The sequence below is a fragment of the Bubalus bubalis genome, chromosome X (assembly GCF_019923935.1).
Source record: "Bubalus bubalis isolate 160015118507 breed Murrah chromosome X, NDDB_SH_1, whole genome shotgun sequence".
In the NCBI taxonomy this organism is placed as follows: Eukaryota; Metazoa; Chordata; class Mammalia; order Artiodactyla; family Bovidae; genus Bubalus; species Bubalus bubalis.
Window position 1 is genome coordinate 88,547,839 of NC_059181.1, and position 57,692 is coordinate 88,605,530.

General features: G+C 41.9%; 2 protein-coding genes and 2 pseudogenes across 2 annotated transcripts; 2 read left to right on the plus strand and 2 right to left on the minus strand.

Annotated features, from left to right (window-relative positions):
• Positions 1 to 20,553: 20,553 nt before the first annotated feature.
• Positions 20,554 to 22,307, minus strand: LOC112582089 (transcription elongation factor A protein-like 8). The gene is made up of 2 exons (XM_025276164.3): positions 22,151 to 22,307; positions 20,554 to 21,535 (listed from the first exon to the last, which is right to left on the minus strand). Exon 2 carries the CDS (start codon positions 21,494 to 21,496, stop codon positions 21,143 to 21,145), a length of 354 nt encoding a protein of 117 aa, XP_025131949.1. The 5' UTR covers positions 21,497 to 21,535; positions 22,151 to 22,307; the 3' UTR covers positions 20,554 to 21,142.
• Positions 22,308 to 27,752: 5,445 nt separating this feature from the next.
• Positions 27,753 to 29,561, minus strand: LOC123331858 (annotated as a pseudogene).
• A 9,936-nt stretch (positions 29,562 to 39,497) lies between these two features.
• LOC112582160 lies at positions 39,498 to 41,474 on the plus strand (annotated as a pseudogene).
• A 9,723-nt stretch (positions 41,475 to 51,197) lies between these two features.
• Positions 51,198 to 52,710, plus strand: LOC102397238 (AN1-type zinc finger protein 6). The gene has a single exon (XM_025276048.2). The coding sequence runs from the start codon at positions 51,317 to 51,319 to the stop codon at positions 51,941 to 51,943; it is 627 nt and encodes a 208-aa protein (XP_025131833.1). The 5' UTR covers positions 51,198 to 51,316; the 3' UTR covers positions 51,944 to 52,710.
• Positions 52,711 to 57,692: the final 4,982 nt, after the last annotated feature.

Sequence of the window (57,692 nt, forward strand, 5' to 3'; positions counted from 1 at the left end):
CAGCCGACATCTTGATGTCAGCTTCATAAGAGAAACAGAGAACTAGTCAAGCCCTCCCAGACTACTGAACTACAGAACTGTGAGCTAATAAACAAGCACTGTTTTAAGCTGCAAAGCTCATGGTAACATATTACACAGCAATAGGAAATAAACATAACCCCAAGCATCTTCAGTGCACATTTCCCACAAACAGACATTTTCCAGCACAACCAAAATGCAATTATCAAAATAAGAAATTAACATTGATATATTACTATCATCTAAACTCAGATCCCAGTAGGTTTTTAGCAGTTATTCTAACAATGGCAAAAGGATCCAGTTCAGAATCCCCAGTTGCCGTTGGTTGTCATGTCTATTCGCCTTCAGTATAAAATATGCCCTCAACTTTCTTTGGCTCTCACAACATTGGAGCTCAGTTATTTTTACATTGCCCTCCATTTGGCTTTGCTTAATATTTCTTAAGTGGATTCAGGTTATGCATATTTGGCAGGAATATCACGGAAGTGTAGCTGTTCTGTTTTCTATCTTATCAGGTTTCTAAAGAGCCTCTTCAGTCTGACCTTTGTGGCCTTTTGGTATGCTCCCCTCCCGTCATTTTTGAGCACTTGCTTTCTGGCACAGCAAAATGTTCTGGGCCCATTGTATTCTTTATCTGCCCTGTCCATGTAATCAGTCATTTCTCCAAAGAGTCCTTGTTCTTTTTATTGGATAACAGTATTTAGAAGACAAGATATGGACTCTAGTTGTGCTTATTGCTATTGGGGTGCTGGGCGCCCAAGCGCTCTGGGAAGAAAAACTAGAGTGAATTAGAATTAGGGTGGAAAAAAGTAGACAATACTTGGATATGTATAGATACACACACAGACATAGGTACTCATTCATATATACACATACGTTTACATATTTACATCTATATGGGGCATAGCTCAATTTACTGTGATTTGAAGACACTGTATTTTTACAAACTGAAGGTTTGAGGCAGTCATGCATCACCCAAGTCTATCGGGACTGTTTTTCTAACATTTGTTCACTTCATGTCTTTGTGTCATTTTAGTAATTCTTTTAATATTTCAAACTTTTCATTATTATTATATTTATTATAGTGATTTGTGATCAGTAATCTTTACTACTGTTACTACTATGTTACTACTGTTACTGTTAGTAGTAACAGTTAGTAGTAACATAGCTGTTACTACTCTGACCCACTGAAGGCTGAAATGATAGCTCATGTTTTTTAAGCAATAAAGTATTTGTAAATTAAGGTACATACTTTGTTTAGTTGCTAAGTTGCTAAGTCACTTCAGTCGTGTCCGACTCTGTGCGACCCCGTAGACGGCAGCCCACCAGGCTCCCCCGTCCCTGGGATTCTCCAGGCAAGAACACTGGAGTGGGTTGCCATTTCCTTCTCCAGTGCATGAAAGCGAAAAGTGAAAGTGAAGTCGCTCAGTCTTGTCCGACTTAGCGACCCCATGGACTGCAGCCTGCCAGGCTCCTCCGTCCATGGGATTTTCCAGGCAAGAGTACTGGAGTGGGGTGCCATTGCCTTCTCCGACTTTGTTTAGACATACTATTGTCTAAACAATAGTATGGGTTGCAATGGCACCCCACTCCAGTACTCTTCCCTGGAAAATCCCATGGACGGAGGAGCCAGGTAGGCTGCAGTCCATGGGGTCGCACAGAGTCGGACACGACTGAAGCGACTTAGCAGCAGCAGCAGCAGCATAGCTGATTAACAGTGTTGTGATAGTTTCAGGTAAACAGACAACAGACTCAGCCATATATTTACATGTATTCATTCTCCCCCAAATCCAGGCTCCCACATAACATCGAGCAGAGTTCAGTGTGCTATATAGCAGGTCCTTGTTGGTTATCCATTTTAAATATAGCAGCATGTACGTCCATCCCAAGCTCCCCAACTATCCCTTCCCTCCGCAACCTTGTTTGAGAACCATGACTTTAGATACAAGAAAATGGGTAAATTCTTACCTTGCACAATTCACTTCACTTCTTTGCCCCCAGATGCCCTGTTTGTAAAAAAGTAATTCTAATGTATTTCAAATACTTGTTAAGATTAATTTATTTCATTCATTTATTTAACAAATGTATTGAATGGCTACCAACTACTATTGTAGGTCAGTAGTTCTTAAAGTATAATGGCCAGGAGAGCAGCATCACCTGAGTAACCTGTTAAAATTGCAAATTTCCACCCTTCACTCCAGACTGGAATAAAAGCTCTGAAGGTAGGGCTCAACCATCTGTGTCTACAAGTCTGCCACAGTGATAGTGTTGTGCTCTAAGGTATGACAAAGCCTGCTTAGGCATTAGGGTTGTAAGAAGCGCTCAGTCAGGAAGACCTGAGAACCAATAAAAAAGTCTTTATATATTACCTTTCTCCATGCCTTCTAAGCGGGACTTTCCAAGCACATTTGGAACTGTTCCACCAAACGGGATGGACTTCTGGGAAGGGAGATGGAGGGAACAAGTGGAAAGAGTGACAGATTTGTTTTCTTGGGCTCCAAATCTCTGCTGATGGTGACTGCAGCCATGAAATTAAAAAGACGCTGGCTCCTTGGAAGGAAAACTATGACCACCCTAGACAGATATTAAAAAGCAGAGACATCACTTTGCCAACAAAAGTCCATCTAGTCCAAGCTATGGTTTTTTCCAGTGTCGTGTATGGATGTAGAGAGTTGGAACATAAAGAGGGCTGAGCACCAATGAAAGGATGCTTTTGAACTGTGGTGCTGGAGAATGGGATTGCTGGATCATACATTAATTCCTTTTTAGTTTTCTGAGGAATCTCCATATTGTTTTCCACAGTGGATGCACCAAATTACATTCCCACCATCAGTGTAAGAGGGTTCCTTTTCTCCAAGAAAGGGCCATCATTAAAAAAATCTACAAATAACCAAACTGCTGGAGAGAGTGTGGAGGAAAAGGGAACCTCATACACTGATGGTGGGAGTGTAGGTTGCTGCAGTCACTGCGGAAAACTATATGGATGTTCCTCAGAAAACTAAAAACCGACTTAACATATGATCCAGCAATCCCACTATTGGGCATGTATCCAGGAAAAAACTGTAATTAAAAAAAATACATGCATCCCTATGTTCATAGCAGCACTATTCACAGTAGCCGAGACATGGTAACAACTTCAGTGTCCATTGACAGGTGAATGGACAAAGATGTGGTACATATGTACAATGAAATATTATCCAGCCATTAGAAAGAATGAAATAATGACATTTGCAGCAACATGGATGCAACTAGATATATCAGACTAAGTGAAGTAAGTCAGGAAAGAAAAACAAATACCACATGATATCACTATATGTGTCAGTCTAAAATATGACGCAAATGACCCTATCTATGGAACAGAAACAGAATCAGGACATAGAGATAGACTGGTGGTTGCCAAGGGGAAGATGGTGGGAGACGGTTGGATTAGGACTTTGGGATTAGCAGATGCAGACTGGTATATATAGAACGGATAAACAAGGTCCTACTGGATAGCACAGGGAACTGGACTCAATATCCTGTGTTAAATCATGATGGAAAAGAATATGAGAAAGAATGTATACTTATGTATAACTGAGTCACTTTGCCATATAGCAGTACAGTTTATTACAGTTAAGTAGTTAATTAGTACAGTTAATGACAATTAACACATTGTAATTCAACTACACTTCAATAAAAATAAAAGCAGTAACATCAGAATTTAAAAAATAAGATAAGCACAGTTATAACTAGAGAATGCAACCAAAAATAAAGTGAAAGTCGCTCAGATGTCCGACTCTTTGCAACCCCATGGAATATACAGTCCACGAAATTCTCCAGGCCAGAATACTGGAGTGGGTAGCCTTTCCCTTCTCCAGGGGATCTTCCCAACCCACGGATCGAACCTAGGTCTCCTGCATTGCAGGCGGATTCTTTACCAGCTGAGCCACAGGGAAGCCCTATCAAAATAAAAGTCAGGCTCTAATTATAGAGGGAAAAAATTTCAAGGCAAAAAGAATTAAATGGAATGTGGCTGCTTCCTGGGACTATCATTGCTTCCAATGCATTACTCTAAATTTATTTCTTAATCTTTTTTGTCTTTTCCACACATCTTTCTATTGTGTTGTCCATTCCATCACCCATCTGCTTTATTGAATCAAGGAAAAGAGTGTACAATTCCCTCTCATCCTGTAATTCAGGTCCTTGCCATTCTTCCATACCCAAAGCGCACCTCTACATTCCCTCAGTCTCGTTCAACAATTTCCCCTGTAGTCTTTTCCATGAGTCTCTTCTTTTACTGAATGAAGGGCAGGTAGAAGCAATGTGAAGTCCTGGTTATGTCTTGGACCATATCTGCTCCTTTACCCCCCCCCCACCACCAGGGATTCCAGCCCAGAGCTCTGTGTCATACTACTTGCCCCAGTCACAAGCAGTTTCCTCCTCCTTTTTCCCTTCTTGGACTGAGACAGCCTAATGGACGTTTGGACCTGCAGACAGATGAGAGGAGAGTGTTGGTATGGAACTGCTTGGTGGATAGACCAGTACTCTAAACAAGGGTCTCATTCAAGATTGGCCTACCCCATCCCCTCAATTCTCAAAACGCCCCTTCCTGCCCTGCCTCTCCCCTATCCCCTGCCATTAAATGCCTCCATATTGGAATAGAGAATTCATTTTAAATATTTGTTTGTCTTTGTTAATGCACTGTGTGCCCTTACATGACCATTTGTTTTACCTCCTCCCTCTTCATTTCAAGGGTCATCTCCATGTTTATACACCACTTCCCTGTAGACAGGGTATAAAAGCAACAGATTATTTCCAAACTATTCTCAAGTTTCTGTGTTCCCTCCCTGACCATTCTTCTCCAGCCTTCTCTTCTCCATCCCGAAGCCCATCATTTTTCTTCCGAGAAGTTAAAGAGGTCTCAATGAAACAGGCCCAAACCAACTTCAGTCTGTGTCCTCCTTTGCCTCCACACCCCTGCATGCCATGACACGTGCAGAGTTCCTGGTCCAATTGCTCACACAGACCTGCTTTGTTCTGAGGAAGTGTGTTCATCCCCTTCCCTCTCTTGGCTAGATGCCAGCTTTCCTCAGTGGAAAAGGGGAGTGAATACTGCAGAAAAAAAGACCTGAACTAGAGGGACATATGCCCACCTTGGCTCCTGGTCGCAGGAAGCCCTCGCATCATTCCTGAGCTTGCCAACCACCCTCCCCCAACACACAAATGGCTCCAAGGGCCCCCACCCACCTCTCAGCTGGCAGGATGTGCAGCAGGAACCCCTACCTCACTCTTGCCACGTACACGCTCCCCCTCCCGCCACCAATCTGTGCAGGGAGCCCCTGTCAGCACACTGCCCTGTCATTCATTCCACCTCACCAACCTGAGGAACTACAAGTGGCGTCACGGCCTTAGGTTGGAGTTTGCCCTTCTCTGGTTACTAATGAAGATCTCCATCCATTCCCCATCCCTGCTTCCACCAGGCTTGGCCTTTTCTGCTTTTCTGTCCTCTGCCTCTCCTACCACCTCCCTTCCGCCTCTTACCTTTTCCCCCAGCCATCAATGCCTACCAAGTACCTTGCTTTTGTTATGCAAGGCAGCAGGGATCTAAAGTGTGATTTTTTACTAATTCTCAGGATTTTTTCTGCATAGTTTCTTTTTCAAATCATAAATACCATAAAGCTAATTTTATTTGAGAAGAGAAATTTTTTTTGAGATTATTAACATTGCACCAGCAATGGCACCCCACTCCAGCACTCGTGCCTGGAAAATCCCATGGAAGGAGGAGCCTGGTGGGCTGCAGTCCATGGGGTCGCTAAGAGTCGGACACGACTGAGCGACTTCACTTTCACGCATTGGAGGAAGAAACGGCAACCCACTCCAGTGTTCTTGCCTGGAGAATCCCAGGGACGGCGGGGCCTGGTGGGCTGCCATCTATGGGGTCGCACAGAGTCGGACACGACTGAAGCAACTTAGCAGCAGCAGCAGCAGCTTACTTTAGAAACTTCTGAAAAAACCAAGGGATTTGAAAAACATTTCAAGTTTGTGTTCCTTCAAAGAGGTAATTTATTAACTTTGTAACCATAATTCAGTTCAGTTCAGTTCAGTCACTCAGTCGTGTCCGACTCTTCGCGACCCCATGAATCGCAGCATGTCAGGCCTCCCTGTCCATCATCAACTCCCGGAGTTCAGTCAGACTCACGTCCATTGAGTCAGTGATGCCATCCAGCCATCTCATCCTCTGTCGTCCCCTTCTCCTCCTGCCCCCAATCCCTCCCAGCATCAGAGTCTTTTCCAATGAGTCAACTCTTCACATGAGGTGGCCAAAGTACTGGAGTTTCAGCTTTAGCATCATTCCTTCCCAAGAAATCCCAAGGCTGATCTCCTTCAGAATGGACTGGTTGGATCTCCTTGCAGTCCAAGGGACTCTCAAGAGTCTTCTCCAACACCACATTTCAAAAGCATCAATTCTTTGGTGCTCAGCCTTCTTCCCTGTCCGACTCTCACATCCATACATGACCACAGGAAAAACCATAGCCTTGACTAGACGAACCTTTGTTGGCAAAGTAATGTCTCTGCTTTTCAATATGCTATCTAGGTTGGTCATAAGTCTTTCCAAGGAGTAAGCGTCTTTTAATTTCATGGCTGCAGTCACCATCTGCAGTGATTTTTGAGCCCCAAAAAATAAAGTCTGACACTGTTTCCACTGTTTCCCCATCTATTTCCCATGAAGTGATGGGACTGGATGCCATGATCTTCGTTTTCTGAATGTTGAGGTGTAAGCCAACTTTTTCACTCTCCACTTTCACTTTCATCAAGAGGCTTTGGAGTTCCTCTTCACTTTCTGCCATAAGGGTGGTGTCATCTGCATATCTGAGGTGATTGATATTTCTCCCGGCAATCTTGATTCCAGCTTGTGTTTCTTCCAGTCCAGCGTTTCTCATGATGTACTCTGCATATAAGTTAACTAAGCAGGGTGACAATATACAGCCTTGACATACTCCTTTTCCTATTTGGAACCAGTCTGTTGTTCCATGTCCAGTTCTAACTGTTGCTTCCTGACCTGCATACAGATTTCTCAAGAGGCAGGTCAGGTGGTCTGGTATTCCCATCTCTTTCAGAATTCACTTCTATGTAAATGATCAAGAAGGAGAGAGCAACCTTAATAGAGAATGTGGTGTCATTGTCACAGTCGTTAAGTAACTATTAAAGTAGAAAAAGATTTTTGTGCCATCTCACATCCTCAACAAGCTGTATTTTTACCTGTTTGTTCCCAATGTATGTGTGCTGTGCTAAGTCGCTTCAGTCATGTGCAACTCTTTGAGAACTCATGGACTATAGCTGGCCAGACTCCTCTCTCCATGGGATTCTCCAGGCATGAATACTGGGGTGGGTTGCCATGCCTTCCTCCAGGGGGTCTTCCAGACCCAGGAATTAAACCCACGTTTCTTTATGACTCCTGCATCGGCAGGTGGGTTCTTTACCACTAGCGCCACCTGGATGTACATGTATGCAACACACATATACACACACAGCAGTCCAGGTGGATGCATTCTTTATCAAAAGTGCAGGCCTTGTAGAGGAATCGGGTGGGGAAGGAGGTGGGAGGAAGTTCAGGACTGGGGGAGACCCATGTACACCAATGGCCAATTCATGTTGATGCATGGCAAAAACTATCACAATATTGTAACTATCTTCCAATAAAAATAAATACATAAAATTTTTAAAAAGTACAGGCCTTGGCATGCAAGCCTCATATAGTCTCTTACATTGCTAAACTGAGCTGGACAATCTAATACAACTCTCGAGGTTTGGCTCATCTTCACATTAAAAACATAAAGTACACAATAATAGCTATAAGTCATGGTTATACATGTGGCTCTTGAAAACTACTATCTATGAAGTATTTAATGTACCAGGTACATTGACTGGTTATTCACCTCTAATCCTCAACAATGTCCTTTGAGATACATTGTATTATTGTCCCAATTTTACAGACAGGGTAACTTAGGTATATAGTTTTTTAAACTCACCCAGAGTCACACAGCTCTTAAGTGAAGAGTTGAATTTGAATCCAGATCTGTTTGACACCACCACTTATGGTCATAGCCAGTAAGTTATATTGTAGGCCCCTGAAATACTGGTGTCCCTTACAGTTCTTCTGGGCTCCGCAGGTGGCTCAGTGATAAAGAATCTGTCTGCCAATGCAGGAGATGTGGGTTTGATCCCTGGGTCAGGAAGATGCCCCTGGAGAAGAAAATGGCAACCAATTCCAATATCCTCGCCTCGAAAATCCCATGGACAGAGAAGCCTGGTGGGCTACAGTCCATGGGGTTGCACAAGAGTCGAACATGAGTGAGTGACTAAACAACAACAGTTATTTCATGGACCTTTTTTGTTATTCTCTAAGTGTTATTAGTTGCCTATTGTTACTGTAACAAATTACCACAAACTTAGTGACTTAAAATGACAGCAGTGGATTCTCTTAACGTCCTGGAGATCAGAACTCCAAATTCTCGGTTTTACAGGTCTAAACTAAAGGTGTTGGCAGGACTGGTTCCTTCTGAAGGCTCCAGCTTTCGTGGGCTGCCAGATATCTTTGGCTTGTGGTTGCACCTCTACACTTTCTGTTTCTGTATCCTAAAGTCAACTCTCCCTGTGCCTCCCTTTACAAGGACACTTGCAATTACATCTTAGGGGCCACCTGAATAATACAGGATTATCCCCCCATCTCAAGATCTTTTTAAAAACTTTTAATTTTATATTGGAATATAGTTGATTACGGAGAAGGCAATGGCACCCCACTCCAGTACTCTTGCCTGGAAAATCCCATGGACAGAGGAGCCTGGTAGGCTGCAGTCCATGGGGTCGCTAAGTCGGACAAGACTGAGCGACTTCAGTTTCACTTTTCACTTTCATGCATTGGAGAAGGCAATGGCAACCCACTCCAGTGTTCTTGCCTGGAGAATCCCAGGGACGGTGGAGCCTGATGGGCTGCCGTCTATGGGGTCGCACAAAGTCGGACACGACTGAAGCGACTTAGCAGCGGCAGCAGCATAGTTGATTCTGGCTTCCCAGGTGGCATTAGTGGTAAAGAACTCGCCTACCAACGCAGGAGACATAAGAGATGCGGGTTCGATCCCTGAGTCGGGAAGATCCCTGGAGGAGAGCATGGCAACCCACTCAAGTATTCTTGCCTAGATAATCCCATGGACAGAGGAGCCTGGCAGGCTACAGTCCATAGGGCTACAAAGAGTCAGACACGACTGAAGAGACTTGGCGTGCACACACATAGTTGGTTAACAATGTCATGATAGTTTCAGGCACACAGCAAGTGATTCAGCTATACATAAATATGTATCTATTCTTTTTAAAATTCTTTTCCCATTTAGGTTGTTACTTAATCACATCAGCCAAGTCCTTTTTACCATTTAAGGTGAAATTCATGTTTCATGAAATTCAAATGTTTCAGGGATTTAAGACCTAGATACCATTGAGGAACATTGTTCAGCCTACAACAATGTTCAAATAATCTTATGATTTTTACTTTCACATCAGCATTGACTCCTAAAGCTGTGTCTCTAGCCTATATCTCTCTTTTGAGCTCCACATTATTTTATCTACTTTACTTTTGGATTTTCCACCTAAATGTCCTACCCTAAACTAAGTGTTTTCTCAGTTCTTCTCTCTCCATGGCCAAATCTCTCTCTGGGGTCTATAGCTAAATTAATGGCTTCAGGATTCAACCAGTTCTCCATGCTAGACTTTCTCTTAGTGTCTTCCCCGTGCAGTCAGTCACCAACACCTGCTGCTTACCCTCCTTTAAACTAATGTAACTGCCTCCTTTCTGTCCTCCTGTTGACGAAAAATTAGCCAGTCCATCTAAAAAAGAAATGGAAATTTTTATCTGAGCCAAATTGAGGATTATAACTCAGGAACAGCCTCTCAGAAAGCTTTGAGGACTTTCACCGTTAAGAGGTCAAAGTGTAGTTATACATGTTTTCGAGACAGAGGGCTGTACATTACATGACATGTTATTGACAGTTTACACAAATCAGATCTAAGTGTACAAAGTGAGTAGTGGGTCATGGGTTGGCCCCTTATTAGATCAAGAAGGAATGTTATCCTTTAAGGAGCTATCTTGTTGGTTCTAGGAGAATGTTGCTCTTTATGGACGAGCAGGTATTTCTGTCGATGGGGATGTTTGGGCAATCCATAATGTAGATACAGAAGGGACAGCAGTAGGGAGAGAGGAGGCCAAAAGGCAAAAAAAAAATTATGTTTAAATTTTTATGGTCTTGCCATAAAATACGAATTTTATTTCACACTCCCCACCTGAAGAATTGCCCCATCCCATAATAGGATGGTTCCAGAATTCCATATATACAGGAAGATGTCACATTAAATAATCCTTAAAACAGCCCTATGAAGTCAGCATATCTTTGGGAAATTCTCAATCTGCTTTTGCAGAATTCTTAAAGGCAAGAAGAACCTAACATGTAGAGAACATTTTCATGTATTCTCATGGCAACTTTTAGCTGTCATTGGAGATACACCCCATTTGTGTAATGTTTAGAAGATTGGAGTAAAAGCAAAATGTGGCTCTTGCTAGGCTACTTTATGTCCTGAGAAACTACTATTACTATAGCTCTGGCATATTTGTAGTCTGAATCTTTGGGCCTTGTGTAAATACGGATTATGTCACTCTTGCTTCGGATTCTTTTGCTCTACTCTCATCCTTGCTACATCCTCATACCCTATTACTCCACTCTGAGCATCCCTACATTTCCTTCCACTCACTCTCTGAATACTTGCTCTGGGGTTCCTGACCACTGCTTTCCTCCTGTACCGGATGGGGGTTTAATGGAACAGGGCTAACCTTGATCCCTGTGACTCTCTCTCTTTTTGATACTTTCATTGCTGGCAAAGCAGCTCACATGGTCTTTCCACATCAAGATCTGATATAATACTATAAGTTTTTCTTATTCAACTACATGCTTCTTTTTGTCTTAACCCTACAGATGCTCCTAGTCCACTTTAACTGGATATGTAAATGTTCTCAAGTCCCTAGCTCTCGTCCTCCTGCACGAGTGTGATCATATCCATGGTGTATAGATATTGCTATTTTAACTCTCACAAAACGTTTTGGTGACATGTGGTGGTCTGTCCCAACAAGTTGACTTATGGAATGATTTCTTATACTATTGCAGAGGCAGAGTTCAGCCTGCTATCCCTGTCTTTGTGTTCCCCTAAAGTTGTTTGTATAACCTGTCACACCTGTGGACAAAGACTGTCTCCTGTCACTTCAATAAACAAAGAATGTTGCTGCCAACAAGCCCTGTGCAGCCACCCCTCAACAGTGCACCTTGAGGGGAATTCAGGATGGAAAAGGATAACAAGATATAGGCCCTAGATAATTAAGATTTCTATCTGAGGAACAATTTCTACGAGCCCAGATTCTTACATCTTCCCATACATAGGAAAGCACTAAAATCATTAACTTGAAATGTCTGAATTTGTTTTGTCTTGTCTTGTTGCAATTAGCAGTAATGTTTTGATGTTTGACTACATGTTTTATTTTTCAGCAAAATCTCCTATATATCCTGGCTCCTCTCTTACCTCTTCAGAACGGTTCCTCAGAACCATCTGAGAGGCTTTCTCTTTGGCCTATCGTCCTCAGTAAGGTCTCTGAATAAAACCCACAACTTTTAAGTTGCTTTTCTTTAATCAACATACCTCATCCTTAAAGATGACTAAATTCGTCAATCTTGATTCTAGATTCTCATTCTGCCACCTTTTCTTCTGGAGGACTGACAAGATATCTCTTCTTCCTCCCACCACCACTACCAAGAACTTTTTTGTGTGACTGTGCCACGTGACATGCAGGATCTTAGTTCCTTGATCAGGGAAATCCATGCCCCCTGCAGTGGAAGCGTGGAGTCTTAACCACTGAACCACCAGGAAAGCCCCACCATCAACTGCTTATTTTAAAAAATTCAAACCTGTAAAATATTTCAAGAATAATAGAGTGAATGCCCCTATACTCTTAATCCTTCATCTAGATTAGACTCACCAATTAATATTTTGCTAACTACCATCTCTTTCTCAAGAAAGAGAAATATATGTACATATTTTCTTTCTCTGTCTTGAGAGAGAAATATATATTTTTTCTTTCTTTCTTTCAACACTGAACTATTAATATTCTAAACTAATAGACTAAGCTAGACTAAGTTAGACGAAGCTAACAGACTTTATAATACTTCAGCATTTTGTCTCCTAACAACAAGGACAGTCTCCTAAACAACCACAATACAATGATCACATTCAGGAAATTTAGCATTGCTTTAATACTGTTATCTAAACTATAGTCCTTATTCAAACAGCACATTTAGTTGTGATGTCTTCTAATCTCTTTTAATCAAGAACAGTCCTCTAGCCTTCTTTCAAGGCATTGACAGTTTCCCAGGTGGAGATAGTGGTAAAGAACTCCTCTACCAATATAGGACACGTAAGAGACACAGGTTTGATCCCTGGGTTGGGAAGAGCCCCTGGAGGAGGGCATGGCAACCCACTCCAGTATTCTAGCCTGGAGAATCCCATGGACAGAGAGCCTGGAGGGCTACAGTCCGGATGGTCACAAAGAATCAGAATACTATCCAGCAATAATTTTAAAAGAATCAATTGCCAATACACACAACTATAAGGATGAATCTAAAAAGCATTATATCAAGTAAAATGAATGAAAGATGTTAAACACCAAAGAGTGCATGCTGTAGTCCATTTATACGAAATTCTACAACAGACAAAAATAATATAAATTGATAGAAATAAGCCGAATGACTACCTGTGGTGGGAGGGGGGCTGAGAAGAGAACAGGAAACTTTTTGGAGTAATGGAAATGTCCTATTTTACACTCATTTGTATACACTTAAGATCTGTGAATGTCACTGTACAAAAATTTTGTCTCACTTTTTTTAAGTGTGTAAATTGGAATATAAGCATCAATAAGGCAGGAACTTTTTGTTCACTGCTGTGTCTCAGGTACTAGCCAAGGGCTAGGGCTCTTAGCAAGAGCTTGATAAACATTGAGGTAAAAAGGATCAGGCCTTGGAAGTCACCTACATCAACGGTTGTCAAATGCACAATGGCTATTATGACTCTCAACTTTGGTTGGTATAGGTATGTCTTGCATTTGAAACGATATTATTATTCTACTTCTTGCCTAACCAAGAATTCTTTTGATCAGTTACAAATGTTTTGAAATAAGAAAAGGGCTATTACTGCAAAAGTTTTTCTGACTTTAATTCTTCACTTTTCCTGTGTTTTCATACTGTCTCCACATTACATGGTGAGCCTCCAGGATTAAAGGATAAACTGGTCAAAAGTGATGAGTATGTGTTTATGCAGAGTTATGCCCATATGGTTGGACAATGATTTGCCTCAGTCCAAATGGTCAATATCAGCAGACAATTGAAAACAGAGTCTCAGAAGAAAAGTCTGAGATGCTGAGAAGGATAAATTGATTTTGGCTGACACATAGTAGGCAACTGGTAAATATTTGTTAAATGAATAAATAAATGAAATGTAAATTTGTGAGTCTCTAGCAAATTCAACTGAGGGTATATCCTTCCTATATTTTTTATACCTGTACATTTAAAAAGCAGAATTAGGAATTCATTTAATAATGTTCCTTGAAAGTTTTGTTTGTTGCCATTTTTGAAAAATTAAGATCATTTTAATGGGAGAATATTTAGAAAGCATCAATAATTATGAAATGCCACCTGTGACCAAAGATAGAAATACAGCATAGATTTACCTAAGAAGATAGAGTGGCAAGGAGGTAGCATAGAGAGGGGAAGCTTCTCAGCCAGGATCCACAGAGTTCTGACACTTGTACCAGGTACTTCTCAGAAGTAAGAGGGAACAGAAAGCAAATGAGGAACTTCAAGATCCAAGAGCCCCTATCTCAACTAAAAAGAAAGGAGAAACATAATTTTACCATTTTCACCTTCATAACATTTTTCTAATTATAAAAACTGCACATGCTCATTGAAAAAGTTAAAATTGGAAATTCAGAGAAGGATAAAGATGAACTTGCAATTTCCAGTATTAACATTGTCTAGAAATATTCACTTCAAATGTCTTGATATTTATCTTTAACCTGTGTGTGTTTTGCAGCTGGCTTTTTCATAAAACAATATGTAAGGAATAGCTTTTCATACCAATGATGCATTTCTAGATTATATTTTGTAATTCATGACAATAAGACTTTCCTCATGATTTCACATGTTCTGGCACATAACTAAATACGGAAATGTGGAGGGAATATTTTCTCCTTGTACAATAGAGAAATGGCACCAGAGTCTATAAATGATTTATTTCTTTTATAACTCCAAATGAATGGCACTTATTGCATTTACTTTATGTGCTATTTGTTTCTTTAGGCAAGGGAGAAGTTTGGATGAGAGGAACAACACAGAGTTTTGCTTTAGAAACGTGTTGTGGAGTCAAGGAAGCACAGATGTCTTGGGTTCCAATTTGGGTATTACTCAACATCACGTGCAGAGAAGGCAATGGCACCCCACTCCAGTACTCTTGCCTGGAAAATCCCATGGACAGAGGAGCCTGGTAGCCTGCAGTCTATGGGGTCGCTAACAGTTGGACACGACTGAGCTTCTTCACTTTCACTTTTCACTTTCATGCACTGGAGAAGGAAATGGCAACCCACTCCAGTGTTCTTGCCTGGAGAATCCCAGGGACGGGGGAGCCTGGTGGGCTGCCGTCTATGGGGTCGCACAGAGTCAGACATGACTGAAGTGACTTAGCAGCAGCAGCAGCAACATCACCTGTGATCACTCACCTAGAGCCAGACATCCTGGAGTGTGAAGTCAAGTGGGCCTTAGGAAGCATCATTATGAACAAAGCTAGTGGAGGTGATGGAATTCCAGTTGAGCTATTTCAAATCCTAAAAGATGATGCTGTTAAAGTGCTGCACTAAATATGCCAGCAAATTTAGAAAACTCAGCAGTGGCCACAGGACTGGAAAAGGTCAGTTTTCATTCCAAATCAAAAAAAGGCAATTCCAAAGAATGCTCACTACCCCACAATTGCACTCATCTCACACGCTAGTAAAGTAATGCTCAAAATTCTCCAAACCAGGCTTCAGCAATATGTGAACTGTGAACTTCCAGATGTTCAAGCTGGTCTTAGAAAAGGCAGAGGAACCAGAGATCAAATTGCCAACATCTGCTGGATCATTGAAAAAGCTTTATTGACTATGCCAAAGCCTTTGACTGTGTGGATCACAATAAACTGTGGAAAATTCTGAAAAAGATGGGAATACCAGACCACCTGACCTGCCTCTTGAGAAACCTTTATAGTTAGAACTGGACATGGAACAACAGAGTGGTTCCAAATAGGAAAAGGAGTTCGTCAAGGCTGTATACTGTCACGCTGTTTATTTAACTTATATGCAGAGTCATCATGAGAAACGCTGGACTGGAAGAACCACAAGCTGGAATCAAGTTTGGCGGCAGAAATATCAATAACCTCAGATATGCAGATGACACCCTTATGGCAGAAAATGAAGAAGAACTAAAGAGCCTCTTGATGAAAGTGAAAGAGGAGAGTGAAAAAGTTGGCTTACAGCTCAACATTCAAAAAACTAAGATCATGGCATCCAGTCCCATCGCTTCATGGCAAATAGGTGGGGAAACAGTGGAAACAGTGGCTGACTTTATTTTGGGGGGCTCCAAAATCACTGCAGATGGTGATTGCAGCCATGAAATTAAAAGACACTTACTCCTTGGAAGGAAAGTTATGACCAACCTAGACAGCATATTAAAAAGCAGAGACATTACTTTGTCAACAAAGGTCCATCTAGTCAAGGCTATGGTTTTTCCAGTAGTCATGCAGGGATGTGAGAGTTGGACTATAAAGAAAGCTGAGTCCTAAAGAATTGATGCTTTTGAACTGTGGTGTTGGAGAAGACTCTTGAGAGTCCCTTGCACTGCAAGGAGATCCAACCAGTCCATCCTAAAGGAGATCAATCCTGGGTGTTCACTGGAAGGACTGATGCTAGAGCTGAAACTCCAATACTTTGGCCACCTCATGCGAAGAGCTGACTCATTTGAAAAGACCCTGATGCTGGGAAAGATTGAGGGCAGGAGGAGAAGGGGATGACAGAGGATGAGATGGTTGGATGGCATCACCGACTCAATGTACATGAGTTTGGGTAAACTCCGGAAGTTGGTGATGGACAGGGAGGCCTGGTGTGCTGCAATTCATGGGGTTGCAAAGAGTCGGACACGACTGAGCGACTGAACTGAACTGATGATAATGATGATGACAATGATAATGATAACACATGATAATGATGATCAAAGGTCTAACATTGTCTGAAAGCCTATTATATGCCAGGAATTTCATCGTTTTCTGCATTTACTTCCCATAACAATCTTGTGGGTTATACTCATTCTACAGATGAATGAACCAATCTGTCCTCACACTTATAATTATCAGAGGATTCAAAACTAGCCAGTAGTTTTTGACTATACTGTGTCCACCCATTCAGAGGAATAGATTTCCAAGGCTTGGCCACCGATTGTTATAAGCCTTAACAGTATGAGATATGTGCCCAACAGGAATCCATTGGGTATTCACTCAGTACTATCCCTTGATCATTATGGTGATGACGATGATAATTATGATAAAAGCAATGATGGTAATGAAGAGGAAACTTTATCTTTGATCCAAGATTTTTATGTCTGGGAAACCCACGGGCCTCCAAGAAAGGATTTATGTAAGGTCACATACTGTAAGAAGAGTCCAGATTGGAACCTGAGGTGGTGCTAGTGATAAAGAATCCACCTGCCAATGCAGGAGACAGAAGAGACAAGAGTTGGATCCCTGGGTCAGGAAGATCCCCTGGAGGAGGGCATGGCAACCCTCTCCAGTATTCTTGCCTAGATAATCCCATGGACAGAGGAGCCTGGTGGGCTACAGTCCATAGGGTTGCAAAGAGTCAAACATGACTGAAGCAAGTTAGCAGAGCACAGTACAGCAAGGTCATGAACTTAACCATTTTGCATTCCTAAAGCCAAGTTCATCTTCACCTTATTGCCCAACCAGAAAAAGCAGTATTGATTTCTCAGATGACAGACCTAAAGAACAACGATCACAATGGCATTGCTTCCTCCACCATCAATGCCTGCAAAAGCATCTTCATGCCAGTTCATAACTTGACTACCCTGGTCCCCAAGTTGTGGGCTAGGACTATAGTGCACAGGGTTGTTTAAACAGGAGGCAACAACCCTTTTCTCCTGAGCAGTAGGGTCACGTGCCTTTGCGAGCTTCCTCCACCTGGGCTCTCCTCTGTCTCTGGATCTGGACCCATGCAGACATCAGAAGCACTGCATCAGCCACACAGAGAACTAAAGGCACTACAGATCAGAGCTGCATGTGCTCAGTCGTGTCTGACTCTTTGCAACCCATGGACTGTAGCTCGCCAGGCTCCTCTGTCCATGGAATACTGGAGTGGGTTGCCATTCCCTTCTCCAAGGGATCTTCCCCACCCAAGGATTGAACCCAGGTCTCCTGCATTTCAGGCAGATTCTTTACCACTGAGCCACCAGGGAAGCCCCAAACAGGCGGACACAACAGAGGCCCTTCTGCAAGTCTGAGCAAGGTGGGTGGGAGAGGCATGAGGCAGATCTTGTTTAAGACCTATCCCCTTTGGCCAAAGATGATCAAAGCCAATGTTTTCAGTTACTGAATTTTGAAGTCTTTTTCCCTTTAAAACTTCCCATCCTTAAGTAGGTATATTCCTATGTATCTTATTCTTTTTGCTGTGATGGTAAATGGGATTGATTGCTTAATTTCTCTTTCTGATGTTTCATTGTTAAAGTAAGAGATTTCTGTTATTAATTATGTATCCTGCAACCTTACCAGACTCACTGATGAGCTCTAGTCACCTCCTGGTAGCATCTTTAGGACTTTCTATGTGCATATGTCATCTGCAAACAGTGACAGTTTTACTTCTTCTTTTCCAATTTGGATTACTTTTATTTCTTTTCCTTGTCTGATTGCCATGGCTAGGACTTCCAAGACTATGTTGAATAAAAGTGGAGAGAGTAGACATTCTTGCCTTGTTCCTGATCTTAGAGAAAATGCTTTCAGCTTTTCACCATTGAATATGATGTAGGTTTGTTGTATACAGCCTTTATTATGCTGAGGTATGTACATATATACAATGGAATATTATTCCATTAAAAAGAATGAAATAATGCCATGCCATTTGCAGCAACATGAATGGACTTGGAGATTATCATACTAAATGAAGTAAGTCAGACAGAGAAAGGCAAATATATGATATGGCTTATATGTGGAGTCTTAAAAAGAAAATTATACAAATGAACTTATTTAAACAAAAAAAAACAGATTCACAAACTTAGAGAACAAACTTTTTACCAGAGAAAAGAGTTGGGGGAAGGGATAGATTAGGAGTTTGGGATTGACATGTACACACAGCTATATTTAAAATAAAATGCTATTCTATAAAAAAATAAATAAAGTTTTTCAAACAGTTAAAAAAAAAAGCTCCCATCAAGCCTCCTTGTGAAGGAAAAAGGGAAGAAAGGAAGTCTAGTGCTCTGACCTGCAATGGGGACAGTGATCCTTCAGGTACGCATGCCCAGGACAGCCTGGCCATCAGTCTAGAAGAGTCTGGCACCTGCTGCAGGCTGGAGCAGAGAAGCCAATGTCAGACCATCCTGAAGAGGGGTATGCCTCCTTGCTGGAGCCCTTCTACATCCTGCCCCAGTGCCATCCCTCAGTGCCAGGGGGCTGGATTCAACCAGTCTTATAATGCTGGCAAGTGAGTTCCTGGACCTTCATCTCACTCCAGCCAGAATCCAGCCTGACCAACAAGTTGTTACCTGAAACTTCCACAGCCCACCTCCAGATAGTGAGTCTTAGGTGGGGCCCAGAAATCAGTATTTTAAAGATGCTCCCCAGGTGATTCTGATGCAGGTAATTATGCAAGGCTTTGATAAAACATTTGAAGTGCAATCCATTCCATGAACTGTTTCTTCCTGGAATTGCTTGTCATAATACTAGAATGATAAAAGAACTTGTGGAAGATGATTGAGTCAATGACAGATTTTGCACAAACCTAGTGGCTCAGCAGTAAATAGTCCACCTGCAATGCAGGAGATGCGGGTTCAATCCCTGGGTTGGGAAGATCCCCTGGAGAAGGAAATGGCAATCCACTCCAATATTCTTGCCTGAGAAAATTGCATGGACAGAGGAGCCTGGTGGCCTACAGTCCATGGGGTCGCAAAACAGCTGGACACAATTTAGTGAGTAAACAACAACTGGCTCCTTAGCAAAAATCAATCAGAAAATCAATTAAATAAAAAATCAATTAAATATTGAAACATGATGTGTCACAAGTATGTGGATATCAGAAGGAAAAGATACTCTTTGTTCTGTAGGGAAAATATAATTTCTAATATTTATATAGTAGCCATTCTACTTTAAGTGTATTTATAAAGTTTTTACCTTTCAAGTTTTCTTTGTCCCCACGTTATCGATTGGGGATGGGATGAAGGGAACTGTTCCCTTAGATCTGTTTTCTGTGTTCCTTTTTGCAATTTACACATATTCTGAGTCTTCTGAACCAGTAGGACAGGCCTGCCAGGAGCCTTCAGGGAGAGATCATCCCACAAAGAAGACAAAACTTCAGTTTTTAGACTTAAAGCAGCAACTCTGACTATAGAGTGGCATCTTTTACTCAAATTTGAACGCTAGTCCAATTCCTAAAATGGACTCATCATGTCTGATTCCTATGGATGAGGTATCCTGTGGTTGAAACTGGATGGGACTATTGCTAAGAATTCTGCATCACATTGTGGCCCATGCAATCCTGGAACAGCCCCCCACTGGTTGTTGTTGTTTTTTAGTCGCTAAGTCATGTCTGACTCTTTGCGAACCCCTGGACTATAACCCGCCAGGCTCCTCTGTCCATAGGATTTTTCAGGCAAGAATACTGGAGTGGGTTGCCATTTCCTTCTCCAGGGGATCTTTCCGACTCAGGGACCCAGGGATCGAACCTGCGTCTCCTGCATCGGAGGTGGATTCTTTACCACTCAGCCACCTGGGAAGTCCTCCCACTGTGTTAAGCATCATTATAAAGCAGAGATTTAGAAGAGTGGGGGTTCAACCCACTGGGGACACCAGGAAACTCAGTGGGGTTTTGGCACTGGAGGACTCCAGTGCCCAGCAGGCATGGCAGGACTCAGGGAAACCAGGGGTGGGGCTCAAAGGCAGAGGCCTGGCATGGAAGCCCCCACTTCCCTGCCTATTGGACTTGTTCCTGAGCACAGGTTGAGTCACACTAGGACCCTCCCTCAAAACTGATGTTCTGCAATGGGTTGGGGTTCTGTATGTATAGGTGGGAACAAGAGCCCACCAAGTACAGCTCAGTCACCTCATTTCTTCCCCACAGCAGCCCTGTGAGACAAGTGTTTTCCCATGAAAAGATCAAGTCTTAAGCAAGTGTATCTGCAATAATTGCCAGTTTTATTCCTCTGGCTAAGAGATCCAGAGGTATTTTGAGGTTTACATTTTTTCAATAGTTCTTTCATCAAGATTTTAAGTGCCCCCATTGCCCTTATAAGCTGGTTGCAAATTATTTGATTGACTCTTAATTAATAAAAAAACTTTAATTCTCTGTGTGTGTGATGTGTTCATTAAAAAATACATATAAGCAAAAAAAAAAAAAAAAACAGCACACAGAAACAAGCACAGTTAGATTTCTGATATATGCATGTATGTATACACACGCACGCACACACACAATTTGAGACTTTCTCCTACATATGTGAGCTGGTACTAAATATGCTGCTTTGTAACCTGTTATGTTTTACTTTACAATATGAAATGAACATATTTTCATGCATATGTGTGAAATTTCCCAGTCGAAAAATAGACCTAGAGAATGTGTCAAAATGCAGATGCTGAAAACAAGGAAACTATACCTAAAACAAAACTCCACCAGATGATTAAAAATAAAGCAAAAGTCACAGATACATCAGAAAATGCTAACAGAAAGCTGGGGCAAGATTTTAATATCGGACAAAAAAAGAATTCAAGGCCTAAAGCACACGGGATAAGGACGGCTGCGTGAATGTCTTTGCTTCCAATGCATCATCACAAACTTGTTTCTTACTCTTCTTATCTCTTCCCTAAGCCTTTCCAACTCATCTGCTCCTCTTATCATTTCTTCAGGGTCCAAATGCCTAACAGGAGAGTCCTCCTTATATCCCTGACCAGGCTGAATCAGCCCTCCTCTAAGGTTTCCTTCTGCTTCCTGGCTTACACCTTCTTCAGAAGGTTGAGGATTTCCTTCTGCCTCCTGTGGTACAGCTTCCAAAGGGCGGTCTTCCTCAGCCTTTGGCATGTTCTGTGGTTTTCTTTCATTTTCTCCACAAGACTTTTGCATGTTGAGTATTTTTCGATTTCCTTTTTGAATAAATTAACCCTGGAAAACAAAGGAACAAAACAACTAGATGCCAGGCAAATGAACCAGCAGCTAGAGTATGGGTTTCCATTGAGACTGGCTTCTTCTCATTTAGGTCTCTTAACTGTCAGTTTTCCAACTAGAAAAGGCTAGATCCTCAGGCTCTGAACTCCCCTGGCTCCGCCCCTCTCTCCCCCTCCTCACCCTCCCCCTCCCGCTCCAGCTCCATCTTCTCTCCTCCCGCTCCAGCCCACCATTTCCCAGCAGGCCCTGCTACAGGCCTCTCCTAGCACCGAAACAGGAGCAGGGAGCAGCGAGTAGCGCGGAAGCAATTAACCCCTCCCTCGCCTCCGATCTCCAACACTCCCGCCCTTTTAGGCTTTCCCAAGCCATTCCAACCTCCTACCTCTCACCTGAGACCGGCTGGTCCAGTCTCTGGCCTCCCCTCCCCCTTCCACGTCTCTCCAGTCTCCCCCCTCCCCCGCCCCATTTCCGCTGCAGGCTCTGCACAGGCCTCTGGCGCTTCATCCGGATGGGGAGAGGCTGCAGTGACCCCGGGATGGGCTTCGGTGTCATCCGCACTCACACCCCACCCCCACCCCCAGGAACAGGAGGCAACTGCACCTTTACACTGACCTGCAGGGATCCAGGGAATTTTCCTCCCTCTTCCCTCAGTCGGTTTGGGTCGCTCCCCAAAGACCAAGAGTCCTGCAGACCGACAAGACTGCTTGGTGAGGAGGTCAGTACCTGAATCACGGGCCCCTTTAACGATTCTAGGCCTTGTTCGTCTAAAGTTTCCCCACGTCCTCATCCTCGCGATCCTTATAAGGCAACCCCGCCCTCCCTCCCCGGTGCCCACCGGTTCCCTTCAGGCAGGGAGTGAGCGACTCAAGTTGTTTCTAAATTGTTTCTGTGTCTCTCTGGGGATCCTCAATTAGCTACGTGAGTGCCTTTTGGTCTGGAAAAGTGGTTTGTTTCCTACTATACACAACTGGGACATTCCCTCTGTAATTATGAATTGTTTTAAATAAACTAAAAGAGAATGTCTTTGATCACTAGAGTTTATCAGTGTTGGATTGTTTCCACTGTGATGTTCTGAAACTTTTTCACCTCGAAATATTAAAGCAGCTTATGTTAGAGACACTTTCAGATCAGATCAGATCAGTCGCTCAGTCGTGTCCGACTCTTTGCGACCCCATGAATCGCAGCACGCCAGGCCTCCCTGTCCAACACCAACCCCCAGAGTTCACTGAGACTCACGTCCATCGAGTCAGTGATGCCATCCAGCCATCTCATCCTCTGTCGTCCCCTTCTCCTCCTGCCCTCAATCCCTCCCAGCATCAGAGTCTTTTCCAATGAGTCAACTCTTCGCATGAGGTGGCCAAAGTACTGGAGTTTCAGCTTCAGCATCATTCCTTCCAAAGAAATTCCAGGGCTGATCTCCTTCAGAATGGACTCGTTGGATCTCCTTGCAGTCCAAGGGACTCTCAAGAGTATTCTCCAACACCACAGTTCAAAAGCATCAATTCTTTGGCCCTCAGCCTTCTTCACAGTCCAACTCTCACATCCATACATGACCACAGGAAAAACCATAGCCTTGTCTAGACGGACCTTTGTTGGCAAAGTAATGCCTCTGCTTTTGAATATGCTATCTAGGTTCGTCATAACTTTCCTTCCAAGAAGTGTCTTTTAATTTCATGGCTGCAGTCACCATCTGCAGTGATTCTGGAGCCCAGAAAAATAAAGTCTGACACTGTTTCCACTGTTTCCCCATCTATTTCCCATGAAGTGATGGGACCGGATGCCATGATCTTTGTTTTCTGAAAGTTGAGCTTTAAGCCAACTTTTTCACTCTCCACTTTCACTTTCATCAAGAGGCTTTTGAGTTCCTCTTCACTTTCTGCCATAAGGGTGGTGTCATCTGCATATCTGAGGTTATTGATATTTCTCCCAGCAATCTTGATTCCAGCTTGTTTCTTCCAGTCCAGCGTTTCTCATGATGTACTCTGCATATAAGTTAAGTAAACAGGGTGACAATATACAGCCTTGACATACTCCTTTTCCTATTTGGAACCAGTCTGTTGTTCCATGTCCAGGTCTAACTGTTGCTTCCTGACCTGCATACAAATTTCTCAAGAGGCAGGTCAGGTGATCTGGTATTTGCATCTCTTTCAGAATTTCCCACAGTTTATTGTGATCCACACAGTCAAAGGCTTTGGCATAGTCAATAAAGCAGAAATAGATGTTTTTCTGGAACTCTCTTGCGTTTTCCACGATCCAGCGGATGTTGGCAATTTGATCTCTGGTCCCTCTGCCTTTTCTAAAACCAGCTTGAACATCAGTAAGTTCACGGTTCACATATTGCTGAATGTTTTATAATTGAGACATTACATATATTTTACTGTTTATAATAAATGGCATCTATACAAAAGCCTGGCTCTTAATTTTAATATTGGCACAAGATCTGTTTTCCATGATATGTTAACACCTACAATGTCACTAACTGTTGAGGCTATTTTTTATTGAGATTCTGAAGTCAAAGGAGCCTTGTGTTGTTTTTGTTCATTTCTCCTATTTCCTTGAAATAAGAGATTGTGTATGGGCTTCACTGTGAAGACTTCAGATCAATCTTTGTATTACACTTGGTTATCTCTTAGCTATATAACTTCTGAGTATAAATCATTGAACTCTTCAGAGAAATATTATAAGGAATAAATCATAATAGGTGTGAAGGAAAGCACAGTGTTGGGATGCACCTCACCGAGCTGATGAAAGGGGTTGAGGCAACGAAGGAGGAGAAAAGCCTGAGTGATCTCAGGGACACTGCAGAGATGGAACAGACCAGAACGTGGGGAGAGCTAACGGGTGGACAGAGTGTTCTGGTTAGGAATGTGACCCCAGGAGGCAGACAGGACCTCACTGGCAGATGGAGTCCATAGGACCTGGGGTCAGAGAGAAACTAAAGAGAGTGTTATGGTCTCCAGGAGGTGTGGGGGACCCCTTAGTCATGAATCCTTCTGCTTTATGCCTGCTTCCTACTTTAAAGGAGGCTCTGGGAACTTGGCATCAGCTCAGCTTCCCTACTGTCAGTGGACCTGGTCCTTCTCTGCCCTGTAGACCAGTGACAGACATGGGGCACTTTACTCCTTACCAACGTTGTACACCGTATCAGTGTATAAAGGGGCTGTGTAGTGTCCCATGGAAGCAACTATGGTCCTTCCCCAATCAGTCCTACACCCGGATTTCCTCAAATCCCTGGAGTGTCCCATCAGTTGCCTCTGAGCCCTGTCTGCTCACCTGGCACCCCCACTCTTCATTCCAGTCAGGATGGACTCCCCATCCCCTCCTTTCCATCTAGCCCCCTTAGGTCCTGCCCACTATCCCAGGCCCAGCTCCTCTCAGGAATTTCTGATGACTCCAGTGAGCCCTTCCTCCTCTTTTTAAATTAAGGGGGTTCTATAGAGGTGACACTGGAGAAGAAAACGGCACTCCAGCAGTCTTGGCTGGGAAATCCCATGGGAAGAGGAGCCTGACGGGCTACATTCCACAAGGTCACGAAAGAGTCGGACACGACTGAGCGACTAAACAACAACACACACTTCCGCCTCTCTTGTACTTTTTATGTTTTTCTTGGGTAACCTCTTCCCTCTCCCCCAAGTTCTTCTTCTCCCTGTCCCTCAGTTATCCTTTTTCATTTTCCTATTACAAAATGGGAAGTAGTAACAATGACTACCTCACAGAGATGCTGTGAGCTCTGAAAGTGACAATACATTTTATAAACCTTGGTAATGAGAAACGTTATCTATATTTATTTCTACTTATAAATCTTTATTGCAATTTCTCTCACAGTAGGCATGAAAAATATAGAATGCAGTGTGTTGATTATTTACAAGAACATTTGGGGATGCTGTTAGTGAGCATATTAGCTCCTGAAGACTGCGTAACAAAGCTCCACAAGCTATGTTGTCTGAAATGTAAAAAATGTATTCTCTCATAATTCTGGAGACATAAAGCCCAAAATCAATGTGTTGCGCATGACCGTGCTTCTTCCAAATGCTCTGGGGTAGTATCCATTCTTGCCTCTTCTCAGGTCTGAATGCTCCTGGAGCTCCTTGGTTTGTGGCAGCAGGGCCCCAATCTCCTCCTCCATCTTCACATGGCCTTCTTGCCTATGTGACATCTCTCTCTCTCCTTCTCTTCTTTTTCTTTTAATCAATTATTTTCATTTCCAGATTCTCAAGCTCTGCACAGTTTTAGTACTCCCTGAGAAATTAAACGCTGTCATATCCCTTCCATAAAAATGGGAGGAAATGCATCAGTATATACTAATGACTGACACAAAACATTTACTAGTTTATCACAAAAATGCATTTATGGTAGGAGCATCAGAAAGAGTAACTGAAAAATTAAAATTTACCTTAAAAAAGATGTTAGTCAGGAAACTTTACAAATAAGTGGCTTGACAAATAAGTGGCTATATATGTAAATCCTAAGTACATTACACTATTTTATATCCATTTTGGTAATGGACTACTCCAGGAAGATGTAATTACAAAACTTTAATTCAAAGAGTCCTTAAAATGTAAAGCAAAACAGGTCTTAAAAAATATTGGTTTGATGAGAAGAGAGATTTTAGTCTATTTTAGACAAATCTGGTTAGTTTCTAACTACACTTCATTTCAGCACAATCATCACTCAGGGGACAATCATTTAAGAGAAAGGGGAAATTAAAGTTTAAATTTCCTTCAGAATTCTGCCCATTATCACCCAATCAATATTGAAGTATATGTCATCAAGTATGCAAAATTACAGAATGTCAGTTATGAAATTTGGAGGCAAAAAGCATAATTATGTATAAAATCACTGACAAATTTGAGCTAGTATTATTCTCTAGGACATTGTATTGTATCATTACCTTAAAAGGATGGCAAACTAGACATCAGCAGAAATGCTGTTAAAACTGTTGGGTTTTTTTGCTCCAAGTTTTTCATATGAATGAAATAAAAGTTTAACAGTCTCTAAGTTAAATTTCACGGTGAAATTGCTGCTCTCTGATTTAACTTTCAGGGGTAAGACAGGGCAAAATCCAAGTATCATCCTTTCCATTTTTGTGCATAAATACAAATAAGAGTCAGTATCAATACCAATGACAACGTAAGGAAACATGTTTAGTCAGGTTCTATAACACAGGATACTACGACACAACTCTGTTACAGTACATTCCCATTTTGTGTTTTGGAAGAGCAGCTTACATAGTATGGTGTGAAAAGCAGTAAAACGCACATGCTTTCTGTGTCATTTAGCAAAGAAAAGACAAGAAAGAATATATTGCCAAACTCCACCTGCTACTCCATCCTAGACCCAGTTGTCTATCATCCACTTAGTTCCAGTACTTCCAAATTCTCAGTCTATCCCACTCAGTCTCAAGCCAAGATTAACTCCTTTTGCACCAGCTCTCCTTTCTCTCAGCTAAATCATCATTTTCCAGAAAAGTCTGATTTTTCTGACACCACGATTTAACCCATTTGAAGTCAAAGAAAATACTGTAACACTGAAAGCAATTAAACTAGAGATGGAAATTAGTGTTGTGGAAGATACATGTCAAGTGCTCTGCAAATGTAAGGGCTAAGTTGCAAGAAAACAGATTTTAAACTCTGCCTGGCTTCCTTAGTTACTCGGTATATGATAATGTTGCTCTGATTACTAGTCAGGACAAAAAAGTGCTCAAAGGCACTAAAATATGCATCTTGGGGGGAAATGCATGGACATTAAGATTTCTTGGGAGTTGACAAGGCATTTTTACATCCATAAGGACCGTCAACTTAAACTTAGTCCATCACAGTTATTAAAAAAATGAAAGGAGTGGAATTCTTGCTTACAACTGGGTTTGGCAGAAACACATCTGTATACTCTGCCTCTGTAATCACACAGTCCTTTAATTAGGGACAATGAGTGTGCCCACAGAGCAGCACTAATGAAAAATTTATAAAGAATCTATGATAGAGCTTCACAATCCAGCTTTACTAGGTTGTAAACACTCATCTTACCCAAGCATTACTTTGTGTATCTGTGAAACATCTGAAAAATACTTTTCTTTGACTTACCAAGCTGTAGGGAATGAGTCATTTTATGTACAAGTATCTACAGTAGAACTTGGTACTTTCTTGCATTAACTGAACAGTGTCCCAACTGGAACTTAGAAGAAGGTTGCCAACTTTTTGAGGCTCTGTGAGGTGCTGGATGCTCTAAATCAGTTTGTCTTTGGAAGCTTCTCTCTTTGGCATTCTTCCTCTGTCCATTTAGTAATTTGCCTGGAGGTGAAGACGTAGCACGTAACTGATATTCATCTGGGGATCCTTTTATCCAGGTTGGCCTCATTTGTTCTTGATTCACCTCTTTCTGAAGCTGCAATGCTAATAACCTATGCTAATAACCCTGTTCTTCCTGTTTATGTCTCGCAAAAAATAGACGTTCCAAGCTGAAGCTGCAATGCTAATAACCAATGCTAATAACCCTGTTCTTCTTGTTTATCTCTCGCAAAAAATAGACGTTCCAAATCTATCAGTTTTGGGGTGAAGTGGACTTATTTACTCTTGGTTGGAGGAAGCTTTGAGGAACATTTTCCTTCTTTTTGTAGAATAGCATGGATCGCTGACTGCTTCAGACAAAGATTCCTGGTTTTTTGCTCTGGAGATGTCCTTATTGGTCAGTAGGGGAGACTCCTCATTTTCTGTCACAACTGTGTTATTTTTCAGTGTCTGTGTACATCTGACACTGTACATCCACTCTCTGTTTCGCCATAAGGCTTAACTGCAGTTTCTCCAGAAGAGGAAACTCCAGCTTTAGGCTCTTCACGACTGATGACACATAACTCACTTTCATGACTGCTTTGTTTTGATTTCACTTTTCCTTCAAGGTACCATTCTCCACCACTGGCACATAACTGAGGTCTAGGTGACTCCACTGAAGCTTCTGCATCTTGCTTTTGAACTGCAAGGCATATTTGAGGAGAAAGTGCTGGCACATCTTCCTCAATTTCTGTGTCTTGCCATGTAGGGTTCTTCCCATCACCACTGTCAATTTCCTTGGACCTGGAGTTTTCCCGTCTTCTTCTACAACTTCAGACTATGATGCTGACTCAAGTTGAGAACTCGGTGACAAATACTTCTGAATATAGCCAGTGTTTTTTCGTTTGCTCTGCCTTTTCCTTTGTGACTCCGTTGTGGCTGGATTAGATTTTTTGGAATACGAGAGGAGAGCTGAGACACGTTCCTCACAGACATTGCTAATATTAAGGCTTAGCCTTCTTGCCAGTGCTTCATCTCTTTTCAGTTGTTCTTCCATCTCTCTGTGCCTTTTTTCTGCCTGTCTCTTTTCCTCTTCTTCCTCCTCTGCCAGTAATCTCTGTATGTATTCTTCACTGGCTTTGTTTTCTCCCTCCTGAATGGCTCATCGCTCTGCCTCCTCCTTGCTTCTCTCCTTTTCATATTCTCTTCTTAACTCCCCAGGTTGACTTAAGAGACGAACAGGGAGACAGTCATCAATGATTTCCTCTGATTGTTGCCCAGAGACTCTAAGCTGGGATTCCTCTGGATAGTGTTTTTGAATTATCTCCCACAGTTCCATATTTTTTTTCACTGTTCTTTGTTAATATTTAATATTTTTAGTTTTAAATTCCATGTAAAGTATTTGTACAATATATTAAAAATATTATAAGATTTCATAACTATCCAGATCAAAGGACACACATGTATGTATATACCCATATCTAGATAAATTTTACTTGACAAGAGAATTTCTTCGGGTGTGGTACCGAGTCCACGAAGAGACCTGGTGGCGACAGAAAGGACGGCACAAATTTGCCTTCTCCACAGTCGATTTGAAGCATGCTTTACAGAGCGTGTGGTTGCAAGGCAGTGTCACAGGCTCAATGAGGATTTCCAGACAGATGTGGCACTGGCATTCCAACAAGGAAGGGATGGTATCTCTGGGTACAGCCTTTCTAATATGCTATAAGTTGTTTAGTTTTGTTCAGTCGCTCAGTCGTGTCCGACTCTTCATGACCCCATGAATCGCATCACGCCAGGCCTCCCTGTCCATCACCAAACCCCGGAGTTCACTCAGACTCACGTCCATTGAGTCAGTGATGCCATCCAGCCATCTCATCCTCTGTTGTCCCCTTCTCCTCCTGCCCCCAATCCCTCCCAGCATCAGAGGCTTTTCCAATGAGTCAACTCTTTGCATGAGGTGGCCAAAGTACTGGAGTTTCAGCTTCAGCATCATTCCTTCCAAAGAAATCCCAGGGCTGATCTCCTTCAGAATGGACTCGTTGGATCTCCTTGCAGTCCAAGGGACTCTCAAGAGTCTTCTCCAACACCACAGTTCAAAAGCATCAATTCTTTGGCGCTCAGCCTTCTTCACAGTCCAACTCTCACATCCATACATGACCACAGGAAAAACCATAGCCTTGACTAGACGAACCTTTGTTGGCAAAGTAATGCCTCTGCTTTTGAATACGCTATCTAGGTTCGTCATAACTTTCCTTCCAAGGAGTAAGCATCTTTTAATTTCATGGCTGCAGTCACCATCTGCAGTGATTTTGGAGCCCCAAAAAACAAAGTCTGACACTGTTTCCACTGTTTCCCCATCTATTTGCCATGAAGTGATGGGACCAGATGCTATGAGCTTCGTTTTCTGAATGTTGAACTTTAAGCCAACTTTTTTACTCTCCACTTTCACTTTCATCAAGAGGCTTGAGATCTAGAGAGCTCTTCAAGAAAATCAGAGATACCAAGGGAACATTTCATGCAAAGATGGGCTCGATAAAGGACAGAAATGGTATGGACCTAACAGAAGCAGAAGATATTAAGAACAGGTGGCAAGAATACACAGAAGAACTGTACAAAAAAGATCTTCACGACCCAGATAATCACGATGGTGTGATCACTGACCTAGAGCCAGACATCCTGGAATGTGAAGTCAAGTGGGCCTTAGGAAGCATCACTACGAACAAAGCTAGTGGAGGTGATGGAATTCCAGTTGAGCTATTTCAAATCCTGAAAGATGATACTGTGAAAGTGCTGCACTCAATATGCCAGCAAATTTGGAAAACTCAACAGTGGCCACAGGACTGGAAAAGGTCAGTTTTAATTCCAATCCCAAAGAAAGGCAATGCCAAAGAATGCTCAAAGTACCGCACAATTGTACTCATCTCATATGCTAGTAATGCTCAAAATTCTCCAAGCCAGGCTTCAGCAATACATGAACCGTGAACTTCCTGATGTTCAAGCTGGTTTTAGAAAAAGCTAAGCAGTTAGCCATCTGCAAAGAAATAAACTCTCTGGTCACATGACTGAATGATCTAGAAACATACAGAAAAATGTCAGTGAAAGAATCTAAGAGTGATTTCAGGGAAGCAAAACTAAAACATTTAATAGGCAGAAACCTAAGTCATTTGAACCATACATTGGTTTTTCTTGGGGAATTCTTATCCTCCATTCCTGATATTTTCTTCCATGGGGATGAACAGGCATGACCAAACCCATGCGGCCTCTCTATACACTCACTCCTCTATCTGGAGAACCACTTCCCTGATTAGTGAGGTTGGAGAAAACAAATAGGTTGCCTAGCCCAGGGCCTCTCGCTTGCCAGTTCTTGAAGCAAGCTGCCCTTATGGAGCACGTTTGCTCTCCCCTCAGGAGTGGGTCTACAAACAGATCCATAGCTCTTCTCCTCTTTTCTGTCTCACTGGTTTCCAAACTATTCCTATGGTTGTGCTCCAAGATGGTTGTGTTTTTAAGAGGCCCTGAAAATACACTCCTTCACATCTTGACTCTAAACCAGCTAAGAAATATGAAAAATAAAGAGAATAATACATCAACTTTGTTCCTTATAAAGGTGATATTGTAGAATGTGCCTTAGATTTCACACAAGGCAAGTGGGCTTCTTATTCATGAACCCCAGCACTGCACAGATCTGTCCATCCTGCACTGGTGTACCAGGACAGTCAGAAAGGACTAGGACTGCAATGCATATCTCTCTGCATTCTAATAAAAGCATCCTATGTGTAACCAAGAAAAGTGGCTTCCTTGCAAGTCTATTCTTGTAGTAGGAGAAATTGTTTCAGGACACCTTCTTTGAGAAAATCTTCTCAAAATGGGTAAATACTCCTTGTTCTATGTACTCACCAAAACATCTTCTGAGGATATGGCTTTCTATGCATCTCAGGGAGTAGTTTATATCAATACCCTCTTCTTTCCTTCACAAGCATGACTAAAGTGGAGCCTCATGTGCAAGGGGATTGGAATAAATTTCTAAATTCCAAGGTTACAATGAAATCATATGTCATTAAATTTTCTCTTGGAAATCCCTTTTAAGAAGGAATTGAGGAAATGTTCAAAATTATACCCACTTAAACCTTACACCCGTGGCAGATTCATGTTGATGTATGGCAAAACCAATAAAATATTGTAAAGTAATTAGCCTCCAATTAAAATAAATAAATTTAAATTAAAAAAAATTATACCTGCACATAAGCCCATACAGAGATTATAGCCAGGCAACTACAGATAAAACATTAATAAAAATAATAGCATGTTTCATATAGGGATATATATGCATGTAATACAAGTATAAAGATGTGTATTAAGAATCAAAAATCCAGGGTATGGTCTAGTGGTCAAAACTTCACCTACCAATGCACAGGTTATAGGTTTGATCCCTGGTGGCAGAGCTAAGATCCCACATGCCTTGTGGCCAAAAAACCAAAACATAAAACAGAAGCAATATAGTAACAAATTCAATAAAGACTTTTAAAATGGTCCAAATCAAAACAAAACTTTAAAAAATATATGTTGTTATGTATAAGAGTTGGGATTAATCTTAGGTAAGGTAGTTGAGTGGCAAAAGACAATAGCATAGTTGTTATTGTTAAAGGTTTAAAATTCAGAAGGAAGATATGAAATATTAATACTTATATACCCAATCACACAGCAAAACTATTCACAGAGCCAAAACTACAGTACATGCAAGGGACAGAGGAAGAAATGCACTAATAATAGATGATTCTAACATACTTCCCTTAATCCAAAATAGTCAAGTAGAAAAATATTTACTCATTGCAGAAAAGACTTAAACTACACAGTCTCAAGAGTAGATCTGACAGATGAACATACTGAACTGTGAAGGGTCTTAGACAACAGACTTTTTAGATGAACATGGAACATTCATGAAATTTATTCTATTTTAGGCTGGTAAACAAATCTTCAGCCCTGATAGAAATACAGATTAAAAATGGCAGAATTTGATGAGGATAATGTTAACGAAAACACAACATATCAGAATCTAATTAAAGCAGCAGTGAGCAACACTAGTGCATGCTCAGTCGCCTAGTCGTGTCTGACTCTTTGCAACCTCATGGTCTATAGTCCACCAGGCTCCTCTGTCCATGGGATTTCCCAGGCAAGAATACTGGAGTGGGTTGTCATTTCCTCCTCCAGGGGATCTTCCTGACTCAGGGATCAAACCCACGTCTCCTGCTTGGCAGGTGGATTCTTTACCCCTGAGCCACAAGGGAAGCCCTACAAAGAACCAGGCTTCCTTGGAAAAAATGTCTGATTCCAGGTTTGCGTAGGGATTGTACCAGATGAATCTGGACCAAACTCTCATACAAGAAAACACAATCAAGGCACAAAAGTCAATCAGAAGGAGCTCACACAGGCTAAAGACAGAACAATTAGAATGTCAAGTAAAATAATGACTACAATATATTTAAAGCACATCAGATATAGAAAAATCTAGAGCTCGTAACGCCATTCTAATGGGAAAAAAAGCCCACAGAAACCAACTTTTTGCTCACCTTTGGAGGATCCTAAAGAAACAACCTGCTGTTCTGAAGAGTGAAAAAATTGTAAAAGAATTAAACATTCATCCTATCCTCCCATGCAACCTAATAGTTGATTAGGAAATTCCTTTTATAAAGGAATTCCAACTAACAAATGCATACAAAATTTTGCAACCTTAAATGAAATGCAGATTTGGCAATGATATTTGGAGGCCACAAACTTCAGGTGAAAAACACATGGGAAATGTTACAATGGCAGTAGCAGGCTGACAACACATGAAACCAGTGATTAACCTTAGTGTCACAACTGGAGAGACAACTAGACACAATGAGCCTCCTGGAAGAAGGCTATGGAGTAAACACCACCACATCTGAGGTATGCTTGCCAAAAATATGAATTGGATATAGCCTCTGAATTTAAATCACCAATCTAAAGGGGGAGGAGACAGAACAACATAAAACAATAGGGATAGAGTCAGCAGACTGATAGTTTAGTGGGTAAAGAACTCAACTGCAATGCAGGAAGCACAGGAGACACGGGTTTGATCCCTAGGTCGGGAAGATCCCCTGGAGGAGGAAATGGCAACCCACTCCAGTATTTTTACCTGGAAAATTTCATGGACAGAGGAGGCTACAGTCCATGGGGTCGCAAAGAATCAGACATGACTGAGCACAGCAGACTCTAGAATGCAAACGCCACAGAACAAAAAACATAGCTTCTTATGCAAATAAATTGGAGGATGTGATGGTTAATTTCATGTGTCAACCTGATGGGGCCACAGAGTGCATACACATTTGGTTAAACATTATTCTGTGTGTCTAAAGGGGTTTTTCTGGATGAGATTAACATTTGAATGGGTGCATGAAGTAAAGCATATTGGCAGCTTGTTCCTGCACTCAGACTAAATGAAAAATGGGCTCTTCTTGGGTCTTGAGCCTGTTGGCTTTTGGACTGGAACTTACACCATCAGCTCTCTTGGGCCCAGGGCTTGCTGACCATAGACTGTGGGACTTCTCAGCTTCTATAATGACCTGAAACAATTCCTGAAGTCAGTCTACTCCCCCCTCTATAATAGGCTATTGGTTCTGTTTCTGACTAATACAGATTTTGGTACCAACAGTGGTTTTAAAGGAAGAGAAATTTAAGGTTGAGTTTTCTGAACTGGCCTGGGGGCAAGGGGAGGTTTCTGGAATTGGCTCTCGAATCTGATCATATTTAAAGGTGCTATGGACTACATTTCCAGTAGTAAAAAGAGCCCTGATAGTCCATGCTGTGATCTGTGAATGGATATAACCTAAATGTCACCACTGCAGACACTTAAAAGAAGAAAGTATGTGGGTGACTGTGTTTATAATACTTTCAAACATTTTTGCAAGATAACAAATATAAGAAGATTGCCTGATTGCCCCTAATGTCACTAGACAAAATGGAGAAAGAAAAGGGTGAGCTCAGAAATTGGAATTCCCAGCTCGAGTACCGCATAAATGATCTGTAAGCTTTCATTAGTGCCCTGAAGGAGACCTTATTTCCTGTAACCACAAGGTGAGACTGTTAAAAACAAATGGAAAACCTCATCCTCCGCAAAGACAAGCCACTGATTGGAAGAAAATATTCATAAATTATATATCTGATAAAGGACTTCTATACAGAAAAAAGAATCAAAAGTCAATAGGAAGAAAACAGACACACTCATAGATAAACTGACAAAAGATTTCAAGAGCTACTTCATCAAAGAAGACATAGAAATGGCAAAGAAGCACATGAAACTATGCTCATCATTATCATCATTGTGGAAATATAATTGAAAACTACAATTAGCTACCACTACACCCGACAGGGAATGTTCACGAAGAAAAAGAATGACCAAATCAAGTTTTGGCGCGACTGTGGGGCATGGAACTCTCACACACTAATGGTGGTGATGAAAATGGTGTCACCACCTTGGAAAACAGTTTGTGCATATCCTACAAGGTTAATCTTACATCTACCATATGATCCAGCTGTTGCACTGGTATGTATTCTAGAGGAAGAAAGCATATGTCCGTGCCAAGATTTACACACCAATGTTCATAGCAGCTTTATTTAGAAGAAATCCACTTGGAAACACCTCAAATGTCCCTCAAGAGGTGAATGAATAAAGCAAATTGTGGCATACGGATATACTGGATGGGTGGCTCAGATAGTAGAGAATCTGCCTGCAAAGCAGGAGACCCGGGTTTAATCTCTGGGTCAGGAAGATCACTTGAAGAAGGAAATGGCAACCCACTCCAGTATTCTTGCATTGAAAATCTCATGGAGGAAGGAGCCTGATGGGCTGCAGTCCAGGGTGTCGCAATGAGTCAGACACGACTGAGCGAATAACCCTTTCATATACTGGATTACTACTCAGCAATAAAAAAAAAAAAAGAGCTATTGACACATGCAACAAAATAGATAAATAAAAAATATATATAGATGTCCAATTCTAGTCTGACATGTACGGAGCTTCAAAGTCAGCACTCCATCCTAATAAATACAAAGTCAAACTAGAAAAAAAATAGCTCTTCTCAGATCAGAGAGGTGAGGCCACAAGTCAAATTTCTGTCTCCAAAATTAAAGAGACAGGTGAATACAGAGAATACAACTTACCAAAGCAAAACCCATCAGCAGAAACTTCCATGGGAACCAGTATCAGTGTAGGAAAACCAAAAAATATAAGTGCTGGGGTCTCCTGAGGACTGCTGCCCTTGAACCTTGAGTAGAAGCTCCATAAGCCATCAGGACACTGATCCTCAGAAGCTGTCTCCTTCAGACACCTGATATGAGCAAGGCCACCAGCATGAGGGTGGCACAGGGAGACACATCCAGCACATGATATAATGGGTTTCTCCCAAGGCCCTTTTCTTCTCCTTTTCTCGTTTGTCCCCAAAGAACAAAGTGGAAAAGGAATAAGAAGTGGTCTGAATTCATGCAGACATTCATGATCCCACAATAACCACAGAACCATGGGTTTATTCATGTGTTATCATTGAATGTTCACAGAGATATTGTAGGTAACACATTCTTACCCCCATTTTACAGAGGGGAAAGCTGAGGCGCAGAAAGAGTTGCTACCTGTCTCACCTCCTACGACCCTGCTCCAGGACACTGCACTCACTGGGGCCAGGCGGGACCCTTTACCAGTGAGACAGTGGGGCACTGAACCCCAGAGCAGGAAAGAGGTGACTTGGGTGTCCATCCATTTGTCTCCCCACACCCCAGGGTAAGCCAGCCCCCACCACAGGAACTTACTCTCCCAACTCAGTTCCAAACACCTGAAGGTGAAACCTACTTTCCTCACCAGGCAGCCTCTGTCTGTATTAAAATGTCACGGTCTCCGCAATGACCTCAGGTTTCTACGGCAACCGCGGTGCGCAGCCCTGTTCTCTACACCTGGAATGTCTCCTATGTTGTAACCATCATTTGCAGTCTTGACAAGCTACATCCTCGCAGTCATCCAACACCACAGGTTCTGTCGTCTGCAGGAAGAGCTCTGCACTGGAGCATAAAAATCCGTGAATACCCAACGCGTGTTTGACACATTCTGCATCCATCCATCTATTCATCTAGTTAACAGGTATTAAGACAAAAGTTTATATGATCTCTTTGGTTAAATTTAGGCTTCTCTAGAATGGGAACAGGGAATGAAAATGTAGGAAAATGGGTGTGGAAAATTCAGTTGTTAACTCTAAGAAGACATGGCTCCCTTTCTTTTAAGATTCCAGGCTTCCCAGGTAGCACTAGTGATAAAGAACCCGCCTGCCAAAGCAGGAGACGTAAGAGATATGAGTTAGATCCCTGGCTCGGGATGATCCCCTGGAGCAGGGCACGGCAATCTGGTATTCTTGCCTTGGACAAGAATCCCTTGGACAGAGGAGCCTGGTGGGCTACAGTCCATAGGATCGCAAAGAGCAAACTGAAGCGAATAACTGAGGACCAATGCACATTAAGATTTCAACCAGCTCAAGTTTCTATTTGATGATTCTAAAACATGCTTTAAGCCCTAGCTCCCTCTCCACATTTCTTGTTACTGTCCTCTTTCCATAGATTCTCTCTCACACCGAAGTTCTATCAAGAATTCTGCACACTTAATTCACATCTTCCTGTACCTCCCTTCCCTCATCTAAAGGGGCTGTGTTCCCCTGTGCTTTCACTGAAATTACACTTGCCAACTCAACAACCACTTATTTGTCACACTTATACAATAGATCCAGAATGTTGAAAGGATTTTTCAAATACAGGCAAATAAGGTTATTTTCTCAAGAGAAGAGGCTTGCAGGACTTGCCTGGTGGTCCAGTGGCTAAGACTCTGCTCCTAATGCAGGGGGCTAGGGTTCAATCCCTGATCAGGGAAATAGATCCCACATGCTGCGACTAAAAGAGATCCCACATACAGCAACTAAGACCCCATGTGGCCAAATAATTTTTTTTTATAAAAAGAGAGAGAGAAGAGAACTTCCTTTCTGTAGTTGAGAATTCAATTACTTGACTACAGATGGGGAATCACATTACAGGACAGCCAGTTATCCAAAAGCTCAAGCTGTAAAATACATTCCATGGAGTAAAAGTTAGATAACGTGAAGGCTGTGCTTTCAACAACTGGCTTTCAAATGAAGCACATTTTTTCTCAGACATATCTCATTATTTTACTTCAATGAAATTGATTTTTCAAATATGTTAAGTGCAAGTTACCAATAATTTTTATTCACTTCAATAACCTGTGTTTTATCCATTTATTTCTTTCTCAAGAACTTAGCAAGTAGGAAATAAACTTGTCTGAAATTATATTGTTATTCCAAACTCTGCCATGAAAATATATTGTTTGAAAGAATTGTGCGATATACCATATTTGGACAATATACTGGTAGGGATATGGACCTCTTTTGCAGTTTCCTGTTAAGTCAAAATTCTTTTACTGGACTGTAGAAATTTTGATGCTTGACTTTCTTTGGGGATGTATCCATTAAATAAGAAAAATTAAACCCAACCTACAAAAAGTATACACGAATCCATATTGATATCAACAAATGTCTGAATTAATAAAGAAATGGTGTTGAGAATAAACATCTTTATCAAATAATTTCAAATAATATATGTAAATACCATTGCCTCCATGAAGTGTGCCTGCATGTGTGCTCAGTCATGTCCAATTCTTTGCGACCCCATGGACTATAGCCTGCCAGGCTCCTTGGTCCTTGGGATTCTCCAAGCAAGAATACTGGAATGGGTTGCCTTTTCCTCCTCCAGGGGATCTTCCCAACACAGGGATCGAACCATCGTCTCCTGTATTACAGGTAGATTCTTTACTACTGAGCCATTGGGGAAGCCTTATTGCCTCCATGAAGTAAACCATAATTCTGGCTTCTACCTCTGAGGGCAGAGAGGACTTAGTGACTGACTTCTGAAGGATAGAGAAGGCAAATGGAAAAAGTTACTGTACATCAGAGAAACTGGACAAACAGCACGTTAACCCAGTGAAGCAGGTCATATATCCAGTGACTCAGTGATGTCATGTGGGTACCATGTCCTCTCAGATATGAGGTGATAAGCAGGGCACTTCAACTCTGTGGTATTTTTCCTCAAAACTGATAACCACAAATAATCTAACAAACTGCCTAATCACAAGTAAAGTAAAAAACAGCCTGTACTCAAGACCATCAGGGTCATGAAAACAGTGTGACAGTTCCTCAAACGGCTAAACAGAGAGTTATCATATGACACAGCAATTGCACTCCTAGGTACAAAACCAAGAGAAATGATGACATATATTTACATAAAAACTTGCACACAAATGTATATAGCATTGTTATTCACAAGAGCCAAAAGTGGAAACAACCCAAATGTCCACCAACTAAAGAATGTGTAAATAAAATATTGTATACTATTGGAAAATAAAAAGGAATGAAGTACTGATATATGCCATAAGATAGATAAATGTTGAAAACAGTATGCCAAGTGAAAGAAGCCAAATATGCAAAAAACCACATAGCATATGATTTTATGTATATGCAATGTCCAGAAAGATATCATCAATATAGCTGTATCCAAGGGATTCCCTCCTTTATACCCAGACTTCCAGAAAGCTCTTTGCTGCTCAGTCAGACGTGCGCAGAGACTCTTCTGGAAGTAACATCGTGATGGCTGCCCAAAGAGAACCCCAAGTTAAGTTCAAACTTGTTTTGGTTGGTGATGGTGGTACTGGAAAAACTAAATTCGTGAAGTGCCATCTGACTGGTGAATTTGAGAAGAAGTATGTAGCTACCTTGGGTGTTGAGGTCCATCCTCTTGTGTTCTGCCAGGGTCCAGCCCCGGTGGATCCAGGGAAATTCAAAGGAGAGATGGCATCGGCGAATACACTGGATTTAATTAAATATTAATTAGAGATATAAAGAGTAATAGAATAAGGATAGCTCAGTGAGAAAATTTAGTGGAGGAAAGAGGCTGAGTAACTTGGTTTATGCGGAAAACCAATAAAACTTCGAGACAAGAAGTTTGGACCACTTAAGTAGGCCACAGGCATCCTTCCGTTCTCCCATGGGAGAGGAGACACTGAGGCGCCTCCGGTTGGATCTCAGAAGCCCAGGCAAAATTAGTAAGCTTGGTGGGCCTCTGCAATCCAGATGGGAACTCAACCAGAGGTTGAGAGAAAGAATGACATGAGAACACCAGTCTTTCGAGGAACTGATCCCATTTTTTATTTTTCCAGGGTCTGTTTTTATACACTGAGATTTTATACAAAAGTCACGCGGGGTCAGCAGTCCTGACTTTTATTAAAGTCAGGTGCTTCATACAAATGTATACAGAGGTCTTAGGGGTGTTACATCATCTTCTGGCCAGGGGGCCTGCTGACAATTTATGACCCTCTCCTTGTGACAGCGGTCAGTCAACCAGAACACTTAGTTCTCCAGGGGTGATTATTCTTAAAACAGACGCCACCTTCCGCAGGTACCAGATAAAGTTACATTCCTATAGGGTGAGGGTGTAGTGGGTTTTAATTAAGGAAAGAATTTGCTTAGCCTAAGGTCTAATGTGATTAATATCAAAGGTTAATACTTATTTCTTCTATATATTCATTAATGTGTACAAGGGCAGGGGATGTGGAGACTTAGCAGCAAACATTGGCTCAACAAATGAAAAACCCTTCACCAATACAATTTGTAATCAGCCCACTATACTTATACTAATAGTTTTCTAACTTCTCTAAAGAACCTGTTTTTAGAAGGTTTAAAGCATCTCGTGCCTCTGACGGTTGGCAGGCTGTGAACAATCACATGTGGCTGGACAAGCCTGTCAGGCAGGCTAGAGAACCCTCAGAGGCGTTTGTAGGTTGAAACACTCTTGTCACGCCCAGGAATTTTTATTAACTGGAGCTCTAAGTTAACTCCTTCTCTGAAAGAGGTGATGGGGGACAGCCCCCCGTAAAGTCAGAGGTGTAGGTGAGAGCACAAAGTAGTAAAGTAGGCAGACTCTGGTTTTGGGGGTAGATGCTCGAGAATTTCCAGGGGGACTCCTGAGGCTCGATCCCGCCTTTGCGTATGCCGAGCCTCCTCCCTCATGACCTTTGCCATGGGCGGAGTTCCTCACGCTGGCTCCCGGCAGTGTTCCATACCAACAGAGGACCTATTAAGTTCAATGTATGGGATACAGCTGGTCAGGAGAAATTTGGTGGACTGAGAGATGGTTATTATATACAAGCTCAGTGTGCCATTATAATGTTTGACGTAACATCAAGAGTTACTTACAGGAATGTGCCTAACTGGCATAGAGATCTGGTACAAGTGTGTGAGAACATCCCAATTGTGTTGTGTGGCAACAAAGTGGATATTAAGGACAGAAAGGTTAAGGCAAATTCAATTGTCTTCCACCAAAAGAAGAATCTTCAGTACTATGACATTTCTGCCAAAAGTAACTACAGCTTTGAAAAGCCCTTCCTCTGACTTGCTAGGAAACTGATTGGAGACCCTAACTTGGAGTTTGTCGCCATGCCTGCTCTTGCCCCACCAGAGGTGGTCATGGACCCAGCCTTGGCAGCACAGTACGAGCACGATTTAGAGGTTGCTCAGACAACTGCTCTCCCGGATGAAGATGATGACCTGTGAGAAAGTGAAGCTGGGGCCCAGCTTCAGAAGTCGAGTTTTATAGGCAACTGTCCTGTGACGTCAGTGCTGCAGCGTGTTTGCCACTTTATTACATAGCTAAGCAGAACATGTGCTTCATCTTTGGATGCTGAAGGAGATGGATGAGCTTTGGAGTGAATGTGGCAGTTTAAAAAAAATACCTTCATTTTTTGGACCTCCATATTTAGGTGTTTTGGAACACAGTTGTTTCCTCCTTGCGTTTCAAATATAAGACTGCTATAGTCACATGACAATATTGAGAGGTGGAATCTTGTTTGTTACTGTCATTCCCATTCCTTTTCATTTAGAATCAGAATAAAGTTGTATTTCAAATATCTAAAAAAACAAAAACAAAAACAAACAAAAAAAAGCTGTTTGCTGTGGCTCTTTGCCACAGGCCCTCCCTCCCACCTTTCTGTCTTGAAATGTTCAGGCTACAGTTCAGGCATCTGACACCAGGTGGCACTAACAAATCGCTACTTTCAATTTTCTTACAAACGAGTTTATTCAAACAACGACCAAAAATTAAAGTTCAGCCTATGAATATATGTACAGAATGAAACTAATTCTGTCAGAAAACACTGATAAGTGTAAAAGAAGGCTGTAAAAAATATACGCTGGGCCTGCACAGCATGAAACACCAAGTGGCAGCAGCAGTTGGTGGTCAGGCAAAGGGCAGGAAAGAGGTGACTGATGGAGTATGGGACCTTGGATCCTGGTGTGGGCAGCCTGAGCAGTAATGTTCAGTGTCCCAGCAGGGGATGACAGAGTGTGTAAGAGAAAGAATGGGCAGCATGTGTAGCCTGGAGGGTAATGGGGGTTAGCATGTGTTCTCTGGTAGGGACCCTCTGTAGAGTCCACACTGTACATTAGCAAACATTAATAAGGGAAGAGATAAATCAGTGTACGTGATGTAAGTTTGGAGTAGTCAACAGCAGATGGAACTGCTTCAACACAAAAATTTTCCAAATAGAATTGCTATCATCATAATCAGTTTCCTAGTTTACTCTTTCCAAATATACTCCTTTTCATTAAAAAAAGAACAAAAATAGAGATGGATATGATGCCACCTGGCATGTTATCTTCCTCATCCAGATGGATAGGTGACTGAGTACTGAGGGACCACAATGGGAGGGGTGTATGACCATTTCTCCAGCCCTGGAGAAATGGAAGCCCATCTTCTGAAAGGGAGCCTGCTCCATGTCCTCAGGGAGGGTGAGGGATGGGACCTCATCCCATCCTGACACTTACCTGCAGAGGTGACCCACACTCTGTCACCATGATCTTGGGCATCTGTGGCTGGGACTCATGGTGCCTCTGTCACAGAGCTGTCCTGAGGGGTGAACGAGGAAACCTGCCCAGAGTGTATGGCATGAGGTGGGACTTCAGTGCCATTTAAATAAATGTTGGGGTACAGCAGCCCAAGCAAGATGGCAGGAGGGGTGAATTCATGCTTAGAATCAAACCCCATTCCCACCATAAATGCTCAGAGGACTCAAACAAACCTTGTATGCACCAAGACTCAGGGACCCCATAGAGACTGAGACAGAACTGTGTTTGAGCATCCCCTGTGAAGGTATGGTACAGGTCAGCAGTGGACAGGGGCTCTGGGTGCAGCAGACTTGGGTATGGCATAAGCCCTCTTGGAGGAGGTCACCATTAACCCCACCATAGAGCTGCCAGAACTTACACAGGACTGGAAAATAGACTCTTGGAGGGCACAAACAGAACCTTGTGTGCACCAGGACCCAGGAGAAAGGAGCAGTGACTCCACAAGAGACTGACCCAGACGTGCCTGGGAGTGTCCAGGAATCTCCAGCAGAGGCGTGGGTCAGTGGTAGCCTGATGCAGGGTTAGGGGCAGTGAATATAGTAGTACATGCATGGGATCTTTTGAAGGAGGTCACCATTATCTTTCATTACTTCTACCATAGTTTACTACTACTACAACTAAGTCGCTTCAGTCGTGTCCGACTCTGTGCGACCCCATAGATGGCAGCCCAACAGGCTCCCCCGTCCCTGGGATTCTCCAGGCAAGAACACTGGAGTGGGTTTCCATTTCCTTCTCCAATGCATGAAAGCGAAAAGTGAAAGTGAAGTCGCTCAGTCGTGTCCGACTCTTAGCGACCCCATGGACTGCAGCCTACCAGGCTCCTCCATCCATGGGATTTTCCAGGCAAGAGTACTGGAGTGGGGTGCCATCGCTTTCTCCATAGTTTGGCCCCAGGTAAACAGGAGGGAGGGAACACAGCTCCACCCATCAACAGAAAATTGGATTCAAGATTTACTGAGCATGGCCCTGCCCATTAGAACAAGACCCAGTTGCCCCCTCAGTCAGTCTCTCCCTTCAGGAAGCTTCCATATGCCTCTTATCCTTCTCCATCAGAGGGCAGACAGACTGAAAACTGCAATCACATAAAACTAACCAATCTGATCACATGGACCACAGCCTTGTATAACTCAATGAAACTATGAGCCATGCCGTGTAGGGCCACCCAAGAGGGACGGGTCACGGTGGAGAGTTCTGACGAAATGTGGTCCACTGGAGAAGGGAATGGCAAACCACTTCAGTATTCTTGCCTTGAGAACCCCATGAACAGTATGAAAAGGCAAAGATAGGACACTGAAAGATGAACTCCCCAGGTGGGTAGGTGCCCAATATGCTACTGGAGATCAGTGGAGAAATAACTCCAGAAAGAATGAAGAGATGGAGCCAAAGCAAAAACAACACCCAGCTGTGGATGGGACTGGTGATGGAAGTAAAAGTACAATGCTGTAAAGAGCAACATTGCATAGGAACCTGGAATATCAGGTCCATGAATCAAGGCAAATTGGAAGTGGCCAAACAGGAGGAGATGGAAAGAGTGAACATCAACATTTTAGGAATCAGCGAACTAAAATGGACCGGAATGGGTGAATTTAACTCAGATGACCATTATATCTACTACCGTGGGCAAGAATCCCTTAGAAGAAATGGAGTAGCCATCATAGTCAACAAAAGAGTCTGAAATGCAGTACTTGGATGCAATCTCAAAAACAACAGAATGATCTCTGTTCTTTTTCAAGGCAAAACGTTCAATGTCACAGTAATCCAAGCCTATGCCCCGACCAGTAATGCTGAAGAAGCTGAAGTTGAATGATTCTATGAAGACCTACAAGACCTTCTAGAACTAACACCCAAAAAAGATGTCCTTTTCATTATAGGGGACTGGAATGCAAAAGAAGGAAGTCAAGAAACACCTGGAGTAACAGGCAAATTTGGTCTTGGAGTACAGAATGAAGCAGGGCAAAAGCTAATAGAGTTTTGCCAAGAGAACACACTGGTCATAGCAAACACCCTCCTCCTGTTACAGAAACCAGTACTTGAAAAACCAAGCACCACACTCGGAGAGTTGGAGAACTCAGGTTTATTATGCCAGTGGGCACAGAGGCGTTAACACTCCAAGCTCTGAGCCCCGAACAAAGAGATTACAGAGTTTTTATAGACAGACTGTAGTGGACAACACTAGCTGTTAAAAGACTGGTTTAAACTAAGGGGCTTTGCATGCACAGGAACAACAGTCAAGATGGGGAGGGGGATGCCTCGCCTGGACAGGCATGATTAAGCAGGTTTGCAGGTGCTGAGCAATTGCAAAGAGCAGGACAAGGGTGAGTGAGATAAACTCCAGTTCCTAGTATTGCAAGTCCCCACTTTCTGAGACTGCGTGACCTATGTAATCTAGATTTGCAAGGGGCAAGCTGAGTTACAGAGGCAGAAGGAGAAGGAAATTATGTAAAATTTTAACTTTTCCTCTTCATTCCAACAACACAAGAGAAGACTCTACACATGGACATCACCAGATGGTCAATACCAAAATCAGATTGATTATATTCTTGGCAGCCAAAAAAGCAGCTCTATACAGTCAGCAAAAACAAGACCAGGAGCTGATTGTGGCTCAGATCATGAACTCCTTATTGCCAAATTCAGACTTAAATTGAACAAAGTAGGGAAAGCCACTAGACCATTCAGATCAGATCAGATCAGATCAGTCGCTCAGTCGTGTCTGACTCTGCGACCCCATGAATCGCAGCACGCCAGGCCTCCCTGTCCAACACCAACTCCCGGAGTTCACTGAGACTCACGTCCATCGGGTCAGTGATGCCATCCAGCCATCTCATCCTCTGACGTCCCCTTCTCCTCTTGCCCCCAATCCCTCCCAGCATCAGAGTCTTTTCCAATGAGTCAACTCTTCTCATGAGGTGGCCAAAGTACTGGAGTTTCAGCTTTAGCATCATTCCTTCCAAAGAAATCCCAGGGCTGATCTCCTTCAGAATGGACTCGTTGGATCTCCTTGCAGTCCAAGGGACTCTCAAGAGTCTTCTCCAACACCACAGTTCAAAAGCATCAATTTTTTGGCGCTCAGCCTTCTTCACGTCCAACTCTCACATCCATACATGACCACAGGAAAAACCATAGCTTTGAAAAATGCAAGAGAGTTCCAGAAAAACATCTATTTCTGCTTATTGACTATGCCAAAGCTTTGACTGTGTGGATCACAATAAACTGTGGGAAATTCTGAAAGAGATGGGAATACCCGACCACCTGATCTGCCTCTTGAGAAACCTATATGCAGGTCAGGAAGCAACAGTTAGACCTGGACATGGAACAACAGACTGGTTCCAAATAAGAAAAGGAGTATGTCAAGGCTGTATATTGTCACCCTGTTTATTTAACTTATATGCAGAGTACATCATGAGAAATGCTGGACTGGAAGAAACACAAGCTGGAATCAAGATTGCTGGGAGAAATATCAATAACCTCAGATATGCAGATGACACCACCCTTATGGCAGAAAGTGAAGAGGAACTCAAAAACCTCTTGATGAAAGTGAAAGTGGAGAGTGAAAAAGTTGGCTTAAAGCTCAACATTCAGAAAACGAAGATCATGGCATCCGGTCCCATCACTTCATGGGAAATAGATGGGGAAACAGTGGAAACAGTGTCAGACTTTATTTTTCTGGGCTCCAGAATCACTGCAGATGGTGACTGCAGCCATGAAATTAAAAGACGCTTACTCCTTGGAAGGAAAGTTATGACCAACCTAGATAGCATATTCAAAAGCAGAGACATCACTTTGCCAACAAAGGTCCATCTAGTCAAGGCTATGGTTTTTCCTGTGGTCATGTATGGATGTGAGACCATTCAGGTACGACCTAAATCAAATCCCATACAATTATACAATGGAAGTGACAAATAGATTTGATCTGATAGACAGAGTGCCTGATGAACTATGGACGGAGGTTCGTGACATTGTACAGGAGGCAGTGATCAAGACCATCCCCAAGAAAAAGAAATGCAAAATGCAAAAAAAGCAAAATGGCTGTCTGAGGAGGCCTTCCATATAGCTGTGAAAAGAAAAGAAGCAAAAAGCAAAGGGGAAAATGAAAGATATACCCATTTGAATGCAGAGTTCCAAAGAATAGCAAAAAGAGATAAGAAAGCCTTCCTCAGTGATCAATGCAAAGAAATAGAGGAAGAAAACAGAATGGGAAAGACTAGAGATCTCTTCAAGAAAATTAGAGATACCAAGGGAACATTTCATATAAAGATGGGCTCAATAAAGGACAGAAATGGTAGGGACCTAACAGAAGCAGAAGATATTAAGAAGAGGTGGCAAGAATACACAGAAGAACTATACAAAAAACATCTTCATGACCCAAATAATCATGATGGTGTGATCACTCACCTAGAGCCAGACATCCTAGAATGCGAAGTCAAGTGGGCCTTAGGAAGCATCACTACGAACAAAGCTAGTGGAGGTGATGGAATTCCAGTTGAGCTATTTCAAATCCTGAAAGATGATGCTGTGAAAGTGCTGCACTAAATATGCCAGCAAATCTGGAAAACTCAGCAGTGGCCACAGGCCTGGAAACGGTCAGTTTTCATTGCAATCCCAAAGAAAGGCAATGCCAAAGAATGTTCAAACTACCGCACAATTGCACTCATGTTACTTGCTAGTAAAGTAATGCTCAAAATTCTCCAAGCCAGGCTTCAGCAGTATGTGAACTGTGAACTTTCAGATGTTCAAGCTGGTTTTAGAAAAGGCAGAGGAAAGAAAGTGAAAGTGAAAGTGAAAGTCGCTCAGTCTTGTCTGACTCTTTGTGACCCCATGGACTATACAGTCAGTAGAATTCTCTAGGCCAGAATAGTGGAGTAGGTAGCCTTTCCCTTCTCCAGGGGATCTTCCCAACCCAGAGATGGAACCCAGGTCTCCCACATTGCAGGCAGATTCTCTACCAGCTGAGCCACAAGGGAAGCCCAAGAATACTGCAATGGGTAGCCTATCCCTTCTCCAGCTGATCTTCCCGACCCAGGAATCAAACCAGGGTCTCCTGAATTGCAGGTGGGTTCTTTACCAACTGAGCTATGAGGGAAGCCCATAGAATCCAGAGATAAAATTGCCAACATCCGTTGGATTATTGATAAAGCAAGAAAGTTCTATTTCTGCTTTATTTACCACGCCAAAGCCTTTGACTGTGTGGATCACCACAAACTGGAAAATTCTTAGAGATGAGAATACCAGACCACCTGACCTGCCTCTTGAGAAATCTGTATGCAGGTCAGGAAGCAACAGTTAGAACTGGACATGGAAAAACAGACTGATTCCAAATCGGGAAAGGAGTACGTCATGGCTGTATATTGTCACCCTGCTTATTTAACTTAAATGCAGAGTACATCATGAGAAACCCTGGGCTGAATGAAGCACAAGCTGGAATAAAGACTGCCGGGAGAAATATCAATAACCTCAGATATGCAGATGATACCACCCTTATGGCAGAAAGTGAAGAGGAACTAAAGAGCCTCTTGATGAAAGTGAAACAGGAGAGTGAAAAAACTGCCTTAAAGCTCAACATTCAGAAAATGAAGATCATGGCATCTGGTCCCATCACTTCATGGCAAATAGATGGGGAAACAGTGGAAACAGTGGCTGACTTAATTCTGGGGGGCTCCAGAATCACTGCAGATGGTGACTGCAGCCATGAAATTAAAAGACGCTTACTCCTTGGGAGAAAAGTTATGAGCAACCTAGACAGCACATTAAAAAGCAGAGACATTACTTTGCCAACAAAGGTTCGTCTAATCAAGGCTATGGTTTTTCCAGTAGTCATGTATGCATGTGAGAGTTGGACTTTAGAGAAAGCTGAATGCTGAAGAATTTTTGCTTTTGAACTGTGGTGTTGGAGAAGACTCTTGAAAGTCCCTTGGATAGCAAGAAGATCCAACCAGTACATCCTAAAGAAATCAGTCCTGAATATTCACTGGAAGGACTGATGTTCAAGCTGAAACTCCAGTACTTTGGCCACATGATGCAAAAAACTGACTCATTGGAAAAGACCCTGATGCTGGGAAAGATTGAAGGCAGGAGGAGAAGGGGATGACAGAGGGTGAGATGGTTGGATGGTATCACCGACTCAATGGACATAAGTTTGTGTAAACTCCAGGAGTTGGTGATGGACAAGGAGGCCTGGTGTGCTGCAGTCCATGGGGTCACAAAGAGTCAGACACAACTGAGCGACTGAACTGAACTGAACTGAACTGAATATCAATGGGGGCTATCTGAGCCCTGGTCCTAAGGAAGGTACAGTGAAAAGTCATTGCTCACTCTTTCTCCTACAGAGATTACATGCATCTAGGGGACGGGAGCAAATAACTCTCTGACAAGTGCTGACCTGAAGGTTTGAGATAGCAGGTTCTCTTCATTCTTTGGTGTTACAGAATCTCCTAAGAGCTGCTCACAACATACGTGTGTGTTGATCCTAATCCAGTCCCCACCCTGGGAAAACAGGCTAGGTTTTGACTCACCTGGTGAGCTCAGTGAGAGATGGCACCAGGGTAGTGGGCTGTGCTGTTTGTCTAACTTCTGCTCCTGGACTGCTCCTTATGTTAATACATTGATAAGAAAATTTGGGACTCACCCCATAGTCACCAGTGCAGGGGCTCTCAGATCATACATTTTCCAGCCACATCACACCAAGATTTCAGCCATGCGCTGCCTCCTGAGAGGCAAAATTCCACAAATTACTACCATTTCTTGACAGACAATCATCCATTCTTCCATTCACAGATACTTTAATATATATTGAGCTTTAGGGCCCATACTATTCCATTGGAAGTGTCTTATTAATTCCACAGTGCAAATAAGGGTGTAGAAAGGACAAATTCAAGGGTTATTTCTGAGATGAGCTTCACATTAACTTTTAAAATTGCTGAAGTTTCAAGGATTTGAAGATTTTTTTTAAAAAAATCTCTTTTTGTTCTCTCATCAAAAGTTTCAGGAAGCGTTTTCTGCATTCCCTGTTAACACTCTTCACTTCCCACTGTCTCCTCATCTCACTGCACTGTAGCTTCTGCCCCCGTGATTGCAATGAACGTGCACTCACCAGGTCACAAGCTACCTCTTGGTCACTAAGTCCAATGCTTTCTATAAATATATTAACATACAAATACTATAACTTTTTAATGACCATCTAAAATATGTACACTTGCATGGACTGCTCCTAACAAATCTTTGACATTTTCCCAGGTTCTGGAGCATGAGAAAGTGGGTCCAAACCAAAATACTCTGTTCCCGAACTGTGCAGTCCTGAGCTACTCTGTTCCCGAACTGTGCAGTCCTGAGCTAAGTCCTTATGTCTCTGTCCCTTATCATTTCATCTATGAAATGTGGGTTAACACCATATCTAATTCATAATACTGTTGTGAGCACAATGAGTCAATACATAAAAAGCATTTGGTTAAATGCATTTTAGTCATTTTTATTTCTTTGTTTATATCTTCACTGGCTATGAGCATTTCTACCATCCCTGTGGTATAAACTGATTTTTAATCAATGACTCTGGAGTTATGCTGACAGAAGGTGAGTGGGTCACAAAACTCAGTATATGATGAGAACTTATCTTTTGTACATAAATATGTAAATACAGACACACATGCACAAATGTATAAATAACAGCAAAAGAAAATTTCTAGAGTATGATCAATGTATACACATAACTGATTCACTTTGCTGTACATCTGAAACTAACACAAAACTGTAAATCAACTATACTCCAATGACAATTTTTTTTTCTTTTAAAAAAAGGACATAATACAAACAAAAATCTTAGCGGGGCTTTTCTTTTCATATGTTTCAGGATATTTTCTTTCCTTGTTTAGTAATTAATTTTTTTTTTATTTTGCCATTGTTTTATTTATTTTTTTAATTTTATTTTATTTTTAAATTTTACATAATTGTATTAGTTTTGCCAAATATCAAAATGAATCCGCCACAGGTATACATGTGTTCCCCATCCTGAACCCTCCTCCCTCCTCCCTCCCCATTCCATCCCTCTGGGTCGTCCCAGTGCACCAGCCCTTTACTCTACTAAACACCCCACAGTACACACTGTTTCAATTATTTAAAATAATAAAATTCTGAAAAATTCAAGCATTCTTAGCCTTACAGGAAACCTACAAGAAAGCAACTCAACTTTACCCAGAGGCACAGGATGGGAGACGAGATATTGGGGAAGCCCCTACCGGTAGGACAGGTCACAGGCCCCCAAATTCTACACTACATTAATTATTATCAATATTTAAATCTCTGCTTAGTTAATTAGGAGGAAAAACATGGTACTTTACTGTGTTTCATTTTGCTTTACCTTGATTGAAAAAGTAGGGTCTTGGGCGGGGCCGGAGCAACCAGGGGTTTGGCGGCCTCACCTGTCCCCATTCACCTCGGCGACCGGCTGCGGCAGGCAGCGCGTCAGGCGGAGGGAGCGGCCGCCAGGTGTGCAACAGAGGAACATGGCTCAAGAAACTAATCACAGCCAAGTGCCTATGCTTTGTTCCACTGGCTGCGGATTTTATGGAAACCCTCGTACGAACGGCATGTGTTCAGTGTGCTATAAAGAACATCTTCAAAGACAGAATAGTAGTAATGGTAGAATAAGCCCACCTGCGCCTTCTGTCACAAGTCTGTCTGAGTCCTTACCAGTCCAGTGCACAGACGGTAGTGTCCCAGAGGCTCAGTCAGCGCTAGACTCGACAGCTTCATCTATGCAGCCAAGCCCTGTGTCAAATCAGTCACTTTTATCAGAATCTGTAGCGTCTTCCCAAGTGGACAGTACATCTGTGGACAAAGCAATACCTGAAACAGAAGACCTGCAAGCTTCAGTATCAGAAACGGCACAACAGGCATCTGAAGAGCAAAGCAAGTCTCTTGAAAAACCAAAACAGAAAAAGAATCGCTGTTTCATGTGCAGAAAGAAAGTGGGACTTACTGGGTTTGAATGCCAGTGTGGAAATGTTTACTGTGGTGTACACCGTTACTCAGATGTACACAATTGCTCTTACAATTACAAAGCTGATGCTGCTGAGAAAATCAGAAAAGAAAATCCAGTAGTTGTTGGTGAAAAGATCCAGAAGATTTGAACTCCTGATGGAATACAAAATCCTTTGACCATCTGCAAACTAAAAACTGACTTGAGGTTTTTTTTTTTCCTAGTCATTGGGAATGTAGAGCAATGTATCTTGCATAGACCTTTAATCATACATGTCATCAGAAGAATAGATTTTTGTTTTTGTTTTGAAAATGACTCTGAACATTTATTTCCATTGCAGTTTCTGTGGCTGAAAAAAGTAAACTTTACGAGTATTATCCTTTTAAGATCATTTAAATTTTAGTTGAGTGCAGAGGGCTTTTAAAACAAACGTGGAGAAATTTTGGAGGGCTGTGATTTTTCCCAGTATTAAACATGCATGCTTTAATCTTGCAGTTTATTTTCTCATTGTGTATGTATATATAGCTTTTCTCTGCAGCACGATTTCTGTTTTGATAATGTCCTTTAGGGCACAGCTAGTTATCAATAACTGAATATATCTTAATCATTATGGCTGCTTCTGTTTTTCCTTAACAAAGGTTATACATATGTTAGCATATAGTTTCTTTGCACCCACTATTTATGTCTGAATCATTTGTCACAGGAGAGTGTGTGCTGATGAGATTCTAAGTTTGTGTGTTTTTAAGTTTTTTTGAGCGAAGGAAGGAAAAGCTGTACGCATTTCATTGCTGACTGCAGGTTTCTTTCAGATGATGTTCATCGGTCTGTGTGTATACAATATGAAGAATGATCTGAAGTAATTGTGCTGTATTTATGTTTATCCACCAGTCTTTGATTAAATAAAAAGGAAAACCATAACGTTCCCTTGTATTACTTTTTCTCCATTACTCTTGCTGGTAGTTCATTTTGACTTCTGGTCCTTTAGTTTTCTGCTTTACTGATTTTGTGAGATGAGCTCTCACGTCTATCTGTGACTGATACTTAACGATGATAAATTGTGATCTTATATTCCCATGAGTTGAACGTGTCATATTTTCTAGCTCTTGTTTGTTTCTCTGTTCTGAACTCTGTCACAACGAATTAGTATCTAGTAGAAGCTTCTTTTTCTAGTAGGATTAGAGAAACTGAAAGAGCACAACTCAAACACGGAGAGCTGGAGAACTGTGGAGTAGAAAGATCTCCAAAAAGCCGTTTGTTCTGTGGTTTTTAAACTTATCTGGCAGCCAGCCTTTTAAAAACTTGAAATAGTATGTAAAACAGATTAAATAGTATTTTACAATACAGATTTCTAAGGTTATATTTGTTTACTTAATACTTGTGTATTCCATCTTAGTATGTGTATTCTCCCTCCATCTGTAATGATGACTTAGCATTGGAATCTGTAAATATTAAATAAGAGAAAACCATTATGACTATCTTAGTAGATCCAATTAAAGTATATAATAGGATTTAACACCACCCAGTCATAATAAAAACTCTTGATAAAAAAAAAAAAGAAAAAGTAGGGTCTTATCATCTGAAAAACAGTAGTGTACACTGCTTAGATGAAGGGCTCAGGAACTACAAACCTGTATTCAAATCAAAGCCCCACCACTTGCTAGCCCTGCCCTCACTGTGCCTCAGTTCCCTCATGCTTAAAGTCTCCTCAGAGGTTATAGTGAGGATTAAACAAGTAAGTATACTTTTAGCACTTATACCACTGTTGGGCACTGAGGAAGTCAGCAATAAATATTTATCATTCTTATCATCCTTATCATACCTAAATTGACCATTATTATTTCTACAGTCATTGTTATTATTGTGTGGACTTTTTGTTCCCTCCAAATAAAGCTCCTTAAGTTGAAAGCATGCTCACCAGTTCTGCCAACCAGTTAGCCAAGTGCAGCTTTTCTCTTAGGAGGAAAAGTGAAGAGTGATTCATACATCAAACATGGTGTCTCTTCAGGCGCTTCCCAAGGGACTAGTTTCTGACTCTGGATGCCTGGGGGCCACTGAGAACAAATGAGAGCTCTGCAGCCTGTTGTGGAACCAGAGAACCTGCAGGACCACAGACATCAGAGAGAGAAAGAGATTACAAACTCCAAGGAAGAAAAGAAGTCCAGCAAATCTCTCAAATTGGGAAATTACCTGAACAAAGCTGAAGAATATGTATCCTCAAAAACGTGTTGTAAGGCCCCCAGAATTTCCAGCCAGGTTGGGCTGGAGATGATCTTACCCTGTATAAAACTAGTCCATGAAGACTTGGAGCCGGGGACTTCCCTGGTGGTCCAGTGGTTAAGAATCCACCTTGCAATGCAAAGAACATGGGTTTGATTCCTGGTCAGGGAACTAAGATCCTACATGCCATGGAGCAACTAAGCTCGAGCGCCACAACAAAGATCCAGTATGCTCAATTAAGAACTGACAGAGCCAAAGAAAAAAAATAGTTTTTAAAAAAGACTAAGAGATAAGACTGCTTTTTCAAATCCCAGAAAAGAAGTAATAAAGGCATGTAGAGAAACCTGGCCCAATCAAAGGAACAAAATAAATCTAGAGAAATGAATCATAAATAAATGATTGAAAATTATGTGACAGAGAATTCAAAATTATCATCAAAGACAACAAAATCAGGAAAGTGATCATGAATAAAATGAATATATCAACAGGGATAGAAATTCTAAAAAAAGAACCAAACAAATTGTGTAGCTGAAGAATACAATAATTGAATTGAAAATTTCATTATAGGAGGTGATGGAATTCCAGCTGAGCTTTTTCAAACCCTAAAAGATGATGCTATGAAAGTGCTGCACTCAGTAGGACAGCAAATTAGGACAACTCAGCAGTGGCCATAGGACTGGAAAAGGTCAGTTTTCATTCCATTCATTTCTCAAAGAAAGGCAATGCCAAAGAATGTACAAACTACCGCACAATTGCACTCATTTTACATGCTAGCTAGGTTAACGCTCAAAATCCTTCCAGCTAGGCTCAACAGTATGTGAACTGAGAACTTCCAAATGTACAAGCTGGATTTAGAAAAGGCAGAGGAATCAGAGATCAAATGGCCAACATCTGTTGAATCATAGAAAAAGCAAGAGAATTCCAGAAAAACACCTGCTTCCTTGACTAAGCCTTCTACTGTGTGGATCACAACAAACTGTGGAAAATTCTTCAAGAACTGAGAATACCAGACCACCTGACCTGCCTCCTGAGAAACCTGTATGCGGGTCAAGAAGCAACAGTTAGAACCGGACCTGAAACAATGGACTCGTTCAAAAGTGGGGAAGGAGTACATCAAGGCTGTATACTGTCACCCTGCTTATTGAACTTGTATGCAGAGTACATCATGCGAAATGCCGGGCTGGATGAAGCACAAGCTGGAATCAAGATTGCTGGGAGAAATATCAATAACCTCAGATATGCAGATGACACCAGCCTTATGGCAGAAAAGTTCCTCTTGATGAAGGTGAAAGAGGAGAGTGAAAAAGCAGGCTTAAAACTCAACATTCAGAAAATGAAGATCATGGCATCTGGTCCCATCACTTTAAGGCAAATAGACTGGGAAACTGGAGAAGGCAATGGCACCCCACTCCAGTACTTTTGCCTAGAAAATCCCATGGACGGAGGAGCCTGGTAGGCTGCAGTCCATGGGGTCGCTAGAGTCTGATACGACTGAGCGACTTCACTTTCACTTTTCACTTTCATGCATTGGAGAAGGAAATGGCAACCCACTCCAGCGTTCTTTCCTGGAGAATCCCGGGTACAGGGGAACCTGGTGGGCTGCCGTCTCTGGGGTCGCACAGAGTCGAACACGACTGAAGCAACTTAGCAGCAGCAGCAGCAGACTGGGAAACAATGGAAACAGTGACAGATTTTATTTTCCTGGGGTCCAAAATCACTGCAGATAGAGACTGCAGCCATGAAATTAAAATAATACACTTCTCCTTGGAGGAAAAGCTATGACAAACCTACACAGTGTATTATTAAAAAGCAGAGACATTGCCGACAATGGTCCATATCGTCAAAGCTATGGTTTTTCCAGTAGTCATGCACATATGTCAGAATTGGACCATAAAGAAAGCTGGTCATGTACGGATGTGAGAGCTGGAACATAAAGAAGGCTGGGCACTGAAGAATTGATGCTTTTGAACTGTGGTGTTGGGGAAGTCTCTTGAGAGTCCCTTGGACTGCAAGAAGATCAAACCAGTTAATCCTAAAGAAAATCAACCCTGAATATTCATTGGAAGGACTGATGCTGAAGATGAAGCTCCAATACTTTGGTCACGTGGTGCAAAGAGCCGACTGACTGGAAAAGACCCTGATGCTGGGAAAGACTGAAGGCTGGAGGAGAAGGAGATAACAGAGGATGAAATGGCTGGATGGTATCACTCACTCAATGGACATGAGTTTGAATAAGCTCCAGGAGTTGGTGAAGGACAGGGAATCCTGGCGTGCTGCAGTCTGTGGGGTCGCAAAGAGTCTACACAACTTAGTGACTGAACAACAACAACAGAATATTTGATCAAGCAGAAGAATCAGCGAACTTGCATATAGGTCATTTAAAAGCATGGAGTCAGAGGAACAAAAAAAAAAAATGAAGATAAGTGAAGAACACTTAAGAGATTCATAGTACACCAGGAAGATCAGTATATACAATATAGGTCTCCAAGAAGGAGGAGAGGGAGAGAAGAGGGCAGAAAGTTGATTTGAGGAAATAATGGCCATGAATTTCACAAAATGGACATCCAAATTCGAAAAGCTCAAATGACTTCAACTAGTTCAGTTCAGTTCAGTCGTTTTATAGAAGAATTCTGGCTAATAAATGCCTAAGAAATCACAGAACTTGAACATTACCTTTTTACAGACATTAATGACAAGCAGATCTAGGCAACTATATTGGGAGGCTACAAAAAAACATGAGGTAAGCAGCAGATGGGATACTTTCTAATGGATAGACCAGGTTGATAACACCTGAATCCAGCGATCAATTTAGTGTCAGAAGAGACAGCCAGACAGAATGAGCCTCCTGGTGTAAGATTAAAAGATGTACAACATTAAATCTGAAGCATTCTTACCAAAAAATGTGAACTGGATCAAGCCTCTAAATCTAATCACCACTTTTACAGTAATAGAGGAGGAAGGCAGGAATACAAACAACACAACAGTAAGCATATAATCAACTGAATGAGGTATATAAAGTCCACAGGACAAAAGATGCAATTTCTTAAGCAAATGGGTGGAAGGTTTAAAAAAGAAGGAAGCCTTTTTTATATACATGACACTTATGACTTCAGAGAAATCACAATTAAAACCATAGCATGCTTACCTGAACAACAAAAATGAGAAACATGGAAACTACCAAGTGTTGCCGATGATAGGGACTATAGACTGAAAAGAACCCTTTGAAAACCACTTTGCAATTCCTACTGAGCTCAGTCCTATGATGCAGAAATGCCTCTCTTAGGTCTGTGCCCAAGAGAAAGAAAATAAACATTTACCCAAAAGCTATGCACAAGATCATTCATAGCAACATTATTTACAGTAAGTCAAAAACTTGGAAATACCCAAACCTCCATTATAAACACATACATTGTGAAATATCCACACAATATAATACTGTACACCACTGAGAATGAATGATCTACCACTACAGACAACAGTAATATAAATCACATACACATTATGTTCACTGAAAAGAGCCAGATACAAAAGAGTATATGCCATAAGATTTCAGGAATTTTTCTTCTAATCTTCCACCTAAGTTTGGGGAAGAAGAAGTACCTTTTAATTGAAGGCACTTAGTGTTGTTCTATGTTACCTACAGGTTAACCTCAAAGAAGCATGTATCCTCTGAGTCAAGAAGT

What these genes read in the sequence shown, in the direction of transcription:
- LOC112582089 (XM_025276164.3), bottom strand. Translation starts at nt 21,496, where the DNA reads ATGCAAAAGTCTTGTGGAGAAAATGAAAGAAAACCACAGAACATGCCA.
- LOC102397238 (XM_025276048.2), top strand. Translation starts at nt 51,317, where the DNA reads ATGGCTCAAGAAACTAATCACAGCCAAGTGCCTATGCTTTGTTCCACT.